Source organism: Arctopsyche grandis, chromosome 10 (assembly GCF_051622035.1).
Source record: "Arctopsyche grandis isolate Sample6627 chromosome 10, ASM5162203v2, whole genome shotgun sequence".
Classification (NCBI taxonomy): Eukaryota; Metazoa; Arthropoda; class Insecta; order Trichoptera; family Hydropsychidae; genus Arctopsyche; species Arctopsyche grandis.
In genome coordinates, this window is record NC_135364.1 from 2,210,696 (window position 1) to 2,282,784 (window position 72,089).

Sequence of the window (72,089 nt, forward strand, 5' to 3'; positions counted from 1 at the left end):
CTAATAATTATGTGCGTGGTAGACATCATCATTTGATGGTTGTACCTCCTGCTCGCACAGTTCTTTTTCGAATGGCTCCTATACCAAGAGCTATTCGACTTCTCAATGAAATCGTTGCTGCCGTCCCTGAATGCGATATTTTCCACCTCGGTGAGCGTAGATTATCGGATATTATTTTAACATATTTATCTGGTAACCTGCGCTCATCATTACTTTCTTAATTTGAATGTGATTTATGAGTGGAATCTTAATCTACTCTCTTCCATTTGGGCCTAGCAGGGATATTTTGTATTTGTAGCTTGTTCTTATTTATCGGAACAGGCTGCAGGTGCAAGACATTCCCTTGTTTGTATTTTTTCTAATTTTAAATTTTAATTACTATAAAGTTTTTTATGATTTTGTTAAATGCTGTATTATCTTTTTTTTTTACTTTTCTTTTTAATTTTTTGTATCTTAATTTTTTGCTTTTGCTTTTTGTTGTATCTATTAATTTTTTATTTTATATTTTGTTTTCTCCCTCTCTTATTTTATTTTATTATGTAGGCCATTGTGGCGCAATAGGTTCTTCCTGTAATGCCATAATGGTCAAAAAAACATTAAATAAATAAATAAAATTTCTCTGTACGCAGTCATTTAGATCCAGTATATTTAATTATCACAAATTGATCTCATTTTCTGGGTTGTTTCTTAAAATAAGAAGATTTATATACACGAATCGTTAACTAATTTAAAGTAAATGTTAATCAATGTGTCTATAAATATTTTCAGGAGGTGAATATTCAAAATCGGTGCTGAAATACGACCCAGCCACAGACAAATGGACAGATCATGGAACAATTTCAGGACCGCTTTCCTGTTTTAATTTACTACTTGCACCTATGCACATAATGAAGAATGAATAAACAGTGGAATAAATATTCGAAAAATACGAATTTTATTTCAATTTTACACAAAATACAGACATCTACAGCACTCAACAATGTGCTAATCATGTATGTACATAAGTCGTTATTATTTTTATCGATGGATGTAGTAGAAAACTTTCGTCGTATTATGTAAAAGAACGCTAAACTTAAAAAATCATTGAAACCTACGATTTATCTCAAAAAAATTTCGAAAGATGGGTTTTTCATATATCTCGTTTTTGAGAATAGTTTATATTTTAATTTAAAGTATTATTAAATTAAGCAAACTCTCAATATTCATCTATTACAGTTTAATTGGGTTGATTATGATAAATTTTGACTGATTTTTACCAACCTCTTCTTACTTCTTATACACTGAAGGGTTTCCTAAAAAAACATAAAAAACCTCGATCTTTTAGACCAGGGGCTCCCAACCTTTTTGTACCCTAGAGCGCATTCTAAAATATCGGTAGGGCGGCGGGCACCATCTATTTGAACAACAAGGGTAATAAATAATAAACAAAAACAATTTCAAAATAAAATTATTGTTCAAATTATGTACACACAAAGAAACGTACATATAATATGTATTACAAAGTAAACAAAAAACACACATACAAAGAAACCATTTTATAAAAAATATAATATCAATCTGTCAGTGTGATCTTTGGCATTGCATTTCATTGGCCAGTGCCAATGAAATGCAATGCCAAATATAAGAGATCATAATTAGGAGAGTATGACGATAATCCTGTTAGCAAACAATCATAAAGATGCTCATCGGTGAATCGATATCTATATCTTGATTTTATTAAATTTTCTTTTTTCAAAAATGGGAACTTTTCTCTGTCCACTGTATTCCTGAAGTCCTCTGATATTAAGGATTTTAGCAAAATATCATTCTTAAGGTCCAAAATTTCAATCTCTAGTTCTTCTGCCAGCAATACATGTGGCTATTTCCATTACATTTACTTCGCAAGTAAAAGGATTGATACAGTAGACAATTGGCTCGATATTTGTAAACTGCAGAAATCACTCTTCAAACTGTTTTTGAAGCACTTGAAGGTGCTTAATAAATAATGACACGTTTAATTCATTATAACCTAGTATTTTCTTCATATGTGGGAAATGCACTAGAGACTTGGTCTGCAGATGCGATATCAACAAAACCAATTTAAAGTGGCGGTTTTGATTATTTTGTAAACAATCTACCAGAAAGAGCCGATCTTCAAATTAAGCTCACCGCGAATTAAAAATCTGATATTATTAGTTCTTTTCTTACAGAAAATATACATATGAGTAGAGGTAAGACCGGAAGCGCGCCGTCTATTGTTCCATTATTGTAAATGCTTTGTAAAAAAGGTTCGGCAAACCTTTAACAATGCATTTACAACATGTGAACAATGAACAGCGTGCTCTGGGTCCGCTCTTTACATATGAGACTATTCAATGTATAGGGAGAATAGGGGGATGCCAAAATTATATTTATAGAAAATCCCTTTACTGTAATAATCACGACTCCGCTAATGAAGAGAGACCAAACCATAATAACATTATATTTATTGACTCAACGTCATCCTGTGATTTGCAACAACACACTATAACTTTTGTTCTGACAGAAAGTGTAGTCAGCGCTGTTCCATTAGCAGTTATCACTACTAAAGGTCAAACAACTTTTGAGAATTTTTCAGCATTCGCTCTTGAAATATTTCTGGGGAACGTAAATCCAAAATATATACTGACTGCCGATTCTCATGCCGAACGCTTAGCTCTCGCTAATGTTTTTAAGCATTTGGAGATGGCTCTGTGATGTTTAAGCATTTGGAGATGGATTGGATTTTAATGGTGATGGAGTTTTAATAGTGGATTGAGAGATATTATATAGATTATTTAAAATATAATTATTTCCAAATCATCTCAGGAAGCTGAAATAAACTTTATTATATTTAATAGTTCAGTTTTGTTTTCCATAAAAATATTGTTTATTATCATTATTTATAGTTTCAAAATGAATAAAATATCACGATTAGATTATATCCTTGTTGTCACATTGTTTTACCAAGAAGCTAATTTAAGTTTCCGTATGTTATTTTTTTTTAGTTAATTGGGCATTAATATTATAATGCATCAAGAAAAAACGTTATTTTGTATATAAAGTAATATTCGGAGTTAGTAAATATTTTTTTTTACGTAACATTTAAATATATTTTTATATTATATAATAAACATTTAAATCATTGCTTTCAAATTTTTTATATTCGATAATTTATTTATATACGTTTTCTTTTTTAAATATCTTCTACATATAAATTGAAAAAAAAATAGTAATATAAAAATAATAAAATAAATAAGAATTGTAAATTTTTGGGAATAAAAAAAAACGACATGACGACATGGCTGGAAAGGGTCGGTCAGGCAGATAACGGTTGGTCAGGCGCTGCGCTGCGCTCGTCTCCAGCTTCAGTCGAGTGCGCGCCGCCCGGGAGGAAGGACCTACCACACCCCTGTGCTCCTCGCCAGTTCGTGTCTGCAACTTGTCAGTGTGAAGTTGACGAGTTGTGTTTGTGTTTTTATTCAAAGTACTTTTGTGGTTCATTTTGCTTCAAGCTGCTGTCTTCCTTAAACTATTATTGTATCGCAAGGAAGTAAAAAGCTGTGAAACTTGATGTGTGTCGCCTTCTTATAACTGAGAATCGCTGACCACGTGTTTTTTGAGGTTTTTATTATTGATAGTTTCACGTTTTAATTCAAAACCCAATTGTGTACTTGTGGTTCTTCCTGCTTTCCTTAAACTTCTTCGTATCTGAAGGAAGTAGGAAGCTGAGAATCCCGACGTGTGACGTGTCCTTTCATAGCACAATCGCTGACCGCGTGTTTTTAAGGTTTTTCTCTGATAGTTTTACGTTTCAATTCGTGTAAGTTAAGTTGTGCTAATTGCAAATAATTTATTTCGCTATATATATATATATATATATATATATATATATATATATATATATATATATATATATATATATATATATATATATATATATATATATATAAATTGACTATAAAAATGGGGTATGGAAATGTATCGAATGTGGCGCCACCATGCGGTCACAATAGCGAACCTCGCACACTCATCGCCGAGAGATGTAAAATTTTGGCGCGGAATCCTTTGGACAAACAGATGGTGACATATCCCAATGAATACCGCATGCTCCTAATTGAGGGGTTAAAACCATCGAGCGAGTTGATGCAATACAGATTGAGGATGACGAGACTTGATGGGGAAGATGGTAGATTGAGAAAACGGTCTGGACAACAGAGACCTTTCGAACGTCCGCTTAATGGACAGCGACATGAAGTTAAACCTTTAGAATACCAAATTGGGCATCAGCGGAGACCTCTAGATCCAAAGAGACCCATCGAGCAACATAGGCCTGTTGAACAACGGGGGCATTTAGACCGACTTGGGCAGACCACGAGACAACAAAAGCCTTTCGAGAGTCAGATTGAGTCTCACCAGAAGCCAGTTAAACGTCACATAAATCCAAGTGAAATCCAAGAAAATCCAGCAAAGAGAAGATGTAATGGGATATCTTCTTTGGAAATACCTCGCCCTAGAAATGGTGCACCAATTTGCAGATTGCAGCAGACACAGCCGAAAAAGTCATTACAAATCGCCCCCCAAAAACTTGAAGATCCGAATATTCTGTATGACCGTCCTGGTCGTCCTGCTGATATACGTAATTTCAGCGTCAGCACTTCCGAATATTTACTCAAAGGATGTAGGCCTGGAGATTATTGGTGCGAGTGGCTCAGAAAAGATTCGCGCAAGTCCAAAAAACCACGAATTCCCGCGGAAAATATATATGCTAGATTGTAAGCTATTGTCTTTTTTCTTTCTTTCTTTTTTTTATTTAAATATAGTTAGTATTAGGAAATTGAATTTAAAAGGATCATTTATCATTTAGGTATAGGAGAATAGATTTTGCGACCTCTTTACTACTGGACACTATGAGGCTGGATATTGGACTTGTAATTTAGGTACTAATGATTTATTTTTATTAGTCAACCTTGGATATTACTATTGAGAATTTTGATATGCGCACACTATTACACTTCCATCTTCATCATTATTCCGTTCCAACATCTCTTTCTGATAAGATAAGATAGTATCGAATGCTTATTGCTTATAAAAACACTGCTTATCAATATTGCTTTTTGATCTTGATACATACATATGTACAAGATCAAAATGCTTGAATAGCAGAAAGTCATCTTAATTTCCATTCAGTCCCATTACACAACCTCACATGTACATATATGTAGTATTATTTTTATCATCTTGTTTCATCATATTTGTATGTTGATATTTTCACGGTTTACTAAATCCTATTTTTTCTTTTCTTTTACAGTGTTCAGCGAGATATTCTGTCGGAATGCGTGCCCATGTTTAGGCCGCCAGTTAAAGTGAGTATATTTTTTTACCTTTTGATATTGTTAAATATACATATATAAATATGCGAATAAATGTAATGTAACTTTTTTTTGTCTTAGGTAAACCCGGACCGCGAAGCCCAGCAAATACAGAGCAAATTAGGTGTATTCAATACTGTTGAACACCTACTCGACGATCCCAAATCTTCTATCGGCGTATATGGCGAGCCTGCTAGCCCAGCTCCAGAATTCAAGAAGCCTCATTACACTTCCTCGCAGAATGGACGGTCACACCAAAGACCCCAACATTATGGCAAGGTGAGCGTCATTTAATTTTTGGTTGTTTTCTGCCTCTCAAAATTATCTATTCATACATGCATTCATTTAGAATATTATTCATTTACATTTTTGTATTTTTCTCTGAAAGTTTCACGAAGGGATGCCTGTGGGGGTACATAACAGGGCTCCACCTACCAAATTGTATAATGATAAGACGCCTCCTGTAAGTATATTTGTATGTATACATTTTCGTATATTCATATTACATACATATATAAACGGGTCGATCATTTCTTGGTATCGAAAAAATAGTACGCTATTCAGAATACCATGTTGACAAATGTTTAGATATCCAGGAATTCATATACAATTATTTACCCCCCGTGAACCCCCTTGTATGTGAACTATTAAGTTTATTGAGGAATTAATAGAGTTTTATTAGGAAATTAATCTTTTTCTAACTAATCCTTCACATTTCCTATTGTAATATTACTGTTTATTAATTATATTTTTTATTTTGTCTACAGAGTGCATTAGATCCTTGCGGTGTTTTTTACAACGTCGAGAATATCATTAAGGTGAGTTTCTAGTTGCTTAATGTACATCCATTTCATTATGAATATATGTATACTAATTATGATCTTTATTGTTTTTTATAGGAGATGAAATCCCTTCCTATTGCTATTACACCATTGACTGCGATTGCTGCCACACCCAGAAAAGAATCTGTCCCCAGATTCAATTTCAACGTCCCTCCACTATTAAAGGTATGTTTTAAATTTTTTTCATGTATTCTTTTGATTTTGTTATACATAATGATTGTGACATATATTTTTATAAAATTCTTTCTCTGTTCCTAATTTTTGATTTTTTTTTAAATTTACAGCCAATTGAAAATTCTTCGCAGTCAAATTCCTTCCCCGAACCAAAAAAAGGTGCACACATCAAGAGTCGTAAGTTACTTTAATTCATTTGCTTTATAATAAATATATTGATACGTTGTTAGTTACGATATATCGCTGTAACTGATTCAATGACAATAGTAAGTAATAGTAGTAATATATGTATATTATTAATTGAAATAACAAATTGGAATAGTGCTTTTTTTCATTTTAGTATTTTGGTTTATTCTTATTTTCAAAAGTAAATTAGTTTAAATTTACTCGATTATTAATTATAATTTTTGTTTTGTAAATAATATAATATAAAAGTGGTTGATGTATTTTTACGGTTTGTCAAATTGGTGATGGGTGCAATTTTTTACTTAAATTTATGTTAAGTTTACTTTTATAAAACATCCATTTTTACTCAATTGTAAATGGAAATTTTTATTGCATATAATATACATATGCATGTATGTGGCTAATGAAGTTTTTACGTTTATTCAAATTATATTAGTTGTTGGGTATAAATTTTGACGTTTTGTCAGTTTACGTGTATGTAAAAAGAAAAGTTAAAAGTTTTTGTGTAATTTTGATATTTTGCCATACATAATTGTATGTTCGAAGAAAAGTTAGTTTAAGTTTATTATTTATCGTCTGATATCCATTTTTATATATTGTATTTTATTTATATTTTAATATTTTAGGTTTTGTGTACAATATTGACATTTTGTCATACTACTCGTATGTACAAAGAAAAGTTACCTTAAGTTTATTATTTATCAGACATCCATTTTTATATATTGCCAAATTTTAATATTTTAGGTTTCGTGTACAATATTGACATTTTGTCATACTACTCGTATGTACAAAGAAAAGTTAACTTTAATTTACTATTTATCAGACATCCATTTTTATATATTGCCAAATTTTAATATTTTAGGTTTTGTGTACAATATTGACATTTTGTCATACTACTCGTATGTACAAAGAAAAGTTATATTGCTGTCGGTTGGTTCCCTCATCACTGAGGATCGTGACTATGATGTCCGGTCAACCAGCTGCCTCCATTCAGTTCTAAATTCGGCCAGGCGAAGACTTACTACCGTGGAAGCTCCCGTCGCTGCAGAGACTAATTAGAGGGTAATGCGGGGGATCTGCCTCTGGCTCTTCTGCCTTCGACGCTACCAACCACAACCAACCGCTCCAGGCTCACCTCTTCGTGCAATGTGGCCGAAGAACTGCAATATACGTATCTTGACTTTTAATTCTTCAAGAATAGACACATTTGTGCGTTTGTCGGTCCAAGGCACGCGCAATAGCCGTCTCCAGGACCACATCTCGAAGGCATCGATTCTCCGTCTATCCGTCAACTTCAAGGTCCACGTCTCGACTCCATAAAGGCAGACAGAAAAAACGAGACTCTTCACGAGACGGATTTTGACAGCAGTTGTAATGGCTCTATTCTTCCAAATCTTCGTTAGTTGTGTCCCTTTAAGGCCTTTTACAAACCCTGCTTGTTCTTTCGGTATTTGCCATCCAAGGTAACTGCTCAAACGATCTTTAATTATATACAGCAATACTGTACTAGAGTGCGATAGTAAGGCTAAGGTCCTGTAATTCTCGCATTTTTTTGTAGATCCTTTTTTGTGTAAGGGAATGAATGTTGACCCAATCTTTAGGCCATACTCCGTTTACCCAGATCTTGTTGCACATATTACATAGCGCCTTTATGGCAGTTTCACCAAGCTCTTTCAGAAGTTCAGCGTGTGTACCATCGCTGCCAGGAGACTTTTAAAAAATCATTCTGTAGTGCACACTTTGAGCAATACAAATGAAAACGATCAGATAAGAGATAAAAATGACCACTGACAAGAAAGCCATGTGAAACGTAAAGGAGGTATGTAAAAATAATTATTGTTTCTGTTATGCTCGGAAAGTGGGTGCGTATGAAAGGGACCAACTGATTGTCCTAGATAACAGATACAAAAAATCTTATTCATATCTTCACAGACACAATATACGTGTTTGTATTGGTACGTGCCAGCTTACGCTGCACGAGCTATATATACAGCGCACACAACACAAATATGTGCTCTACTAATACGAAATTTTTGCTCGCAAATTAACCGGTTTAAAATTCACCACACATCCAATTAACCCTTTTAAACGAAATCAAAAAATAGTGTGGCCAGAACACTATCCTAATAAACATGTTTCAATAGAAAATACTCAATATAATATAGTATTAACAGTGGGAAAAAATCCCAAGTGAAAATACGTAATTTTGAAAGCTGAAAAGTACTACAAATGAAAGATAAAATACCCGACTGTAGATTCCAATATTCATTTTGAACAGGAAATTAACAGATTTTGAGAAATCGACCGAACAACACCAAGATATAGAAAAATCGCGCGATTTATAAAACACACATATCTCCGAATCTCGATCCAATCAACACTTTTTATTACCAGATTCGTGTTCACTGGGCATAGATCTATAAGAAAAGTCATATCTCGTCTCTGAAACATTTTTCGTGTCGAACAGTGATATTTAGACAGTTTATTCACAATCATAATATTTATGAAATTAGTACCAAACATTAACGTTAACGTTGAGTACAGGTATCCAATATCAAATATTAAATTATCAACATTAAATATTAAATAATTCAACACTCAATATGAAATAATCAATTATGAAATAATTCAACATTAAATATTAAACCAGTCAACACTCAATATTAAATTATTAAATATGAAATAATTCTACATTAAATATTATCAATACTATCAAAAGAAATGTGATCGAAATTATGTTTTTTTTTTTTTTTTGATTTTTAAATGCTTTTTATTATTACGAAATTATGTTCACAATACATCTTATATCTATTTTAATAGCTACTGATCTACTGATCATTTTCTATTTTACAATTTTAATTTAATTTGGTTAGTAATTACAGTATTATATTATTCTAATGTTAATCTAAAGCATAATAGGAAAAAGAGCCCAAAAACCTATTTACAATCCTTATAAATGTTCATAATACATCTAATACATAATATTAATTAAAGACTATCTAAAGTCGATGACCTAAAGCAGATTGTGTTTAGGTAATCTGTGTTTATACCTGAAGGGTATAGACATTTTGTTGTAATCACCGAGACTCTTCACAAGTGTGTTAGTATGGTTATTAGTGATTCTTTCATAGAATCTACTGGTTAGTTTGTTAGTAATGTCTGTAACAAACGGAATATTATATATAGCATGCAGTTTTTTCAGGTTAGTATATATGGGTGTATTATAAATTATTTTAAGGGATTTATTTTGTATTACTTGGAGCTTGGAAAGGTTAGTATTCGAGGCGTTATTCCATACAGGTGAAGCATAGGTTAATAATGGTAATATGAGCGCGCGATATAATTTTATTTTATTTAGCGTTGATAAAGAACTATGGCGATTAAATATTGGATATATTGAAGATATACCCCGCATCGCCTTGCATTTCGCTGCCTCAATGTGAGGTGCCCATCTCATTCTTTTATCAAACGTTACTCCTAAATATTTTATTACTGACTGCCATTTCAGACTTTCTCCAGAGGGGATTTTCAGATCTGAACTTGGCTTATGTTTTCTAACACTAAAGAATATGGCGTCTGTTTTGGTTTGATTAATTTGAATTTTCCACTTAGTGAAGTGTTCAGTCATTGTTTTAATTGCAAATTCAAGATTTTTAAGAATAGTGTCTGTTTTTTTGCTACTTGTGAAGCAAGCTGTATCATCTGCATATAGGGCTATGTGACAGTTTTTTGGAATAGGTATGTCATTTATATATATGGAGAACAAGAGTGGGCCAAGCAAGCTCCCCTGCGGAACGCCAGCTGCGATTATTTTTGGAGACGATAATTCATTATTTACGCTAACCACTAGCTTTCTACGAGTTAAGTACGATTTGATGATGAGAATTAGGTAGTTTGGTATTTTGTTAATAAGGAGCTAATGAATGAGTCCATCGTGCCAAACCGTGTCGAAGGCCTTTTCTATGTCGAGACATACCATTCCGGTACTTCTCTTCATATTAAAGTTCTTCGTCACGTGTTCAGTTAGTCTTGTTAGTTGTTGGGTCGTGGAATGTCCAGTGCGAAATCCAAATTGTTCATTTATTAATTTCTTATTTACGACTTTAAGTAAACGTGTGTAGATTATTTTTTCCAGAATTTTTGAAAGCGTGCAAAGTAAGCTAATGGGTCGATAATTGGCCGGGTTTTTTGAGCTTTTATCGGGCTTAAGTATGGGAATTACGTTGGCTGTTTTCCAGTATTCTGGGAAATACCCGGTGAGTAAACATGCGTTGAATATTTTAGATAGTGAGACTAAAGCTTTAAATGGAAGTTGTTTGATTGTGATGTTATCTATTGAATCTCGCCCAGGTGCCTTTTTATTTTTTAAATTACGTATTATATTTTGGATTTCACACGGATGCACCAATTTTATATTTTTAGTACTGTTAGTGGGAGTTTTTGTGATGATTTTAATGGACCGGTTGACTTTATTATGCGTTGGTATGTGATTGTAATGTTGTGTGAGTGTGTGATGTTTTTGGAAGGATTTTGATAATAGTTCTGCTTTGTCGCAATCACGCGTCACTGAGATTCCTGCATCATCTAATGGAGGAATCGAGTTTTTTGTCCTGCGAATCGCTTTAGCTAATTTCCATAGAGAGCCATCAACTGAGCTCAATTTTTCTAATTTTTTAGACCAAGCTTCATTTTTGATTTCTTTGATTCTAATTTTAATTTGATATGTGAGCTTATTAATTAATGTTTTCAATGCTGGATTTTTTGATGTTTGCCAAATTTTACGGAGTTTATTTTTACTTTTAATTAGATTTGCAACAAAGTCAGTTATCTCTAATTTGTGTTCAATGTATTGTGTCTTAGGTATGTGAAGGTGTTTGGATCGAGTTATTGATTCCGTTAGGTGTATTATGGAGCTGTCGATTTCGGTTTTGTTTGTGAGTGTGGTAGAAGTTAGAATGGTTTGGTCATTTATGTATGACTTGAACTCTCGCCAGTTAGCTCTCCCGTAATCCCAACTATGCTTGATGATTTCCTCGGGTTTCCCGTCGATTGAGAAGATTATCGGGAGATGATCAGACGACAGGGTTTGAAGGGCATTTGGTGTCGATATTTTTGGGCAGTTCTTGACGAGGACAAGATCTAGTGTGGATGGTTGTGAGCTATTTGTGGGATAGTGTGTGTATGTATCCGGATGAAGTAAGATTGTATCTGTTAGTTGAATGTATTTATAAAGAGTTGTGCCTTGTAGGTCAGTGTTTACGCAACTCCATAACGGATGTTTGGCATTAAAGTCACCAGATACCACTACCGAACTACCAATGTTAAATATTTAATTAAGATCGGATGCCAATAATCGTTTTTGGGGAGGATTGTAAGCGGATGCTACTATGTGATGGGTGTTGTTAATTGTTAGTTCGATGGCGGTTAGTTCTAAATTTTTTAGTGGCGGAGTTATTACGCGACAATGTTTAATTGACGATTTTATAAAAATGGCAACTCCCCCTCCATGCTGTTCTCGGTCTTCGCGATAGCAGTTAAAGTTAGGTAGGTTAATACGGATATGAGGTTTTAAGAAGGTCTCGGAGATTAAAACTATGTCAACACAGTACTCACCGATCGCCGACTCTAGTTCGTCAATCTTATTCTTAAGTCCACGAGCATTCCAAGCTAGAATGTTCAGGCGCCTCCCGTTAATCAAAGACATCGAGATATTCGACAAGCATGAGTGCCAGCTCTAGTTTGTCGGTGCAACCGCTGGCCTTGGCACGAATCTCCTGGAGGATCTTCAACATCTTCGTCATAGACGCCATGGAAGTTAGGTCTGTTGTTGGTTGAATGTTGGGATTGGTTGGTTGGTGGGGTTTTTTAGGGATATTTGGTGAAGGAGTTTTAATGGTCGGTAGCTTTGGGAAGTTGTGATCGTTAACGACCGGGATATTTTGTGGCTGCGCCACTGGGAGTTTCCAAGGGTTGGCTTTGACAATTGATGCTCGATTCTTCCTCGATTCCAGCATTTTCAGATAGTTCTGTCTTTTTGGACAGTCTTTGAAGTTAGCGGGGTGAGATCCTGAACAGCCTGAGCAGACAGCAGGGGTAACTATTCCTTGATTGCATTGTGCGGTGAGGTGAGTGCCGGCACATTTGACGCACTTGGCCTGCCGATTGCAGTTTTTCGCAGCGTGTCCATATTCTTGGCATCTGAAACATTGAGTAATATTTTGTGATTTACTAGTATATTTAACGACACTGACCTTTGTGTAACAGATGTACCGGATTTCTTTAATCTTCTTTGCCGATACCGATGGCTCGAAGAACACCAAGTATAGCTCGGTGGCGTTGCTCCTAGGCTCCTTCGTCTTCATCTGTATGACTTTGGTTACAGGGAATCCCTGTCTGATGATGTCATCTTTAATATCAGCTTCCGGCAATTTCGGCAAGCCACGTACGACACTTTTTATTTCCTTTTCCTCCTTCCTGGAAAAGGTATGGAATTGTCGGTCTGGTGTCAATCCATCCCGAAGTTTTTTAAAGTCTTCAAGACTTTTACATTGTATCTTGACATTATTTTGACCAATGTAAGTCATTGTGAAGTCTTTTATAAACTTCTTGATCGACTCGATCATGCTGCCGTGAGTGCCAGTAGCTGTCATGATGATGGGCGGGATTCTTCCACCGCTTCTGGGGACATCGGAAACTTCCAAGAGCCCTTCAAATTTGTTTTTCTCCTGAATTTTAAATTCAGGAGCAACATCTTTCACGTTCTTTGCCGTATGTTTTGGAAACTGCCACTCGGTCTCCATCTGAGCGGTCTGAGAGCAGCCTGGTTGAGGAGCTTCGGTTGTAGTTATCAGTGTCTTCTTAATTCGCTTTTTCAGGTTGGATCCTCGCATGGTGCCAACATGTGTTCGTTTGGTGTTCGTTTTGTGGGGGGTGTTTGTTTTGTATGTTAATAATAATAATAATAATAATAGTTTTTATTCCAGACGATGAGGAGAATAGTGCAATCCCCAACGCCCATATAAATAATATATAGATAATAAAAAAATAAAAAAAGTATTGAAAAATAGTTAACAAAAAATAAATAAATAAATACATAAGTAAATATATAAATATTACTGATAATAAATAATAATAATAATAATTATAATAAATAAATAATCTAATAATAATAAATAATAATAATTTTATGTCTATTCAAGGCGGTCGGTGTAGCAGTTCCATCCATCGAACATACAATGAAGAATGCAAATGAGAAGATGCAGCAGCAAGAAGACAATTAGGTGATAAAAATATACGAAGACGTAGAGAGGCCGCTCTCATCCTGAGAATGGCTTCAAAATGAGGCACATGCCCTTCTACAAACATTTGCGACGCGCTACAGCTCCTAGGTAACCCGAAAAGAGCACGGTAACAGTTGTTGTATTGTACCTTTATCTTCCTCATCGTCTCCCGCTTGTATCTGGTCCATAATTCACCAGTATAGAGGCTAGTACAAAAGGACATAAATAATTGTCTCTTAACCTCTACACTGGAGTGGAAAAATCGTCTAGCCAGCATATTTGCCCTTACACAAATGGCTCTTCTTTGTCTTTCGATGTCACGGTCATCAGATAGATCCTCCGTCAGCAAGTGTCCCAGATACTTGACTTCCCTAACAGTTTCAAGATTACGCCCATCTAAAATAATGTTGGGGACGAAATGAGGACCTCGACCGTATCGGAAAATCAATACCATGGATTTACTCGTATTATACCGCATATTATGTTCTGCAGCATAACTCGAGCAAACTTCCAGGAGGCGATTCAGAGCTGACGGAGAAGGCGCCAAGATCACCATGTCATCCGCATAGCTGATGTGGTTACTGCATATTCCTCCTATGTGGCAACCAACTCCAGTCTGTCGAAGGCGATGTGAAAGTTCATCCATGTAAAGGTTGAATAAGCCAGGAGACATTGACCCACCCTGTCTAACCCCGCACTTCAAAGAAGCGGGATCAGAGTATGAATTCCCCCAGCGTACATGGCTGAACTGATTCCGGTGCCAGGATGCTAAAAACCTCACGATTTGACTTGGAGCTCCCCTTTTTAACAGTTTGGACCAAAGTAGATCATGATCCACTCGATCGAAGGCCTTGGATAAGTCTAGAAAACAGGCGTATACGGAAGTTTTTCGCGATGTATAAAAATCCACTACCTGTTTTAAAGTGTAGATGGCCATGTCCGTCGACGAGTGCTTCTTGAATCCAAACTGCTCATCAGCTGACAAAAGGTAGCCGCTTAATCTGCAACTCAATATCTTCTCTAGAATTTTAGATAAAATGGTGGCTAGAGCAATAGGACGATAGCTGTCAATGACTGAAGCATCAAGCTTTGATGACTTGAGGACAGGAACAATAGTCGTCCTTGAAAACTCTTCAGGTACATGTTCATGCAAAATCATCACATTGAAAAGCCTTGCTAATATGATGAAGAAATTCTTACCACTATGCAGAACATGATCCGTACTAATGCTGTCCCAACCAGTTGCTTTCCCTCCAGACATTGACCTTAACGCAGTTTCAACTTCTTCGCCAGTTATGACGAAAAACGAATCTTCTGAGATAGACATAACCATATCAGCCCTGCCCATCAAATCCGAAACAGACTCTTTGAAATGCTTGCTAAACATATTGGCAATACTCCGATGGTTGTAGATTCCATTAATATGTACCGGGATAGTACTGTTTACTGCTAAAATAGCATTTGTAGCATTCCAAAATTGCTTGAATTCTTTATTTCTATGATATAGGGCTATCTTGTCCATAATACTTTGATTAGCGTTGCGTTGACATACCTTCAGTGCAATTTTAAAAACATGCCTAGCATGACGACGTCGGTCGGCAATTTCTCCTGTAGAAGGGCGGCCCGCTGCGACCCATTCTATAAATGAGTTCCTCGAATCTAGGTAGCGTGCCGCTACCTGATCGTTCCAACCAGGAACCACCTTAAACCTCTTATCATTATACTGATGCGTTGGTGAAGAAAATGATGTCGAAGTGGCATTTCTCAACACATCTACAATCGAATGATAGAGGTAATTAATGGAAGTCCTATGCTCAGTATCAGTGCATTTTCTCAAATTGCAATTTTGAAGATTATTATCACATACAATACGATCGAAAGAGTTAATTATTTCTAGTGAATATGCAATTATGTCGGAAGGGTTGCGTGGCATCCAAGTTGCAATGTCGCGATGACGATAATTGTGATATGGTCTCGAACGATTCAGACCATTCGAAGCAATTATAACAAAAAGCGGACGATGATCTGACCATACTACGTCAGTGTGGACTTTAAAATCTTGAATGGATCCTAAAATTCCTTCAGATGTGATACAGTGATCCAACCACCGTAAGGAGCCGTGTGCGTCACTAACATATGTAAATGTATCAGATGGAAGACACGCATAATCTTGAATCCTCAAATGATTTTCTTCACAGAAGGATAGTAGTTCGTTCCAAAATAAAGAGCCAGGATGAGCATTAAAATCACCCATGACAATAAAATTCGAGCGACTATGATCTTCGATAGCGGCATTAACAATGCCCAAGCAAGTAGTAAAATCTTCAAAGTTTTCTGGTTTTGCCGTCGGCATATATACATTAATAATTAACAATTGAATATCACCTTGCTGAAGTTTAATGCAAAGTAATCTCGGATTATGAAGGTCAATTTGGGTGACTGTAAAAGTTTTTTTGTATAATATACCAACACCACCATAGGGACGTCCAACTAAAGGTCCATTACCGCTGTCCACTGCAGATGTACCAGTGCCTTCAAATGATGGATGGAATCTTCTCAAGTATACAGTTTCAAATTCTAAAAACCATGTTTCTTGTAACAAAATAACGTCGGCCTCATTACATAGTTTGGAAATGTAGGATTCAGTACGTCGAAAAGAGCGACAATTATAGCTGACGATTGTTATTGTTTTGTCCCCCATTAATATAGTTTTTTCGGAAACGTCGGAAAACAATTCCGGTCGGCCATAAATCTTGCACGAGCAGTTTTGTTGCATTCGTGGCTTCAGTTGCAACAATGAAAGACTTGAAACCACATTTTGTTCGAGATGGTAGTTCTTTTAAGGTGAATTTGAAATTTACTTTTTTCTTTAAATATGTACTAATTATTTCGACATTCGTCTCTAACGAGAATCTAGAGATGTAAATTTCAGATTCTGGAATTACAGCTTGCAATTCAGAATCCTTGCAAGTGCCTCTTAAGTTGGCACTTCGTCTAATGTTTTTTTTCGTTTTAACTAATTTGAAATTATCGTTGTTATCATTTTCAGCTAGTGGAGCGCCAGCACTGGTTGACACTCCCTGATTGTTTGCATCGTTCGATGTAACATTTTTCGAAGCGCCGCCACTGGTTGACGCTCTCTGCTTGTTTACATTATTCGATGTAACATTATTCGATGCGTTCGGCACAGGAGGTAGTTTCGATTGGCTATTATTTTTGTTGGTTTTATTAGTCTGCTTACGTACGGCATCCGCAAAGGTTCCGGTTTTTTTTAATATCTCTTCCACCAAGTTAGACGCATTCAAATCGCGATTTGAAACATCGGAAGTGATCTTGTTCATATCTTCGCGCAACTCAGCTATTGCATCCTTAATGAGAGAAATATCATTCGCCCCACCCTGAGACTTCAGAACTCTCACCTCTTCCTTCAAATCTTGAATGGCACTCAGTAGTGATGTAACATCAATCGAATCGAAAGAAACAGGAGGCAAACGTCGCAGGTTGACAGCGCCAAAATTTGGTAGAACAGACACATCTGTTTCTTTAAACATTTTAATAATGTCTTGAATACATCTTAACTTTTTTAGATCACCTTGTCGTCGTGTATCTCGCACATCAGGCAGAAGTGAAATGAGCACGTTTCTCGCCACCATCATTTCATCCTCAGTAAAGAAGTCGCATATTTGGACAAGTGATACTTCATCTAGGGTGTCTATCTTATTACGTATGAACGCCAGAACTTCATTTATCACCACTAAAAGGTGTGGGTTTTTTGACGGTATGGCGTATCGCTGTATTATGAGCGCTCGCACAGAGAGTACGTCTTCGGCACGTCCGTTCTCACGGAGCGTCGAGTGACGAGATCGAAATTATGTGGCTAATTATGTAAGTATGAAAATATTATAAATTTAAATTCCATTTAAAAAATTATGAAATCAAGCATAGGTAATGATTCTGAATATGTACTAACTTGCGAGGTGCCAGAAGAGCTAAAGACATCCATTTTTATATATTGCCAAATTTTAATACGCCAATACGCTAGGTACAAAAAAGTAGCGTTTAAATTTTACCAGGCCTTTGTGGATATAATTTTCATGTTTTAATACTGTATTTATATTTTTATGATAAAATTTAAATTAACGTTCCGCAGCATTTCGCATTTGGGAGTATGTATGTACATATCTTGACCGATTGATTCATTTTTTCTTCTATTCTATTTTTCCAATATTTCCATTATTTTTATACTTTAGTTTAGTTATGTAATGTGCTATTTAATCATATTATAGCTTTCATTCCTTTCCATTTCATTTGTTTATTTTGTATTTACCTTTTTCATTTGTTTTTTATATTTGTAAATTTCAATTTCTTCTTATATTCTATCTTATAACCTTTTCCAATTATTTTAATACTATAGTTTAATTATGCAATGTACTACATATTTTGTCATGCCTTTATTCTTTACTTTTTAATTTGTTTTCCTTATATTTATCTTTTTCATTTTTGTAAAAATCTATTATTGGACTCGGGTGTTACATATATTATTTATTTACTTTTTGTGTTTTTTATACCTATCTCTGTACATCCTGTCTGTTGATTTTTCAATTAATAAAATAAAATAAAAATAAAATAAAATATTATCATGTACATATGTATGATATACGTTTTATATTAATATTAAGAAAATCCACTACTATCTGATCATCCAAGGGAATTTCATTTCGTCAAATTATTTATCATCGGATTAAATCCAAGTAACGAATAAGTAATGTATTCTTGTCAAATATGTGCTTTTATATGTCGTAGAGCAATGGAAACCAACCTTACTCAGTAAATCGGGACCGTCAAGGAGAATTAATGTAAGATTTATTTAAAATGAAATCAATCCCACAGGTTTCTTATTTTCTTATCTGCATAAAATTATATTATAGAAAACCAGTTGTGCATTGTTGTTACCTACTTGGGTTGATTTCGAAAGAGCAGGTAAGTGGGTGCCGTGCACTCGAGCACTTAAATTCTTAAGATCTTATCTTGACTAGAGATAATAATTCGTCACTGTTTACTTCCTAAAGCACATCTGCTCGTTGCACCGGTATCTTAGTCAAATATTATCGCACATTTTTGTGCCGAATGCCGAATTTCTAATTCTTAGTTCGAAGTTTTACTAAAATGATCCGTATATCTGAAGGATGATAAAAAATTAACTTTGCGGTAAAAACTCCCGGTTTTAATAAATGCTCGTTTTTTACTATAATTCGCCAGTGAAATTCTTTGTCCTGTCGGTATTTTAAGGTGTTTTTTTTTTGCATATATTTTAAGTTTAGATGTGTATTTATGGTTATGGTTCTCGTTTTTGGTACATAGATCGCATCTAATTTACATTCGTCAACGACTTGACATTGAGATTAAATTAATCATTGCCGAGAGCGTGCGTTAACACGTGCTGTTAACAGAGCGTTTTGGGGGCGTTTTGGCGCGATAAGGAATATATTGACAATTATAGAGGAAATATTTTTATGCACGCGTACATTAATTGTGTCGAAAGCGTATTTTTTAATGTTGACCAATTTTTACTTTTATTTTACTATTTTTTTTAGGTGTGATAAGATTGTTACATTTCACTAATATGAAAGTAGACTCGAATTTTGACACGCGTGACGTCATCGTCGAATGCAGTGACGTCACTCAGTATTGCTTTTTTATGTGTGAATTTGACTGATCTGTCAAAATTTTACCAATGAAAGATACGAAGTATGATGTGGCGAATAAAGCGAAATTAATTAATTTAAAATTAATAAAAATACTTGTAAAAGTGATGAGTACAAGTTTACTTTCTTTGTAGGCATGAGATATGTAAGTTAATGTAAATATTAATGTTTATATCATGTTTGCAATGATGATTTTGTTGACTGCCCCATGGAACATTGTAGTTCTACATACATTGCCTCAGCGTTTTCAAGCAGGACGTACCTTTTCTGGACGTAGGCTTTTTTCATTGAATAAAATATTAATTTGTGATTGTTTCCGAACAGTTTGTCAAAAATTTATTTGGTATCTATTGACGTTTGAAAAGTAGATCGCGGCGCTCTCTGGTGGCGCGCGATGTGAAACTCGGCGGCCATACTGTTTTTATTTTATACGAACTCGCGTTTGACGTAAGATGTTTGTTGTTGTTTATATAATATTTGACACCAACAATATTCATCGTTTGCATTTTTAATTTTAGGATCATTTACTCGAGTGTTAAATGTCAAAATTGTGCACGAAAAAGCGTCGTTCTAGGTCCATGGTCAATATATAAAGCGGTTGTGTTCAGTGTTTTATATTATATAATAAACGCTTTCAAATTTTTTTATATTCCATAATTTATTTATACACGTTTTTTTTTAAATATCTTCTATATATTGAAAAAAAATAGTAATATAAAAATAATAAAATAAATAAGAATTGTAAATTTTTGGGAATAAAAAAAAATATTGTAAAAAAAGACATAACGACATGGCTGGTAAGGGTCGGTCAGGCAGATAACGGTTGGTCAGGCGCTGCGCTGCGCTCGTCTCCAGCTTCAGTCGAGTGCGCGCCGCCCGGGAGGAAGGACCTACCACACCCCTGTGCTCCTCGCCAGTTCGTCTCTGCAACTTGGCAGTGTGAAGTTGACAAGTTGTGTTTGTGTTTTTATTCAAAGTACTTTTGTGGTTCATTTTGCTTCAAGCTGCTGTCTTCCTTAAACTATTATTGTATTGCAAGGAAGTAAAAAGCTGTGAAACTTGATGTGTGTCGCCTTCTTATATCTGAAAATCGCTGACCACGTGTTTTTTGAGGTTTTTATTATTGATAGTTTCACGTTTTAATTCAAAACCCAATTGTGTACTTGTGACTCTTCCTGCTTTCCTGTGTTCCTTAAACTGCTTCGTATCTGAAGGAAGTAGGAAGCTGTGAATCCCGACGTGTGACGTGTCCTTTCATAGCACAATCGCTGACCGCGTGTTTTTAAGGTTTTTCTCTGATAGTTTTACGTTTCAATTCGTGTAAGTTAAATTGTGCTACTTGCAAATAATTTATTTCGCTACTCTCGCTATATATATATATATATATATAAATTTACTATAAAAATGGGGTATGGAAATGTACCGAATGTGGCGCCACCATGCGGTCACAATAGCGAACCTCGCACACTCATCGCCGAGAGATGTCAAATTTTGCCGCGCAATCCTTTGGACAAACAGATGGTGACATTTCCCAATGAATACCGCATGCTCCTAATTGAGGGGTTAAAATCATTGAGCGAGTTGATGCAATACAGATTTAAGATGACGAGACTTGATGGGGAAGATGGTAGATTGAGAAAACGGTCTGAACAACAGAGACCTTTCGAACGTCCGCTTAATGGACAGCGACATGAAGTTAAACCTTTAGAATACCAAATTGAGCATCAGCGGAGACCTCTAGATCCAAAGAGACCCATCGAGCAACATAGGCATTTAGACCGACTTAGGCAGACCACGAGACAACAAAAGCCTTTCGAGAGTCAGATTGAGTCTCACCAGAAGGCAGTTAAACGTCACATAAATCCAAGTGAAATCCAAGAAAATCCAGCAAAGAGAAGTTGTAATGGGATATCTTCTTTGGAAATACCTCGCCCTAGAAATGGTGCACCAATTTGCAGATTGCAGCAGACACAGCCGAAAAAGTCATTACAAATCGCCCCCCAAAAACTTGAAGATCCGAATATTCTGTATGACCGTCCTGGTCGTCCTGCTGATATACGTAATTTCAGCGTCAGCACTTCCGAATATTTACTCAAAGGATGTAGGCCTGGAGATTATTGGTGCGAGTGGCTCAGAAAAGATTCGCGCAAGTCCGAAAAACCACGAATTCCGGCGGAAAATATATATGCTAGATTGTAAGCTATTGTCTTTTTTCTTTCTTTCTTTTTTTTTATTTAAATATAGTTAGTATTAGGAAATTGAATTTAAAAGGATCATTTATCATTTAGGTATAGTAGAATATATTTTGCGACCTCTTTACTACTGGACACTATGAGACTGCTGACAGCTAAGCTGGATATTGGACTTGTAATTTAGGTACTAATGATTTATTTTTATTAGTCAACCTTGGATATACTATTGAGATTTTTGATATGCGCACACTATTACACTTCCATCTTCATCATTATTCCGTACCAACATCTCTTTCTGATAAGATAAGATAGTATCGAATGCTTATTGCTTATAAAAACACTGCTTATCAATATTGCTTTTTGATTTTGATACATATGTACATATTATTTTTATTATTTTTCTTGAATAGTAGAAAGTCATCTTAATTTCCATTCATTCCCATTACACAACCTCACATGTACATATATGTAGTATTATTTTTATAATCTTGTTTCATCATATTTGTATGTTGATATTTTCACGGTGTACTAAATCCTATTTTTTCTTTTCTTTCACAGTGTTCAGCGAGATATTCTGTCGGAATGCGTGCCCATGTTTAGGCCGCCAGTTAAAGTGAGTATATTTTTTTACCTTTTGATATTGTTAAATATACATATATAAATATGCGAATAAATGTAATGTAACTTTTTTTTTGTCTTAGGTAAACCCGGACCGCGAAGCCCAGCAAATACAGAGCAAATTAGGTGTATTCAATACTGTTGAACACCTACTCGACGATCCCAAATCTTCTATCGGCGTATATGGCGAGCCTGCTAGCCCAGCTCCAGAATTCAAGAAGCCTCATTACAATTCCTCGCAGAATGGACGGTCACACCAAAGACCCCAACATTATGGCAAGGTGAGCGTCATTTAATTTTTGGTTGTTTTCTGCCTCTCAAAATTATCTATTCATACATGCATTCATTTAGAATATTATTCATTTACATTTTTGTATTTGTCTCTGAAAGTTTCACGAAGGGATGCCTGTGGGGGTACATAACAGGGCTCCACCTACCAAATTGTATAATGATAAGACGCCTCCTGTAAGTATATTTGTATGTATACATTTTCGTATATTCATATTACATACATATATAAACGGGTCGATCATTTCTTGGTATCGAAAAAATAGTACGCTATTCAGAATACCATGTTGACAAATGTTTAGATATCCAGGAATTCATATACAATTATTTACCCCCCGTGAACCCCCTTGTATGTGAACTATTAAGTTTATTGAGGAATTAATAGAGTTTTATTACGAACTTAATCTTTTTCTAACTAATCCTTCACATTTCCTATTGTAATATTACTGTTTATTAATTATATTTTTTATTTTGTCTACAGAGTGCATTAGATCCTTGCGGTGTTTTTTACAACGTCGAGAATATCATTAAGGTGAGTTTCTAGTTGCTTAATGTACATCCATTTCATTATGAATATATGTATACTAATTATGATCTTTATTGTTTTTTATAGGAGATGAAATCCCTTCCTATTGCTATTACACCATTGACTGCGATTGCTGCCACACCCAGAAAAGAATCTGTCCCCAGATTCAATTTCAACGTCCCTCCACTATTAAAGGTATGTTTTAAATTTTTTTCATGTATTCTTTTGATTTTGTTATACATAATGATTGTGACATATATTTTTATAAAATTCTTTCTCTGTTCCTAATTTTTGATTTTTTTTTAAATTTACAGCCAATTGAAAATTCTTCGCAGTCAAATTCCTTCCCCGAACCAAAAAAAGGTGCACACATCAAGAGTCGTAAGTTACTTTAATTCATTTGCTTTATAATAAATATATTGATACGTTGTTAGTTACGATATATCGCTGTAACTGATTCAATGACAATAGTAAGTAATAGTAGTAATATATGTATATTATTAATTGAAATAACAAATTGGAATAGTGCTTTTTTTCATTTTAGTATTTTGGTTTATTCTTATTTTCAAAAGTAAATTAGTTTAAATTTATTCGATAATTAATAATAATTTTTGTTTTGTAAATAGTAAAATATAAAAGTGGTTGATGTATTTTTACGGTTTGTCAAATTGGTGATGGGTGCAATTTTTTACTTAAATTTATGTTAAGTTTACTTTTATAAAACATCCATTTTTACTCAATTGTAAATGGAAATTTTTATTGCATATAATATACATATGCATGTATGTGGCTAATGAAGTTTTTACGTTTATTCAAATTATATTAGTTGTTGGGTATAAATTTTGACGTTTTGTCAGTTTACGTGTATGTAAAAAGAAAAGTTAAAAGTTTTTTGTGTAATTTTGATATTTTGCCATACATAATTGTATGTTCGAAGAAAAGTTAGTTTAAGTTTATTATTTATCGTCTGATATCCATTTTTATATATTGTATTTTATTTATATTTTAATATTTTAGGTTTTGTGTACAATATTGACATTTTGTCATACTACTCGTATGTACAAAGAAAAGTTACCTTAAGTTTATTATCTATCAGACATCCATTTTTATATATTGCCAAATTTTAATATTTTAGGTTTCGTGTACAATATTGACATTTTGTCATACTACTCGTATGTACAAAGAAAAGTTAACTTTAATTTACTATTTATCAGACATCCATTTTTATATATTGCCAAATTTTAATATTTTAGGTTTTGTGTACAATATTGACATTTTGTCATACTACTCGTATGTACAAAGAAAAGTTAACTTTAATTTACTATTTATCAGACATCCATTTTTATATATTGCCAAATTTTAATATTTTAGGTTTTGTGTACAATATTGACATTTTGTCATACTACTCGTATGTACAAAGAAAAGTTATATTGCTGTCGGTTGGTTCCCTCATCACTGAGGATCGTGACTATGATGTCCGGTCAACCAGCTGCCTCCATTCAGTTCTAAATTCGGCCAGGCGAAGACTTACTACCGTGGAAGCTCCCGTCGCTGCAGAGACTAATTAGAGGGTAATGCGGGGGATCTGCCTCTGGCTCTTCTGCCTTCGACGCTACCAACCACAACCAACCGCTCCAGGCTCACTTCTTCGTGCAATGTGGCCGAAGAACTGCAATATACGTATCTTGACTTTTAATTCTTCAAGAATAGACACATTTGTGCGTTTGTCGGTCCAAGGCACGCGCAATAGCCGTCTCCAGGACCACATCTCGAAGGCATCGATTCTCCGTCTATCCGTCAACTTCAAGGTCCACGTCTCGACTCCATAAAGGCAGACAGAAAAAACGAGACTCTTCACGAGACGGATTTTGACAGCAGTTGTAATGGCTCTATTCTTCCAAATCTTCGTTAGTTGTGTCCCTTTAAGGCCTTTTACAAACCCTGCTTGTTCTTTCGGTATTTGCCATCCAAGGTAACTGCTCAAACGATCTTTAATTATATACAGCAATACTGTACTAGAGTGCGATAGTAAGGCTAAGGTCCTGTAATTCTCGCATTTTTTTGTAGATCCTTTTTTGTGTAAGGGAATGAATGTTGACCCAATCTTTAGGCCATACTCCGTATACCCAGATCTTGTTGCACATATTACATAGCGCCTTTATCGCAGTTTCACCAAGCTCTTTCAGAAGTTCAGCGTGTGTACCATCGCTGCCAGGAGACTTTTAAAAAATCATTCTGTAGTGCGCACTTTGAGCAATACAAATGAAAACGATCGGATAAGAGATAAAAATGACCACTGACAAGAAAGCCATGTGAAACGTAAAGGAGGTAGGTAAAAATAATTATTGTTTCTGTTATGCTCGGAAAGTGGGTGCGTATGAAAGGGACCAACTGATTGTCCTAGAAAACAGATACAAAAAATCTTATTCATATCTTCATTGGTACGTGCCAGCTTACGCTGCACGAGCTATATATACAGCGCACACAACACAAATATGTGCTCTACTAATACGAAATTTTTGCTCGCAAATTAACCGGTTTAAAATTCACCACACATCCAATTAACCCTTTTAAACGAAATCAAAAAATAGTGTGGCCAGAACACTATCCTAATAAACATGTTTCAATAGAAAATACTCAATATAATATAGTATTAACAGTGGGAAAGAATCCCAAGTGAAAATACGTAATATTGAAAGCTGAAAAGTACTACAAATGAAAGATAAAATACCCGACTGTAGATTCCAATATTCATTTTGAACAGGAAATTAACAGATTTTGAGAAATCGACCGAACAACACCAAGATATAGAAAAATCGCGCGATTTATAAAACACACATATCTCCGAATCTCGATCCAATCAACACTTTTTATTACCAGATTCGTGTTCACTGGGCATAGATCTATAAGAAAAGTCATATCTCGTCTCTGAAACATTTTTCGTGTCGAACAGTGATATTTAGACAGTTTATTCACAATCATAATATTTATGAAATTAGTACCAAACATTAACGTTAACGTTGAGTACAGGTATCCAATATCAAATATTAAATTATCAACATTAAATATTAAATAATTCAACACTCAATATGAAATAATCAATTATGAAATAATTCAACATTAAATATTAAACCAGTCAACACTCAATATTAAATTATTAAATATGAAATAATTCTACATTAAATATTATCAATACTATCAAAAGAAATGTGATCGAAATTATGTTTTTTTTTTTTTTTTGATTTTTAAATGCTTTTTATTATTACGAAATTATGTTCACAATACATCTTATATCTATTTTAATAGCTACTGATCTACTGATCATTTTCTATTTTACAATTTTAATTTAATTTGGTTAGTAATTACAGTATTATATTATTCTAATGTTAATCTAAAGCATAATAGGAAAAAGAGCCCAAAAACCTATTTACAATCCTTATAAATGTTCATAATACATCTAATACATAATATTAATTAAAGACTATCTAAAGTCGATGACCTAAAGCAGATTGTGTTTAGGTAATCTGTGTTTATACCTGAAGGGTATAGACATTTTGTTGTAATCACCGAGACTCTTCACAAGTGTGTTAGTATGGTTATTAGTGATTCTTTCATAGAATCTACTGGTTAGTTTGTTAGTAATGTCTGTAACAAACGGAATATTATATATAGCATGCAGTTTTTTCAGGTTAGTATATATGGGTGTATTATAAATTATTTTAAGGGATTTATTTTGTATTACTTGGAGCTTGGAAAGGTTAGTATTCGAGGCGTTATTCCATACAGGTGAAGCATAGGTTAATAATGGTAATATGAGCGCGCGATATAATTTTATTTTATTTAGCGTTGATAAAGAACTATGGCGATTAAATATTGGATATATTGAAGATATACCCCGCATCGCCTTGCATTTCGCTGCCTCAATGTGAGGTGCCCATCTCATTCTTTTATCAAACGTTACTCCTAAATATTTTATTACTGACTGCCATTTCAGACTTTCTCCAGAGGGGATTTTCAGATCTGAACTTGGCTTATGTTTTCTAACACTAAAGAATATGGCGTCTGTTTTGGTTTGATTAATTTGAATTTTCCACTTAGTGAAGTGTTCAGTCATTGTTTTAATTGCAAATTCAAGATTTTTAAGAATAGTGTCTGTTTTTTTGCTACTTGTGAAGCAAGCTGTATCATCTGCATATAGGGCTATGTGACAGTTTTTTGGAATAGGTATGTCATTTATATATATGGAGAACAAGAGTGGGCCAAGCAAGCTCCCCTGCGGAGCGCCAGCTGCGATTATTTTTGGAGACGATAATTCATTATTTACGCTAACCACTAGCTTTCTACGAGTTAAGTACGATTTGATGATGAGAATTAGGTAGTTTGGTATTTTGTTAATAAGGAGCTAATGAATGAGTCCATCGTGCCAAACCGTGTCGAAGGCCTTTTCTATGTCGAGACATACCATTCCGGTACTTCTCTTCATATTAAAGTTCTTCGTCACGTGTTCAGTTAGTCTTGTTAGTTGTTGGGTCGTGGAATGTCCAGTGCGAAATCCAAATTGTTCATTTATTAATTTCTTATTTACGACTTTAAGTAAACGTGTGTAGATTATTTTTTCCAGAATTTTTGAAAGCGTGCAAAGTAAGCTAATGGGTCGATAATTGGCCGGGTTTTTTGAGCTTTTATCGGGCTTAAGTATGGGAATTACGTTGGCTGTTTTCCAGTATTCTGGGAAATACCCGGTGAGTAAACATGCGTTGAATATTTTAGATAGTGAGACTAAAGCTTTAAATGGAAGTTGTTTGATTGTGATGTTATCTATTGAATCTCGCCCAGGTGCCTTTTTATTTTTTAAATTACGTATTATATTTTGGATTTCACACGGATGCACCAATTTTATATTTTTAGTACTGTTAGTGGGAGTTTTTGTGATGATTTTAATGGACCGGTTGACTTTATTATGCGTTGGTATGTGATTGTAATGTTGTGTGAGTGTGTGATGTTTTTGGAAGGATTTTGATAATAGTTCTGCTTTGTCGCAATCACGCGTCACTGAGATTCCTGCATCATCTAATGGAGGAATCGAGTTTTTTGTCCTGCGAATCGCTTTAGCTAATTTCCATAGAGAGCCATCAACTGAGCTCAATTTTTCTAATTTTTTAGACCAAGCTTCATTTTTGATTTCTTTGATTCTAATTTTAATTTGATATGTGAGCTTATTAATTAATGTTTTCAATGCTGGATTTTTTGATGTTTGCCAAATTTTACGGAGTTTATTTTTACTTTTAATTAGATTTGCAACAAAGTCAGTTATCTCTAATTTGTGTTCAATGTATTGTGTCTTAGGTATGTGAAGGTGTTTGGATCGAGTTATTGATTCCGTTAGGTGTATTATGGAGCTGTCGATTTCGGTTTTGTTTGTGAGTGTGGTAGAAGTTAGAATGGTTTGGTCATTTATGTATGACTTGAACTCTCGCCAGTTAGCTCTCCCGTAATCCCAACTATGCTTGATGATTTCCTCGGGTTTCCCGTCGATTGAGAAGATTATCGGGAGATGATCAGACGACAGGGTTTGAAGGGCATTTGGTGTCGATATTTTTGGGCAGTTCTTGACGAGGACAAGATCTAGTGTGGATGGTTGTGAGCTATTTGTGGGATAGTGTGTGTATGTATCCGGATGAAGTAAGATTGTATCTGTTAGTTGAATGTATTTATAAAGAGTTGTGCCTTGTAGGTCAGTGTTTACGCAACTCCATAACGGATGTTTGGCATTAAAGTCACCAGCTACCACTACCGAACTACCAATGTTAAATATTTTATTAAGATCGGATGCCAATAATCGTTTTTGGGGAGGATTGTAAGCGGATGCTACTATGTGATGGGTGTTGTTAATTGTTAGTTCGATGGCGGTTAGTTCTAAATTTTTTAGTGGCGGAGTTATTACGCGACAATGTTTAATTGACGATTTTATAAAAATGGCAACTCCCCCTCCATGCTGTTCTCGGTCTTCGCGATAGCAGTTAAAGTTAGGTAGGTTAATACGGATATGAGGTTTTAAGAAGGTCTCGGAGATTAAAACTATGTCAACACAGTACTCACCGATCGCCGACTCTAGTTCGTCAATCTTATTCTTAAGTCCACGAGCATTCCAAGCTAGAATGTTCAGGCGCCTCCCGTTAATCAAAGACATCGAGATATTCGACAAGCATGAGTGCCAGCTCTAGTTTGTCGGTGCAACCGCTGGCCTTGGCACGAATCTCCTGGAGGATCTTCAACATCTTCGTCATAGACGCCATGGAAGTTAGGTCTGTTGTTGGTTGAATGTTGGGATTGGTTGGTTGGTGGGGTTTTTTAGGGATATTTGGTGAAGGAGTTTTAATGGTCGGTAGCTTTGGGAAGTTGTGATCGTTAACGACCGGGATATTTTGTGGCTGCGCCACTGGGAGTTTCCAAGGGTTGGCTTTGACAATTGATGCTCGATTCTTCCTCGATTCCAGCATTTTCAGATAGTTCTGTCTTTTTGGACAGTCTTTGAAGTTAGCGGGGTGAGATCCTGAACAGCCTGAGCAGACAGCAGGGGTAACTATTCCTTGATTGCATTGTGCGGTGAGGTGAGTGCCGGCACATTTGACGCACTTGGCCTGCCGATTGCAGTTTTTCGCAGCGTGTCCATATTCTTGGCATCTGAAACATTGAGTAATATTTTGTGATTTACTAGTATATTTAACGACACTGACCTTTGTGTAACAGATGTACCGGATTTCTTTAATCTTCTTTGCCGATACCGATGGCTCGAAGAACACCAAGTATAGCTCGGTGGCGTTGCTCCTAGGCTCCTTCGTCTTCATCTGTATGACTTTGGTTACAGGGAATCCCTGTCTGATGATGTCATCTTTAATATCAGCTTCCGGCAATTTCGGCAAGCCACGTACGACACTTTTTATTTCCTTTTCCTCCTTCCTGGAAAAGGTATGGAATTGTCGGTCTGGTGTCAATCCATCCCGAAGTTTTTTAAAGTCTTCAAGACTTTTACATTGTATCTTGACATTATTTTGACCAATGTAAGTCATTGTGAAGTCTTTTATAAACTTCTTGATCGACTCGATCATGCTGCCGTGAGTGCCAGTAGCTGTCATGATGATGGGCGGGATTCTTCCACCGCTTCTGGGGACATCGGAAACTTCCAAGAGCCCTTCAAATTTGTTTTTCTCCTGAATTTTAAATTCAGGAGCAACATCTTTCACGTTCTTTGCCGTATGTTTTGGAAACTGCCACTCGGTCTCCATCTGAGCGGTCTGAGAGCAGCCTGGTTGAGGAGCTTCGGTTGTAGTTATCAGTGTCTTCTTAATTCGCTTTTTCAGGTTGGATCCTCGCATGGTGCCAACATGTGTTCGTTTGGTGTTCGTTTTGTGGGGGGTGTTTGTTTTGTATGTTAAAAGGTGTGGGTTTTTTGACGGTATGGCGTATCGCTGTATTATGAGCGCTCGCACAGAGAGTACGTCTTCGGCACGTCCGTTCTCACGGAGCGTCGAGTGACGAGATCGAAATTATGTGGCTAATTATGTAAGTATGAAAATATTATAAATTTAAATTCCATTTAAAAAATTATGAAATCAAGCATAGGTAATGATTCTGAATATGTACTAACTTGCGAGGTGCCAGAAGAGCTAAAGACATCCATTTTTATATATTGCCAAATTTTAATACGCCAATACGCTAGGTACAAAAAAGTAGCGTTTAAATTTTACCAGGCCTTTGTGGATATAATTTTCATGTTTTAATACTGTATTTATATTTTTATGATAAAATTTAAATTAACGTTCCGCAGCATTTCGCATTTGGGAGTATGTATGTACATATATTATCATGTACATATGTATGATATACGTTTTATATTAATATTAAGAAAATCCACTACTATCTGATCATCCAAGGGAATTTCATTTCGTCAAATTATTTATCATCGGATTAAATCCAAGTAACGAATAAGTAATGTATTCTTGTCAAATATGTGCTTTTATATGTCGTAGAGCAATGGAAACCAACCTTACTCAGTAAATCGGGACCGTCAAGGAGAAATTTAATGTAAGCTTAATTTAAAATGAAATCAATCCCACAGGTTTCTTATTTTCTTATCTGCATAAAACTATATTATAGAAAACCAGTTGTGCATTGTTGTTACCTACTTGGGTTGATTTCGAAAGAGCAGGTAAGTGGGTGCCGTGCACTCGAGCACTTAAATTCTTAAGATCTTATCTTGACTAGAGATAATAATTCGTCACTGTTTACTTCCTAAAGCACATCTGCTCGTTGCACCGGTATCTTAGTCAAATATTATCGCACATTTTTGTGCCGAATGCCGAATTTCTAATTCTTAGTTCGAAGTTTTACTAAAATGATCCGTATATCTGAAGGATGATAAAAAATTAACTTTGCGGTAAAAACTCCCGGTTTTAATAAATGCTCGTTTTTTACTATAATTCGCCAGTGAAATTCTTTGTCCTGTCGGTATTTTAAGGTGTTTTTTTTTTGCATATATTTTAAGTTTAGATGTGTATTTATGGTTATGGTTCTCGTTTTTGGTACATAGATCGCATCTAATTTACATTCGTCAACGACTTGACATTGAGATTAAATTAATCATTGCCGAGAGCGTGCGTTAACACGTGCTGTTAACAGAGCGTTTTGGGGGCGTTTTGGCGCGATAAGGAATATATTGACAATTATAGAGGAAATATTTTTATGCACGCGTACATTAATTGTGTCGAAAGCGTATTTTTTAATGTTGACCAATTTTTACTTTTATTTTACTATTTTTTTTAGGTGTGATAAGATTGTTACATTTCACTAATATGAAAGTAGACTCGAATTTTGACACGCGTGACGTCATCGTCGAATGCAGTGACGTCACTCAGTATTGCTTTTTTATGTGTGAATTTGACTGATCTGTCAAAATTTTACCAATGAAAGATACGAAGTATGATGTGGCGAATAAAGCGAAATTAATTAATTTAAAATTAATAAAAATACTTGTAAAAGTGATGAGTACAAGTTTACTTTCTTTGTAGGCATGAGATATGTAAGTTAATGTAAATATTAATGTTTATATCATGTTTGCAATGATGATTTTGTTGACTGCCCCATGGAACATTGTAGTTCTACATACATTGCCTCAGCGTTTTCAAGCAGGACGTACCTTTTCTGGACGTAGGCTTTTTTCATTGAATAAAATATTAATTTGTGATTGTTTCCGAACAGTTTGTCAAAAATTTATTTGGTATCTATTGACGTTTGAAAAGTAGATCGCGGCGCTCTCTGGTGGCGCGCGATGTGAAACTCGGCGGCCATACTGTTTTTATTTTATACGAACTCGCGTTTGACGTAAGATGTTTGTTGTTGTTTATATAATATTTGACACCAACAATATTCATCGTTTGCATTTTTAATTTTAGGATCATTTACTCGAGTGTTAAATGTCAAAATTGTGCACGAAAAAGCGTCGTTCTAGGTCCATGGTCAATATATAAAGCGGTTGTGTTCAGTGTTTTATATTATATAATAAACGCTTTCAAATTTTTTTATATTCCATAATTTATTTATACACGTTTTTTTTTAAATATCTTCTATATATTGAAAAAAAATAGTAATATAAAAATAATAAAATAAATAAGAATTGTAAATTTTTGGGAATAAAAAAAAATATTGTAAAAAAAGACATAACGACATGGCTGGTAAGGGTCGGTCAGGCAGATAACGGTTGGTCAGGCGCTGCGCTGCGCTCGTCTCCAGCTTCAGTCGAGTGCGCGCCGCCCGGGAGGAAGGACCTACCACACCCCTGTGCTCCTCGCCAGTTCGTCTCTGCAACTTGGCAGTGTGAAGTTGACAAGTTGTGTTTGTGTTTTTATTCAAAGTACTTTTGTGGTTCATTTTGCTTCAAGCTGCTGTCTTCCTTAAACTATTATTGTATTGCAAGGAAGTAAAAAGCTGTGAAACTTGATGTGTGTCGCCTTCTTATATCTGAAAATCGCTGACCACGTGTTTTTTGAGGTTTTTATTATTGATAGTTTCACGTTTTAATTCAAAACCCAATTGTGTACTTGTGACTCTTCCTGCTTTCCTGTGTTCCTTAAACTGCTTCGTATCTGAAGGAAGTAGGAAGCTGTGAATCCCGACGTGTGACGTGTCCTTTCATAGCACAATCGCTGACCGCGTGTTTTTAAGGTTTTTCTCTGATAGTTTTACGTTTCAATTCGTGTAAGTTAAATTGTGCTACTTGCAAATAATTTATTTCGCTACTCTCGCTATATATATATATATATATATATAAATTTACTATAAAAATGGGGTATGGAAATGTACCGAATGTGGCGCCACCATGCGGTCACAATAGCGAACCTCGCACACTCATCGCCGAGAGATGTCAAATTTTGCCGCGCAATCCTTTGGACAAACAGATGGTGACATTTCCCAATGAATACCGCATGCTCCTAATTGAGGGGTTAAAATCATTGAGCGAGTTGATGCAATACAGATTTAAGATGACGAGACTTGATGGGGAAGATGGTAGATTGAGAAAACGGTCTGAACAACAGAGACCTTTCGAACGTCCGCTTAATGGACAGCGACATGAAGTTAAACCTTTAGAATACCAAATTGAGCATCAGCGGAGACCTCTAGATCCAAAGAGACCCATCGAGCAACATAGGCATTTAGACCGACTTAGGCAGACCACGAGACAACAAAAGCCTTTCGAGAGTCAGATTGAGTCTCACCAGAAGGCAGTTAAACGTCACATAAATCCAAGTGAAATCCAAGAAAATCCAGCAAAGAGAAGTTGTAATGGGATATCTTCTTTGGAAATACCTCGCCCTAGAAATGGTGCACCAATTTGCAGATTGCAGCAGACACAGCCGAAAAAGTCATTACAAATCGCCCCCCAAAAACTTGAAGATCCGAATATTCTGTATGACCGTCCTGGTCGTCCTGCTGATATACGTAATTTCAGCGTCAGCACTTCCGAATATTTACTCAAAGGATGTAGGCCTGGAGATTATTGGTGCGAGTGGCTCAGAAAAGATTCGCGCAAGTCCGAAAAACCACGAATTCCGGCGGAAAATATATATGCTAGATTGTAAGCTATTGTCTTTTTTCTTTCTTTCTTTTTTTTTATTTAAATATAGTTAGTATTAGGAAATTGAATTTAAAAGGATCATTTATCATTTAGGTATAGTAGAATATATTTTGCGACCTCTTTACTACTGGACACTATGAGACTGCTGACAGCTAAGCTGGATATTGGACTTGTAATTTAGGTACTAATGATTTATTTTTATTAGTCAACCTTGGATATACTATTGAGATTTTTGATATGCGCACACTATTACACTTCCATCTTCATCATTATTCCGTACCAACATCTCTTTCTGATAAGATAAGATAGTATCGAATGCTTATTGCTTATAAAAACACTGCTTATCAATATTGCTTTTTGATTTTGATACATATGTACATATTATTTTTATTATTTTTCTTGAATAGTAGAAAGTCATCTTAATTTCCATTCATTCCCATTACACAACCTCACATGTACATATATGTAGTATTATTTTTATAATCTTGTTTCATCATATTTGTATGTTGATATTTTCACGGTGTACTAAATCCTATTTTTTCTTTTCTTTCACAGTGTTCAGCGAGATATTCTGTCGGAATGCGTGCCCATGTTTAGGCCGCCAGTTAAAGTGAGTATATTTTTTTACCTTTTGATATTGTTAAATATACATATATAAATATGCGAATAAATGTAATGTAACTTTTTTTTTGTCTTAGGTAAACCCGGACCGCGAAGCCCAGCAAATACAGAGCAAATTAGGTGTATTCAATACTGTTGAACACCTACTCGACGATCCCAAATCTTCTATCGGCGTATATGGCGAGCCTGCTAGCCCAGCTCCAGAATTCAAGAAGCCTCATTACAATTCCTCGCAGAATGGACGGTCACACCAAAGACCCCAACATTATGGCAAGGTGAGCGTCATTTAATTTTTGGTTGTTTTCTGCCTCTCAAAATTATCTATTCATACATGCATTCATTTAGAATATTATTCATTTACATTTTTGTATTTGTCTCTGAAAGTTTCACGAAGGGATGCCTGTGGGGGTACATAACAGGGCTCCACCTACCAAATTGTATAATGATAAGACGCCTCCTGTAAGTATATTTGTATGTATACATTTTCGTATATTCATATTACATACATATATAAACGGGTCGATCATTTCTTGGTATCGAAAAAATAGTACGCTATTCAGAATACCATGTTGACAAATGTTTAGATATCCAGGAATTCATATACAATTATTTACCCCCCGTGAACCCCCTTGTATGTGAACTATTAAGTTTATTGAGGAATTAATAGAGTTTTATTACGAACTTAATCTTTTTCTAACTAATCCTTCACATTTCCTATTGTAATATTACTGTTTATTAATTATATTTTTTATTTTGTCTACAGAGTGCATTAGATCCTTGCGGTGTTTTTTACAACGTCGAGAATATCATTAAGGTGAGTTTCTAGTTGCTTAATGTACATCCATTTCATTATGAATATATGTATACTAATTATGATCTTTATTGTTTTTTATAGGAGATGAAATCCCTTCCTATTGCTATTACACCATTGACTGCGATTGCTGCCACACCCAGAAAAGAATCTGTCCCCAGATTCAATTTCAACGTCCCTCCACTATTAAAGGTATGTTTTAAATTTTTTTCATGTATTCTTTTGATTTTGTTATACATAATGATTGTGACATATATTTTTATAAAATTCTTTCTCTGTTCCTAATTTTTGATTTTTTTTTAAATTTACAGCCAATTGAAAATTCTTCGCAGTCAAATTCCTTCCCCGAACCAAAAAAAGGTGCACACATCAAGAGTCGTAAGTTACTTTAATTCATTTGCTTTATAATAAATATATTGATACGTTGTTAGTTACGATATATCGCTGTAACTGATTCAATGACAATAGTAAGTAATAGTAGTAATATATGTATATTATTAATTGAAATAACAAATTGGAATAGTGCTTTTTTTCATTTTAGTATTTTGGTTTATTCTTATTTTCAAAAGTAAATTAGTTTAAATTTATTCGATAATTAATAATAATTTTTGTTTTGTAAATAGTAAAATATAAAAGTGGTTGATGTATTTTTACGGTTTGTCAAATTGGTGATGGGTGCAATTTTTTACTTAAATTTATGTTAAGTTTACTTTTATAAAACATCCATTTTTACTCAATTGTAAATGGAAATTTTTATTGCATATAATATACATATGCATGTATGTGGCTAATGAAGTTTTTACGTTTATTCAAATTATATTAGTTGTTGGGTATAAATTTTGACGTTTTGTCAGTTTACGTGTATGTAAAAAGAAAAGTTAAAAGTTTTTTGTGTAATTTTGATATTTTGCCATACATAATTGTATGTTCGAAGAAAAGTTAGTTTAAGTTTATTATTTATCGTCTGATATCCATTTTTATATATTGTATTTTATTTATATTTTAATATTTTAGGTTTTGTGTACAATATTGACATTTTGTCATACTACTCGTATGTACAAAGAAAAGTTACCTTAAGTTTATTATCTATCAGACATCCATTTTTATATATTGCCAAATTTTAATATTTTAGGTTTCGTGTACAATATTGACATTTTGTCATACTACTCGTATGTACAAAGAAAAGTTAACTTTAATTTACTATTTATCAGACATCCATTTTTATATATTGCCAAATTTTAATATTTTAGGTTTTGTGTACAATATTGACATTTTGTCATACTACTCGTATGTACAAAGAAAAGTTAACTTTAATTTACTATTTATCAGACATCCATTTTTATATATTGCCAAATTTTAATATTTTAGGTTTTGTGTACAATATTGACATTTTGTCATACTACTCGTATGTACAAAGAAAAGTTATATTGCTGTCGGTTGGTTCCCTCATCACTGAGGATCGTGACTATGATGTCCGGTCAACCAGCTGCCTCCATTCAGTTCTAAATTCGGCCAGGCGAAGACTTACTACCGTGGAAGCTCCCGTCGCTGCAGAGACTAATTAGAGGGTAATGCGGGGGATCTGCCTCTGGCTCTTCTGCCTTCGACGCTACCAACCACAACCAACCGCTCCAGGCTCACTTCTTCGTGCAATGTGGCCGAAGAACTGCAATATACGTATCTTGACTTTTAATTCTTCAAGAATAGACACATTTGTGCGTTTGTCGGTCCAAGGCACGCGCAATAGCCGTCTCCAGGACCACATCTCGAAGGCATCGATTCTCCGTCTATCCGTCAACTTCAAGGTCCACGTCTCGACTCCATAAAGGCAGACAGAAAAAACGAGACTCTTCACGAGACGGATTTTGACAGCAGTTGTAATGGCTCTATTCTTCCAAATCTTCGTTAGTTGTGTCCCTTTAAGGCCTTTTACAAACCCTGCTTGTTCTTTCGGTATTTGCCATCCAAGGTAACTGCTCAAACGATCTTTAATTATATACAGCAATACTGTACTAGAGTGCGATAGTAAGGCTAAGGTCCTGTAATTCTCGCATTTTTTTGTAGATCCTTTTTTGTGTAAGGGAATGAATGTTGACCCAATCTTTAGGCCATACTCCGTATACCCAGATCTTGTTGCACATATTACATAGCGCCTTTATCGCAGTTTCACCAAGCTCTTTCAGAAGTTCAGCGTGTGTACCATCGCTGCCAGGAGACTTTTAAAAAATCATTCTGTAGTGCGCACTTTGAGCAATACAAATGAAAACGATCGGATAAGAGATAAAAATGACCACTGACAAGAAAGCCATGTGAAACGTAAAGGAGGTAGGTAAAAATAATTATTGTTTCTGTTATGCTCGGAAAGTGGGTGCGTATGAAAGGGACCAACTGATTGTCCTAGAAAACAGATACAAAAAATCTTATTCATATCTTCATTGGTACGTGCCAGCTTACGCTGCACGAGCTATATATACAGCGCACAAAACACAAATATGTGCTCTACTAATACGAAATTTTTGCTCGCAAATTAACCGGTTTAAAATTCACCACACATCCAATTAACCCTTTTAAACGAAATCAAAAAATAGTGTGGCCAGAACACTATCCTAATAAACATGTTTCAATAGAAAATACTCAATATAATATAGTATTAACAGTGGGAAAGAATCCCAAGTGAAAATACGTAATATTGAAAGCTGAAAAGTACTACAAATGAAAGATAAAATACCCGACTGTAGATTCCAATATTCATTTTGAACAGGAAATTAACAGATTTTGAGAAATCGACCGAACAACACCAAGATATAGAAAAATCGCGCGATTTATAAAACACACATATCTCCGAATCTCGATCCAATCAACACTTTTTATTACCAGATTCGTGTTCACTGGGCATAGATCTATAAGAAAAGTCATATCTCGTCTCTGAAACATTTTTCGTGTCGAACAGTGATATTTAGACAGTTTATTCACAATCATAATATTTATGAAATTAGTACCAAACATTAACGTTAACGTTGAGTACAGGTATCCAATATCAAATATTAAATTATCAACATTAAATATTAAATAATTCAACACTCAATATGAAATAATCAATTATGAAATAATTCAACATTAAATATTAAACCAGTCAACACTCAATATTAAATTATTAAATATGAAATAATTCTACATTAAATATTATCAATACTATCAAAAGAAATGTGATCGAAATTATGTTTTTTTTTTTTTTTTGATTTTTAAATGCTTTTTATTATTACGAAATTATGTTCACAATACATCTTATATCTATTTTAATAGCTACTGATCTACTGATCATTTTCTATTTTACAATTTTAATTTAATTTGGTTAGTAATTACAGTATTATATTATTCTAATGTTAATCTAAAGCATAATAGGAAAAAGAGCCCAAAAACCTATTTACAATCCTTATAAATGTTCATAATACATCTAATACATAATATTAATTAAAGACTATCTAAAGTCGATGACCTAAAGCAGATTGTGTTTAGGTAATCTGTGTTTATACCTGAAGGGTATAGACATTTTGTTGTAATCACCGAGACTCTTCACAAGTGTGTTAGTATGGTTATTAGTGATTCTTTCATAGAATCTACTGGTTAGTTTGTTAGTAATGTCTGTAACAAACGGAATATTATATATAGCATGCAGTTTTTTCAGGTTAGTATATATGGGTGTATTATAAATTATTTTAAGGGATTTATTTTGTATTACTTGGAGCTTGGAAAGGTTAGTATTCGAGGCGTTATTCCATACAGGTGAAGCATAGGTTAATAATGGTAATATGAGCGCGCGATATAATTTTATTTTATTTAGCGTTGATAAAGAACTATGGCGATTAAATATTGGATATATTGAAGATATACCCCGCATCGCCTTGCATTTCGCTGCCTCAATGTGAGGTGCCCATCTCATTCTTTTATCAAACGTTACTCCTAAATATTTTATTACTGACTGCCATTTCAGACTTTCTCCAGAGGGGATTTTCAGATCTGAACTTGGCTTATGTTTTCTAACACTAAAGAATATGGCGTCTGTTTTGGTTTGATTAATTTGAATTTTCCACTTAGTGAAGTGTTCAGTCATTGTTTTAATTGCAAATTCAAGATTTTTAAGAATAGTGTCTGTTTTTTTGCTACTTGTGAAGCAAGCTGTATCATCTGCATATAGGGCTATGTGACAGTTTTTTGGAATAGGTATGTCATTTATATATATGGAGAACAAGAGTGGGCCAAGCAAGCTCCCCTGCGGAGCGCCAGCTGCGATTATTTTTGGAGACGATAATTCATTATTTACGCTAACCACTAGCTTTCTACGAGTTAAGTACGATTTGATGATGAGAATTAGGTAGTTTGGTATTTTGTTAATAAGGAGCTAATGAATGAGTCCATCGTGCCAAACCGTGTCGAAGGCCTTTTCTATGTCGAGACATACCATTCCGGTACTTCTCTTCATATTAAAGTTCTTCGTCACGTGTTCAGTTAGTCTTGTTAGTTGTTGGGTCGTGGAATGTCCAGTGCGAAATCCAAATTGTTCATTTATTAATTTCTTATTTACGACTTTAAGTAAACGTGTGTAGATTATTTTTTCCAGAATTTTTGAAAGCGTGCAAAGTAAGCTAATGGGTCGATAATTGGCCGGGTTTTTTGAGCTTTTATCGGGCTTAAGTATGGGAATTACGTTGGCTGTTTTCCAGTATTCTGGGAAATACCCGGTGAGTAAACATGCGTTGAATATTTTAGATAGTGAGACTAAAGCTTTAAATGGAAGTTGTTTGATTGTGATGTTATCTATTGAATCTCGCCCAGGTGCCTTTTTATTTTTTAAATTACGTATTATATTTTGGATTTCACACGGATGCACCAATTTTATATTTTTAGTACTGTTAGTGGGAGTTTTTGTGATGATTTTAATGGACCGGTTGACTTTATTATGCGTTGGTATGTGATTGTAATGTTGTGTGAGTGTGTGATGTTTTTGGAAGGATTTTGATAATAGTTCTGCTTTGTCGCAATCACGCGTCACTGAGATTCCTGCATCATCTAATGGAGGAATCGAGTTTTTTGTCCTGCGAATCGCTTTAGCTAATTTCCATAGAGAGCCATCAACTGAGCTCAATTTTTCTAATTTTTTAGACCAAGCTTCATTTTTGATTTCTTTGATTCTAATTTTAATTTGATATGTGAGCTTATTAATTAATGTTTTCAATGCTGGATTTTTTGATGTTTGCCAAATTTTACGGAGTTTATTTTTACTTTTAATTAGATTTGCAACAAAGTCAGTTATCTCTAATTTGTGTTCAATGTATTGTGTCTTAGGTATGTGAAGGTGTTTGGATCGAGTTATTGATTCCGTTAGGTGTATTATGGAGCTGTCGATTTCGGTTTTGTTTGTGAGTGTGGTAGAAGTTAGAATGGTTTGGTCATTTATGTATGACTTGAACTCTCGCCAGTTAGCTCTCCCGTAATCCCAACTATGCTTGATGATTTCCTCGGGTTTCCCGTCGATTGAGAAGATTATCGGGAGATGATCAGACGACAGGGTTTGAAGGGCATTTGGTGTCGATATTTTTGGGCAGTTCTTGACGAGGACAAGATCTAGTGTGGATGGTTGTGAGCTATTTGTGGGATAGTGTGTGTATGTATCCGGATGAAGTAAGATTGTATCTGTTAGTTGAATGTATTTATAAAGAGTTGTGCCTTGTAGGTCAGTGTTTACGCAACTCCATAACGGATGTTTGGCATTAAAGTCACCAGCTACCACTACCGAACTACCAATGTTAAATATTTTATTAAGATCGGATGCCAATAATCGTTTTTGGGGAGGATTGTAAGCGGATGCTACTATGTGATGGGTGTTGTTAATTGTTAGTTCGATGGCGGTTAGTTCTAAATTTTTTAGTGGCGGAGTTATTACGCGACAATGTTTAATTGACGATTTTATAAAAATGGCAACTCCCCCTCCATGCTGTTCTCGGTCTTCGCGATAGCAGTTAAAGTTAGGTAGGTTAATACGGATATGAGGTTTTAAGAAGGTCTCGGAGATTAAAACTATGTCAACACAGTACTCACCGATCGCCGACTCTAGTTCGTCAATCTTATTCTTAAGTCCACGAGCATTCCAAGCTAGAATGTTCAGGCGCCTCCCGTTAATCAAAGACATCGAGATATTCGACAAGCATGAGTGCCAGCTCTAGTTTGTCGGTGCAACCGCTGGCCTTGGCACGAATCTCCTGGAGGATCTTCAACATCTTCGTCATAGACGCCATGGAAGTTAGGTCTGTTGTTGGTTGAATGTTGGGATTGGTTGGTTGGTGGGGTTTTTTAGGGATATTTGGTGAAGGAGTTTTAATGGTCGGTAGCTTTGGGAAGTTGTGATCGTTAACGACCGGGATATTTTGTGGCTGCGCCACTGGGAGTTTCCAAGGGTTGGCTTTGACAATTGATGCTCGATTCTTCCTCGATTCCAGCATTTTCAGATAGTTCTGTCTTTTTGGACAGTCTTTGAAGTTAGCGGGGTGAGATCCTGAACAGCCTGAGCAGACAGCAGGGGTAACTATTCCTTGATTGCATTGTGCGGTGAGGTGAGTGCCGGCACATTTGACGCACTTGGCCTGCCGATTGCAGTTTTTCGCAGCGTGTCCATATTCTTGGCATCTGAAACATTGAGTAATATTTTGTGATTTACTAGTATATTTAACGACACTGACCTTTGTGTAACAGATGTACCGGATTTCTTTAATCTTCTTTGCCGATACCGATGGCTCGAAGAACACCAAGTATAGCTCGGTGGCGTTGCTCCTAGGCTCCTTCGTCTTCATCTGTATGACTTTGGTTACAGGGAATCCCTGTCTGATGATGTCATCTTTAATATCAGCTTCCGGCAATTTCGGCAAGCCACGTACGACACTTTTTATTTCCTTTTCCTCCTTCCTGGAAAAGGTATGGAATTGTCGGTCTGGTGTCAATCCATCCCGAAGTTTTTTAAAGTCTTCAAGACTTTTACATTGTATCTTGACATTATTTTGACCAATGTAAGTCATTGTGAAGTCTTTTATAAACTTCTTGATCGACTCGATCATGCTGCCGTGAGTGCCAGTAGCTGTCATGATGATGGGCGGGATTCTTCCACCGCTTCTGGGGACATCGGAAACTTCCAAGAGCCCTTCAAATTTGTTTTTCTCCTGAATTTTAAATTCAGGAGCAACATCTTTCACGTTCTTTGCCGTATGTTTTGGAAACTGCCACTCGGTCTCCATCTGAGCGGTCTGAGAGCAGCCTGGTTGAGGAGCTTCGGTTGTAGTTATCAGTGTCTTCTTAATTCGCTTTTTCAGGTTGGATCCTCGCATGGTGCCAACATGTGTTCGTTTGGTGTTCGTTTTGTGGGGGGTGTTTGTTTTGTATGTTAAAAGGTGTGGGTTTTTTGACGGTATGGCGTATCGCTGTATTATGAGCGCTCGCACAGAGAGTACGTCTTCGGCACGTCCGTTCTCACGGAGCGTCGAGTGACGAGATCGAAATTATGTGGCTAATTATGTAAGTATGAAAATATTATAAATTTAAATTCCATTTAAAAAATTATGAAATCAAGCATAGGTAATGATTCTGAATATGTACTAACTTGCGAGGTGCCAGAAGAGCTAAAGACATCCATTTTTATATATTGCCAAATTTTAATACGCCAATACGCTAGGTACAAAAAAGTAGCGTTTAAATTTTACCAGGCCTTTGTGGATATAATTTTCATGTTTTAATACTGTATTTATATTTTTATGATAAAATTTAAATTAACGTTCCGCAGCATTTCGCATTTGGGAGTATGTATGTACATATATTATCATGTACATATGTATGATATACGTTTTATATTAATATTAAGAAAATCCACTACTATCTGATCATCCAAGGGAATTTCATTTCGTCAAATTATTTATCATCGGATTAAATCCAAGTAACGAATAAGTAATGTATTCTTGTCAAATATGTGCTTTTATATGTCGTAGAGCAATGGAAACCAACCTTACTCAGTAAATCGGGACCGTCAAGGAGAAATTTAATGTAAGCTTAATTTAAAATGAAATCAATCCCACAGGTTTCTTATTTTCTTATCTGCATAAAACTATATTATAGAAAACCAGTTGTGCATTGTTGTTACCTACTTGGGTTGATTTCGAAAGAGCAGGTAAGTGGGTACGGTGCACTCGAGCACTTAAATTCTTTAGATCTTATCTTGACTAGAGATAATAATTCGTCACTGTTTACTTCCTAAAGCACATCTGCTCGTTGCACCGGTATCTTAGTCAAATATTATCGCACATTTTTGTGCCGAATGCCGAATTTCTAATTCTTAGTTCGAAGTTTTACTAAAATGATCCGTATATCTGAAGGATGATAAAAAATTAACTTTGCGGTAAAAACTCCCGGTTTTAATAAATGCTCGTTTTTTACTATAATTCGCCAGTGAAATTCTTTGTCCTGTCGGTATTTTAAGGTGTTTTTTTTTTTGCATATATTTTAAGTTTAGATGTGTATTTATGGTTATGGTTCTCGTTTTTGGTACATAGATCGCATCTAATTTACATTCGTCAACGACTTGACATTGAGATTAAATTAATCATTGCCGAGAGCGTGCGTTAACACGTGCTGTTAACAGAGCGTTTTGGGGGCGTTTTGGCGCGATAAGGAATATATTGACAATTATAGAGGAAATATTTTTATGCACGCGTACATTAATTGTGTCGAAAGCGTATTTTTTAATGTTGACCAATTTTTACTTTTATTTTACTATTTTTTTTAGGTGTGATAAGATTGTTACATTTCACTAATATGAAAGTAGACTCGAATTTTGACACGCGTGACGTCATCGTCGAATGCAGTGACGTCACTCAGTATTGTTACTTTATTTTATGTGTGAATTTGACTGATCTGTCAAAATTTTACCAATGAAAGATACGAAGTATGATGTGGCGAATTAAGCGAAATTAATTAATTTAAAATTAATAAAAATACTGATAAATCGGTGATGAGTACAAGTTCTTTGTAGACAGGTGTATGTTGTTTTGAGATATGTAAGTTCATATAAATGTTAATGTTTATATCATGTTTGCAATGATGATTTTGTTGACTGCCGCTTGGAACATTGTATTTGTACATACATTGCCTCAGCGTTTTCAATCAGGACGTCCCTTTTCTTCCGGGCCTCTCCTTCCGTAGATCTTCCCTTGAATAATGAGATGCAGGAGTTTATATGTCTCAGTTTATATGTCAGCATAACGTGACGAAAGTGTTACAGTTTTCGTCTATTGACGATTTCTTTCGTTCGAGACTAAACACATTTTCCAATATGGAATCAAATATCGGTACTTGTTTGATATCGATTCAAATAGATTATATTATATTACTTTCAAACCACCAACGAGTTTGTAAAGAATAAATAACAATCCTAGTATTACTCCATTTCTATTTGACATTCGTAACCTCAAAACGTGTGGTAAATTTGACAGTTACTAAATTGAATAAATGGTTATATGTATATAATAGGTTTGGTAAATTGTACAAAGCTTGAAATTTAATATCTGTGTCTGCACAATCTTCGAAAATAAAGCATTTCTGGTTCGCTGGACTGGCTGGGCCGTCGATATGTCTTTGTAGGCTTTTTTCATTGAATAAAATATTAATTTGTGATTGTTTCCGAACAGTTTGTCAAAAATTTATTTGGTATCTATTGACGTTTGAAAAGTAGATCGCGGCGCTCTCTGGTGGCGCGCGATGTGAAACTCGGCGGCCATACTGTTTTTATTTTATACGAACTCGCGTTTGACGTAAGATGTTTGTTGTTGTTTATATAATATTTGACACCAACAATATTCATCGTTTGCATTTTTAATTTTAGGATCATTTACTCGAGTGTTAAATGTCAAAATTGTGCACGAAAAAGCGTCGTTCTAGGTCCATGGTCAATATAAAGCGGTTGTGTTCAGTGTTTTATATTATATAATAAACGCTTTCAAATTTTTTTATATTCCATAATTTATTTATACACGTTTTTTTTTAAATATCTTCTATATATTGAAAAAAAATAGTAATATAAAAATAATAAAATAAATAAGATTTGTAAATTTTTGGGAATAAAAAAAAATATTGTAAAAAAAGACATAACGACATGGCTGGAAAGGGTCGGTCAGGCAGATAACGGTTGGTCAGGCGCTGCGCTGCGCTCGTCTCCAGCTTCAGTCGAGTGCGCGCCGCCCGGGAGGAAGGACCTACCACACCCCTGTGCTCCTCGCCAGTTCGTCTCTGCAACTTGGCAGTGTGAAGTTGACAAGTTGTGTTTGTGTTTTTATTCAAAGTACTTTTGTGGTTCATTTTGCTTCAAGCTGCTGTCTTCCTTAAACTATTATTGTATTGCAAGGAAGTAAAAAGCTGTGAAACTTGATGTGTGTCGCCTTCTTATATCTGAAAATCGCTGACCACGTGTTTTTTGAGGTTTTTATTATTGATAGTTTCACGTTTTAATTCAAAACCCAATTGTGTACTTGTGACTCTTCCTGCTTTCCTGTGTTCCTTAAACTGCTTCGTATCTGAAGGAAGTAGGAAGCTGTGAATCCCGACGTGTGACGTGTCCTTTAATAGCACAATCGCTGACCGCGTGTTTTTAAGGTTTTTCTCTGATAGTTTTACGTTTCAATTCGTGTAAGTTAAGTTGTGCTAATTGCAAATAATTTATTTCGCTACATATATTCGCTATATATATATATATATATAAATTGACTATAAAAATGGGGTATGGAAATGTATCGAATGTGGCGCCACCATGCGGTCACAATAGCGAACCTCGCACACTCATCGCCGAGAGATGTAAAATTTTGGCGCGGAATCCTTTGGACAAACAGATGGTGACATATCCCAATGAATACCGCATGCTCCTAATTGAGGGGTTAAAACCATCGAGCGAGTTGATGCAATACAGATTGAGGATGACGAGACTTGATGGGGAAGATGGTAGATTGAGAAAACGGTCTGGACAACAGAGACCTTTCGAACGTCCGCTTAATGGACAGCGACATGAAGTTAAACCTTTAGAATACCAAATTGGGCATCAGCGGAGACCTCTAGATCCAAAGAGACCCATCGAGCAACATAGGCCTGTTGAACAACGGGGGCATTTAGACCGACTTGGGCAGACCACGAGACAACAAAAGCCTTTCGAGAGTCAGATTGAGTCTCACCAGAAGCCAGTTAAACGTCACATAAATCCAAGTGAAATCCAAGAAAATCCAGCAAAGAGAAGATGTAATGGGATATCTTCTTTGGAAATACCTCGCCCTAGAAATGGTGCACCAATTTGCAGATTGCAGCAGACACAGCCGAAAAAGTCATTACAAATCGCCCCCCAAAAACTTGAAGATCCGAATATTCTGTATGACCGTCCTGGTCGTCCTGCTGATATACGTAATTTCAGCGTCAGCACTTCCGAATATTTACTCAAAGGATGTAGGCCTGGAGATTATTGGTGCGAGTGGCTCAGAAAAGATTCGCGCAAGTCCAAAAAACCACGAATTCCCGCGGAAAATATATATGCTAGATTGTAAGCTATTGTCTTTTTTCTTTCTTTCTTTTTTTTTATTTAAATATAGTTAGTATTAGGAAATTGAATTTAAAAGGATCATTTATCATTTAGGTATAGGAGAATAGATTTTGCGACCTCTTTACTACTGGACACTATGAGGCTGGATATTGGACTTGTAATTTAGGTACTAATGATTTATTTTTATTAGTCAACCTTGGATATTACTATTGAGAATTTTGATATGCGCACACTATTACACTTCCATCTTCATCATTATTCCGTTCCAACATCTCTTTCTGATAAGATAAGATAGTATCGAATGCTTATTGCTTATAAAAACACTGCTTATCAATATTGCTTTTTGATCTTGATACATACATATGTACAAGATCAAAATGCTTGAATAGCAGAAAGTCATCTTAATTTCCATTCAGTCCCATTACACAACCTCACATGTACATATATGTAGTATTATTTTTATCATCTTGTTTCATCATATTTGTATGTTGATATTTTCACGGTTTACTAAATCCTATTTTTTCTTTTCTTTTACAGTGTTCAGCGAGATATTCTGTCGGAATGCGTGCCCATGTTTAGGCCGCCAGTTAAAGTGAGTATATTTTTTTACCTTTTGATATTGTTAAATATACATATATAAATATGCGAATAAATGTAATGTAACTTTTTTTTGTCTTAGGTAAACCCGGACCGCGAAGCCCAGCAAATACAGAGCAAATTAGGTGTATTCAATACTGTTGAACACCTACTCGACGATCCCAAATCTTCTATCGGCGTATATGGCGAGCCTGCTAGCCCAGCTCCAGAATTCAAGAAGCCTCATTACACTTCCTCGCAGAATGGACGGTCACACCAAAGACCCCAACATTATGGCAAGGTGAGCGTCATTTAATTTTTGGTTGTTTTCTGCCTCTCAAAATTATCTATTCATACATGCATTCATTTAGAATATTATTCATTTACATTTTTGTATTTTTCTCTGAAAGTTTCACGAAGGGATGCCTGTGGGGGTACATAACAGGGCTCCACCTACCAAATTGTATAATGATAAGACGCCTCCTGTAAGTATATTTGTATGTATACATTTTCGTATATTCATATTACATACATATATAAACGGGTCGATCATTTCTTGGTATCGAAAAAATAGTACGCTATTCAGAATACCATGTTGACAAATGTTTAGATATCCAGGAATTCATATACAATTATTTACCCCCCGTGAACCCCCTTGTATGTGAACTATTAAGTTTATTGAGGAATTAATAGAGTTTTATTAGGAAATTAATCTTTTTCTAACTAATCCTTCACATTTCCTATTGTAATATTACTGTTTATTAATTATATTTTTTATTTTGTCTACAGAGTGCATTAGATCCTTGCGGTGTTTTTTACAACGTCGAGAATATCATTAAGGTGAGTTTCTAGTTGCTTAATGTACATCCATTTCATTATGAATATATGTATACTAATTATGATCTTTATTGTTTTTTATAGGAGATGAAATCCCTTCCTATTGCTATTACACCATTGACTGCGATTGCTGCCACACCCAGAAAAGAATCTGTCCCCAGATTCAATTTCAACGTCCCTCCACTATTAAAGGTATGTTTTAAATTTTTTTCATGTATTCTTTTGATTTTGTTATACATAATGATTGTGACATATATTTTTATAAAATTCTTTCTCTGTTCCTAATTTTTGATTTTTTTTAAAATTTACAGCCAATTGAAAATTCTTCGCAGTCAAATTCCTTCCCCGAACCAAAAATAGGTGCACACATCAAGAGTCGTAAGTTACTTTAATTCATTTGCTTTATAATAAATATATTGATACGTTGTTAGTTACGATATATCGCTGTAACTGATTCAATGACAATAGTAAGTAATAGTAGTAATATATGTATATTATTAATTGAAATAACAAATTGGAATAGTGCTTTTTTTCATTTTAGTATTTTGGTTTATTCTTATTTTCAAAAGTAAATTAGTTTAAATTTACTCGATTATTAATTATAATTTTTGTTTTGTAAATAATATAATATAAAAGTGGTTGATGTATTTTTACGGTTTGTCAAATTGGTGATGGGTGCAATTTTTTACTTAAATTTATGTTAAGTTTACTTTTATAAAACATCCATTTTTACTCAATTGTAAATGGAACTTTTTATTGCATATAATATACATATGCATGTATGTGGCTAATGAAGTTTTTACGTTTATTCAAATTATATTAGTTGTTGGGTATAAATTTTGACGTTTTGTCAGTTTACGTGTATGTAAAAAGAAAAGTTAAAAGTTTTTGTGTAATTTTGATATTTTGCCATACATAATTGTATGTTCGAAGAAAAGTTAGTTTAAGTTTATTATTTATCGTCTGATATCCATTTTTATATATTGTATTTTATTTATATTTTAATATTTTAGGTTTTGTGTACAATATTGACATTTTGTCATACTACTCGTATGTACAAAGAAAAGTTACCTTAAGTTTATTATTTATCAGACATCCATTTTTATATATTGCCAAATTTTAATATTTTAGGTTTCGTGTACAATATTGACATTTTGTCATACTACTCGTATGTACAAAGAAAAGTTAACTTTAATTTATTATTTATCAGACATCCATTTTTTATATATTGCCAAATTTTAATATTTTAGGTTTTGTGTACAATTTTGACATTTTGTCATACTACTCGTATGTACAAAGAAAAGTTAACTTTAATTTACTATTTATCAGACATCCATTTTTATATATTGCCAAATTTTAATATTTTAGGTTTTGTGTACAATATTGACATTTTGTCATACTACTCGTATGTACAAAGAAAAGTTATATTGCTGTCGGTTGGTTCCCTCATCACTGAGGATCGTGACTATGATGTCCGGTCAACCAGCTGCCTCCATTCAGTTCTAAATTCGGCCAGGCGAAGACTTACTACCGTGGAAGCTCCCGTCGCTGCAGAGACTAATTAGAGGGTAATGCGGGGGATCTGCCTCTGGCTCTTCTGCCTTCGACGCTACCAACCACAACCAACCGCTCCAGGCTCACCTCTTCGTGCAATGTGGCCGAAGAACTGCAATATACGTATCTTGACTTTTAATTCTTCAAGAATAGACACATTTGTGCGTTTGTCGGTCCAAGGCACGCGCAATAGCCGTCTCCAGGACCACATCTCGAAGGCATCGATTCTCCGTCTATCCGTCAACTTCAAGGTCCACGTCTCGACTCCATAAAGGCAGACAGAAAAAACGAGACTCTTCACGAGACGGATTTTGACAGCAGTTGTAATGGCTCTATTCTTCCAAATCTTCGTTAGTTGTGTCCCTTTAAGGCCTTTTACAAACCCTGCTTGTTCTTTCGGTATTTGCCATCCAAGGTAACTGCTCAAACGATCTTTAATTATATACAGCAATACTGTACTAGAGTGCGATAGTAAGGCTAAGGTCCTGTAATTCTCGCATTTTTTTGTAGATCCTTTTTTGTGTAAGGGAATGAATGTTGACCCAATCTTTAGGCCATACTCCGTTTACCCAGATCTTGTTGCACATATTACATAGCGCCTTTATGGCAGTTTCACCAAGCTCTTTCAGAAGTTCAGCGTGTGTACCATCGCTGCCAGGAGACTTTTAAAAAATCATTCTGTAGTGCACACTTTGTTTTGAGATATGTAAGTTCATATAAATGTTAATGTTTATATCATGTTTGCAATGATGATTTTGTTGACTGCCGCTTGGAACATTGTATTTGTACATACATTGCCTCAGCGTTTTCAATCAGGACGTCCCTTTTCTTCCGGGCCTCTCCTTCCGTAGATCTTCCCTTGAATAATGAGATGCAGGAGTTTATATGTCTCAGTTTATATGTCAGCATAACGTGACGAAAGTGTTACAGTTTTCGTCTATTGACGATTTCTTTCGTTCGAGACTAAACACATTTTCCAATATGGAATCAAATATCGGTACTTGTTTGATATCGATTCAAATAGATTATATTATATTACTTTCAAACCACCAACGAGTTTGTAAAGAATAAATAACAATCCTAGTATTACTCCATTTCTATTTGACATTCGTAACCTCAAAACGTGTGGTAAATTTGACAGTTACTAAATTGAATAAATGGTTATATGTATATAATAGGTTTGGTAAATTGTACAAAGCTTGAAATTTAATATCTGTGTCTGCACAATCTTCGAAAATAAAGCATTTCTGGTTCGCTGGACTGGCTGGGCCGTCGATATGTCTTTGTAGGCTTTTTTCATTGAATAAAATATTAATTTGTGATTGTTTCCGAACAGTTTGTCAAAAATTTATTTGGTATCTATTGACGTTTGAAAAGTAGATCGCGGCGCTCTCTGGTGGCGCGCGATGTGAAACTCGGCGGCCATACTGTTTTTATTTTATACGAACTCGCGTTTGACGTAAGATGTTTGTTGTTGTTTATATAATATTTGACACCAACAATATTCATCGTTTGCATTTTTAATTTTAGGATCATTTACTCGAGTGTTAAATGTCAAAATTGTGCACGAAAAAGCGTCGTTCTAGGTCCATGGTCAATATAAAGCGGTTGTGTTCAGTGTTTTATATTATATAATAAACGCTTTCAAATTTTTTTATATTCCATAATTTATTTATACACGTTTTTTTTTAAATATCTTCTATATATTGAAAAAAAATAGTAATATAAAAATAATAAAATAAATAAGATTTGTAAATTTTTGGGAATAAAAAAAAATATTGTAAAAAAAGACATAACGACATGGCTGGAAAGGGTCGGTCAGGCAGATAACGGTTGGTCAGGCGCTGCGCTGCGCTCGTCTCCAGCTTCAGTCGAGTGCGCGCCGCCCGGGAGGAAGGACCTACCACACCCCTGTGCTCCTCGCCAGTTCGTCTCTGCAACTTGGCAGTGTGAAGTTGACAAGTTGTGTTTGTGTTTTTATTCAAAGTACTTTTGTGGTTCATTTTGCTTCAAGCTGCTGTCTTCCTTAAACTATTATTGTATTGCAAGGAAGTAAAAAGCTGTGAAACTTGATGTGTGTCGCCTTCTTATATCTGAAAATCGCTGACCACGTGTTTTTTGAGGTTTTTATTATTGATAGTTTCACGTTTTAATTCAAAACCCAATTGTGTACTTGTGACTCTTCCTGCTTTCCTGTGTTCCTTAAACTGCTTCGTATCTGAAGGAAGTAGGAAGCTGTGAATCCCGACGTGTGACGTGTCCTTTAATAGCACAATCGCTGACCGCGTGTTTTTAAGGTTTTTCTCTGATAGTTTTACGTTTCAATTCGTGTAAGTTAAGTTGTGCTAATTGCAAATAATTTATTTCGCTACATATATTCGCTATATATATATATATATATAAATTGACTATAAAAATGGGGTATGGAAATGTATCGAATGTGGCGCCACCATGCGGTCACAATAGCGAACCTCGCACACTCATCGCCGAGAGATGTAAAATTTTGGCGCGGAATCCTTTGGACAAACAGATGGTGACATATCCCAATGAATACCGCATGCTCCTAATTGAGGGGTTAAAACCATCGAGCGAGTTGATGCAATACAGATTGAGGATGACGAGACTTGATGGGGAAGATGGTAGATTGAGAAAACGGTCTGGACAACAGAGACCTTTCGAACGTCCGCTTAATGGACAGCGACATGAAGTTAAACCTTTAGAATACCAAATTGGGCATCAGCGGAGACCTCTAGATCCAAAGAGACCCATCGAGCAACATAGGCCTGTTGAACAACGGGGGCATTTAGACCGACTTGGGCAGACCACGAGACAACAAAAGCCTTTCGAGAGTCAGATTGAGTCTCACCAGAAGCCAGTTAAACGTCACATAAATCCAAGTGAAATCCAAGAAAATCCAGCAAAGAGAAGATGTAATGGGATATCTTCTTTGGAAATACCTCGCCCTAGAAATGGTGCACCAATTTGCAGATTGCAGCAGACACAGCCGAAAAAGTCATTACAAATCGCCCCCCAAAAACTTGAAGATCCGAATATTCTGTATGACCGTCCTGGTCGTCCTGCTGATATACGTAATTTCAGCGTCAGCACTTCCGAATATTTACTCAAAGGATGTAGGCCTGGAGATTATTGGTGCGAGTGGCTCAGAAAAGATTCGCGCAAGTCCAAAAAACCACGAATTCCCGCGGAAAATATATATGCTAGATTGTAAGCTATTGTCTTTTTTCTTTCTTTCTTTTTTTTTATTTAAATATAGTTAGTATTAGGAAATTGAATTTAAAAGGATCATTTATCATTTAGGTATAGGAGAATAGATTTTGCGACCTCTTTACTACTGGACACTATGAGGCTGGATATTGGACTTGTAATTTAGGTACTAATGATTTATTTTTATTAGTCAACCTTGGATATTACTATTGAGAATTTTGATATGCGCACACTATTACACTTCCATCTTCATCATTATTCCGTTCCAACATCTCTTTCTGATAAGATAAGATAGTATCGAATGCTTATTGCTTATAAAAACACTGCTTATCAATATTGCTTTTTGATCTTGATACATACATATGTACAAGATCAAAATGCTTGAATAGCAGAAAGTCATCTTAATTTCCATTCAGTCCCATTACACAACCTCACATGTACATATATGTAGTATTATTTTTATCATCTTGTTTCATCATATTTGTATGTTGATATTTTCACGGTTTACTAAATCCTATTTTTTCTTTTCTTTTACAGTGTTCAGCGAGATATTCTGTCGGAATGCGTGCCCATGTTTAGGCCGCCAGTTAAAGTGAGTATATTTTTTTACCTTTTGATATTGTTAAATATACATATATAAATATGCGAATAAATGTAATGTAACTTTTTTTTGTCTTAGGTAAACCCGGACCGCGAAGCCCAGCAAATACAGAGCAAATTAGGTGTATTCAATACTGTTGAACACCTACTCGACGATCCCAAATCTTCTATCGGCGTATATGGCGAGCCTGCTAGCCCAGCTCCAGAATTCAAGAAGCCTCATTACACTTCCTCGCAGAATGGACGGTCACACCAAAGACCCCAACATTATGGCAAGGTGAGCGTCATTTAATTTTTGGTTGTTTTCTGCCTCTCAAAATTATCTATTCATACATGCATTCATTTAGAATATTATTCATTTACATTTTTGTATTTTTCTCTGAAAGTTTCACGAAGGGATGCCTGTGGGGGTACATAACAGGGCTCCACCTACCAAATTGTATAATGATAAGACGCCTCCTGTAAGTATATTTGTATGTATACATTTTCGTATATTCATATTACATACATATATAAACGGGTCGATCATTTCTTGGTATCGAAAAAATAGTACGCTATTCAGAATACCATGTTGACAAATGTTTAGATATCCAGGAATTCATATACAATTATTTACCCCCCGTGAACCCCCTTGTATGTGAACTATTAAGTTTATTGAGGAATTAATAGAGTTTTATTAGGAAATTAATCTTTTTCTAACTAATCCTTCACATTTCCTATTGTAATATTACTGTTTATTAATTATATTTTTTATTTTGTCTACAGAGTGCATTAGATCCTTGCGGTGTTTTTTACAACGTCGAGAATATCATTAAGGTGAGTTTCTAGTTGCTTAATGTACATCCATTTCATTATGAATATATGTATACTAATTATGATCTTTATTGTTTTTTATAGGAGATGAAATCCCTTCCTATTGCTATTACACCATTGACTGCGATTGCTGCCACACCCAGAAAAGAATCTGTCCCCAGATTCAATTTCAACGTCCCTCCACTATTAAAGGTATGTTTTAAATTTTTTTCATGTATTCTTTTGATTTTGTTATACATAATGATTGTGACATATATTTTTATAAAATTCTTTCTCTGTTCCTAATTTTTGATTTTTTTTAAAATTTACAGCCAATTGAAAATTCTTCGCAGTCAAATTCCTTCCCCGAACCAAAAAAAGGTGCACACATCAAGAGTCGTAAGTTACTTTAATTCATTTGCTTTATAATAAATATATTGATACGTTGTTAGTTACGATATATCGCTGTAACTGATTCAATGACAATAGTAAGTAATAGTAGTAATATATGTATATTATTAATTGAAATAACAAATTGGAATAGTGCTTTTTTTCATTTTAGTATTTTGGTTTATTCTTATTTTCAAAAGTAAATTAGTTTAAATTTACTCGATTATTAATTATAATTTTTGTTTTGTAAATAATATAATATAAAAGTGGTTGATGTATTTTTACGGTTTGTCAAATTGGTGATGGGTGCAATTTTTTACTTAAATTTATGTTAAGTTTACTTTTATAAAACATCCATTTTTACTCAATTGTAAATGGAACTTTTTATTGCATATAATATACATATGCATGTATGTGGCTAATGAAGTTTTTACGTTTATTCAAATTATATTAGTTGTTGGGTATAAATTTTGACGTTTTGTCAGTTTACGTGTATGTAAAAAGAAAAGTTAAAAGTTTTTGTGTAATTTTGATATTTTGCCATACATAATTGTATGTTCGAAGAAAAGTTAGTTTAAGTTTATTATTTATCGTCTGATATCCATTTTTATATATTGTATTTTATTTATATTTTAATATTTTAGGTTTTGTGTACAATATTGACATTTTGTCATACTACTCGTATGTACAAAGAAAAGTTACCTTAAGTTTATTATTTATCAGACATCCATTTTTATATATTGCCAAATTTTAATATTTTAGGTTTCGTGTACAATATTGACATTTTGTCATACTACTCGTATGTACAAAGAAAAGTTAACTTTAATTTATTATTTATCAGACATCCATTTTTTATATATTGCCAAATTTTAATATTTTAGGTTTTGTGTACAATTTTGACATTTTGTCATACTACTCGTATGTACAAAGAAAAGTTAACTTTAATTTACTATTTATCAGACATCCATTTTTATATATTGCCAAATTTTAATATTTTAGGTTTTGTGTACAATATTGACATTTTGTCATACTACTCGTATGTACAAAGAAAAGTTATATTGCTGTCGGTTGGTTCCCTCATCACTGAGGATCGTGACTATGATGTCCGGTCAACCAGCTGCCTCCATTCAGTTCTAAATTCGGCCAGGCGAAGACTTACTACCGTGGAAGCTCCCGTCGCTGCAGAGACTAATTAGAGGGTAATGCGGGGGATCTGCCTCTGGCTCTTCTGCCTTCGACGCTACCAACCACAACCAACCGCTCCAGGCTCACCTCTTCGTGCAATGTGGCCGAAGAACTGCAATATACGTATCTTGACTTTTAATTCTTCAAGAATAGACACATTTGTGCGTTTGTCGGTCCAAGGCACGCGCAATAGCCGTCTCCAGGACCACATCTCGAAGGCATCGATTCTCCGTCTATCCGTCAACTTCAAGGTCCACGTCTCGACTCCATAAAGGCAGACAGAAAAAACGAGACTCTTCACGAGACGGATTTTGACAGCAGTTGTAATGGCTCTATTCTTCCAAATCTTCGTTAGTTGTGTCCCTTTAAGGCCTTTTACAAACCCTGCTTGTTCTTTCGGTATTTGCCATCCAAGGTAACTGCTCAAACGATCTTTAATTAAATACAGCAATACTGTACTAGAGTGCGATAGTAAGGCTAAGGTCCTGTAATTCTCGCATTTTTTTGTAGATCCTTTTTTGTGTAAGGGAATGAATGTTGACCCAATCTTTAGGCCATACTCCGTTTACCCAGATCTTGTTGCACATATTACATAGCGCCTTTATGGCAGTTTCACCAAGCTCTTTCAGAAGTTCAGCGTGTGTACCATCGCTGCCAGGAGACTTTTAAAAAATCATTCTGTAGTGCACACTTTGTTTTGAGATATGTAAGTTCATATAAATGTTAATGTTTATATCATGTTTGCAATGATGATTTTGTTGACTGCCGCTTGGAACATTGTATTTGTACATACATTGCCTCAGCGTTTTCAATCAGGACGTCCCTTTTCTTCCGGGCCTCTCCTTCCGTAGATCTTCCCTTGAATAATGAGATGCAGGAGTTTATATGTCTCAGTTTATATGTCAGCATAACGTGACGAAAGTGTTACAGTTTTCGTCTATTGACGATTTCTTTCGTTCGAGACTAAACACATTTTCCAATATGGAATCAAATATCGGTACTTGTTTGATATCGATTCAAATAGATTATATTATATTACTTTCAAACCACCAACGAGTTTGTAAAGAATAAATAACAATCCTAGTATTACTCCATTTCTATTTGACATTCGTAACCTCAAAACGTGTGGTAAATTTGACAGTTACTAAATTGAATAAATGGTTATATGTATATAATAGGTTTGGTAAATTGTACAAAGCTTGAAATTTAATATCTGTGTCTGCACAATCTTCGAAAATAAAGCATTTCTGGTTCGCTGGACTGGCTGGGCCGTCGATATGTCTTTGTAGGCTTTTTTCATTGAATAAAATATTAATTTGTGATTGTTTCCGAACAGTTTGTCAAAAATTTATTTGGTATCTATTGACGTTTGAAAAGTAGATCGCGGCGCTCTCTGGTGGCGCGCGATGTGAAACTCGGCGGCCATACTGTTTTTATTTTATACGAACTCGCGTTTGACGTAAGATGTTTGTTGTTGTTTATATAATATTTGACACCAACAATATTCATCGTTTGCATTTTTAATTTTAGGATCATTTACTCGAGTGTTAAATGTCAAAATTGTGCACGAAAAAGCGTCGTTCTAGGTCCATGGTCAATATAAAGCGGTTGTGTTCAGTGTTTTATATTATATAATAAACGCTTTCAAATTTTTTTATATTCCATAATTTATTTATACACGTTTTTTTTTAAATATCTTCTATATATTGAAAAAAAATAGTAATATAAAAATAATAAAATAAATAAGATTTGTAAATTTTTGGGAATAAAAAAAAATATTGTAAAAAAAGACATAACGACATGGCTGGAAAGGGTCGGTCAGGCAGATAACGGTTGGTCAGGCGCTGCGCTGCGCTCGTCTCCAGCTTCAGTCGAGTGCGCGCCGCCCGGGAGGAAGGACCTACCACACCCCTGTGCTCCTCGCCAGTTCGTCTCTGCAACTTGGCAGTGTGAAGTTGACAAGTTGTGTTTGTGTTTTTATTCAAAGTACTTTTGTGGTTCATTTTGCTTCAAGCTGCTGTCTTCCTTAAACTATTATTGTATTGCAAGGAAGTAAAAAGCTGTGAAACTTGATGTGTGTCGCCTTCTTATATCTGAAAATCGCTGACCACGTGTTTTTTGAGGTTTTTATTATTGATAGTTTCACGTTTTAATTCAAAACCCAATTGTGTACTTGTGACTCTTCCTGCTTTCCTGTGTTCCTTAAACTGCTTCGTATCTGAAGGAAGTAGGAAGCTGTGAATCCCGACGTGTGACGTGTCCTTTAATAGCACAATCGCTGACCGCGTGTTTTTAAGGTTTTTCTCTGATAGTTTTACGTTTCAATTCGTGTAAGTTAAGTTGTGCTAATTGCAAATAATTTATTTCGCTACATATATTCGCTATATATATATATATAAATTGACTATAAAAATGGGGTATGGAAATGTATCGAATGTGGCGCCACCATGCGGTCACAATAGCGAACCTCGCACACTCATCGCCGAGAGATGTAAAATTTTGGCGCGGAATCCTTTGGACAAACAGATGGTGACATATCCCAATGAATACCGCATGCTCCTAATTGAGGGGTTAAAACCATCGAGCGAGTTGATGCAATACAGATTGAGGATGACGAGACTTGATGGGGAAGATGGTAGATTGAGAAAACGGTCTGGACAACAGAGACCTTTCGAACGTCCGCTTAATGGACAGCGACATGAAGTTAAACCTTTAGAATACCAAATTGGGCATCAGCGGAGACCTCTAGATCCAAAGAGACCCATCGAGCAACATAGGCCTGTTGAACAACGGGGGCATTTAGACCGACTTGGGCAGACCACGAGACAACAAAAGCCTTTCGAGAGTCAGATTGAGTCTCACCAGAAGCCAGTTAAACGTCACATAAATCCAAGTGAAATCCAAGAAAATCCAGCAAAGAGAAGATGTAATGGGATATCTTCTTTGGAAATACCTCGCCCTAGAAATGGTGCACCAATTTGCAGATTGCAGCAGACACAGCCGAAAAAGTCATTACAAATCGCCCCCCAAAAACTTGAAGATCCGAATATTCTGTATGACCGTCCTGGTCGTCCTGCTGATATACGTAATTTCAGCGTCAGCACTTCCGAATATTTACTCAAAGGATGTAGGCCTGGAGATTATTGGTGCGAGTGGCTCAGAAAAGATTCGCGCAAGTCCAAAAAACCACGAATTCCCGCGGAAAATATATATGCTAGATTGTAAGCTATTGTCTTTTTTCTTTCTTTCTTTTTTTTTATTTAAATATAGTTAGTATTAGGAAATTGAATTTAAAAGGATCATTTATCATTTAGGTATAGGAGAATATATTTTGCGACCTCTTTACTACTGGACACTATGAGGCTGGATATTGGACTTGTAATTTAGGTACTAATGATTTATTTTTATTAGTCAACCTTGGATATTACTATTGAGAATTTTGATATGCGCACACTATTACACTTCCATCTTCATCATTATTCCGTTCCAACATCTCTTTCTGATAAGATAAGATAGTATCGAATGCTTATTGCTTATAAAAACACTGCTTATCAATATTGCTTTTTGATCTTGATACATACATATGTACAAGATCAAAATGCTTGAATAGCAGAAAGTCATCTTAATTTCCATTCAGTCCCATTACACAACCTCACATGTACATATATGTAGTATTATTTTTATCATCTTGTTTCATCATATTTGTATGTTGATATTTTCACGGTTTACTAAATCCTATTTTTTCTTTTCTTTTACAGTGTTCAGCGAGATATTCTGTCGGAATGCGTGCCCATGTTTAGGCCGCCAGTTAAAGTGAGTATATTTTTTTACCTTTTGATATTGTTAAATATACATATATAAATATGCGAATAAATGTAATGTAACTTTTTTTTGTCTTAGGTAAACCCGGACCGCGAAGCCCAGCAAATACAGAGCAAATTAGGTGTATTCAATACTGTTGAACACCTACTCGACGATCCCAAATCTTCTATCGGCGTATATGGCGAGCCTGCTAGCCCAGCTCCAGAATTCAAGAAGCCTCATTACACTTCCTCGCAGAATGGACGGTCACACCAAAGACCCCAACATTATGGCAAGGTGAGCGTCATTTAATTTTTGGTTGTTTTCTGCCTCTCAAAATTATCTATTCATACATGCATTCATTTAGAATATTATTCATTTACATTTTTGTATTTTTCTCTGAAAGTTTCACGAAGGGATGCCTGTGGGGGTACATAACAGGGCTCCACCTACCAAATTGTATAATGATAAGACGCCTCCTGTAAGTATATTTGTATGTATACATTTTCGTATATTCATATTACATACATATATAAACGGGTCGATCATTTCTTGGTATCGAAAAAATAGTACGCTATTCAGAATACCATGTTGACAAATGTTTAGATATCCAGGAATTCATATACAATTATTTACCCCCCGTGAACCCCCTTGTATGTGAACTATTAAGTTTATTGAGGAATTAATAGAGTTTTATTAGGAAATTAATCTTTTTCTAACTAATCCTTCACATTTCCTATTGTAATATTACTGTTTATTAATTATATTTTTTATTTTGTCTACAGAGTGCATTAGATCCTTGCGGTGTTTTTTACAACGTCGAGAATATCATTAAGGTGAGTTTCTAGTTGCTTAATGTACATCCATTTCATTATGAATATATGTATACTAATTATGATCTTTATTGTTTTTTATAGGAGATGAAATCCCTTCCTATTGCTATTACACCATTGACTGCGATTGCTGCCACACCCAGAAAAGAATCTGTCCCCAGATTCAATTTCAACGTCCCTCCACTATTAAAGGTATGTTTTAAATTTTTTTCATGTATTCTTTTGATTTTGTTATACATAATGATTGTGACATATATTTTTATAAAATTCTTTCTCTGTTCCTAATTTTTGATTTTTTTTAAAATTTACAGCCAATTGAAAATTCTTCGCAGTCAAATTCCTTCCCCGAACCAAAAAAAGGTGCACACATCAAGAGTCGTAAGTTACTTTAATTCATTTGCTTTATAATAAATATATTGATACGTTGTTAGTTACGATATATCGCTGTAACTGATTCAATGACAATAGTAAGTAATAGTAGTAATATATGTATATTATTAATTGAAATAACAAATTGGAATAGTGCTTTTTTTCATTTTAGTATTTTGGTTTATTCTTATTTTCAAAAGTAAATTAGTTTAAATTTACTCGATTATTAATTATAATTTTTGTTTTGTAAATAATATAATATAAAAGTGGTTGATGTATTTTTACGGTTTGTCAAATTGGTGATGGGTGCAATTTTTTACTTAAATTTATGTTAAGTTTACTTTTATAAAACATCCATTTTTACTCAATTGTAAATGGAACTTTTTATTGCATATAATATACATATGCATGTATGTGGCTAATGAAGTTTTTACGTTTATTCAAATTATATTAGTTGTTGGGTATAAATTTTGACGTTTTGTCAGTTTACGTGTATGTAAAAAGAAAAGTTAAAAGTTTTTGTGTAATTTTGATATTTTGCCATACATAATTGTATGTTCGAAGAAAAGTTAGTTTAAGTTTATTATTTATCGTCTGATATCCATTTTTATATATTGTATTTTATTTATATTTTAATATTTTAGGTTTTGTGTACAATATTGACATTTTGTCATACTACTCGTATGTACAAAGAAAAGTTACCTTAAGTTTATTATTTATCAGACATCCATTTTTATATATTGCCAAATTTTAATATTTTAGGTTTCGTGTACAATATTGACATTTTGTCATACTACTCGTATGTACAAAGAAAAGTTAACTTTAATTTATTATTTATCAGACATCCATTTTTTATATATTGCCAAATTTTAATATTTTAGGTTTTGTGTACAATTTTGACATTTTGTCATACTACTCGTATGTACAAAGAAAAGTTATATTGCTGTCGGTTGGTTCCCTCATCACTGAGGATCGTGACTATGATGTCCGGTCAACCAGCTGCCTCCATTCAGTTCTAAATTCGGCCAGGCGAAGACTTACTACCGTGGAAGCTCCCGTCGCTGCAGAGACTAATTAGAGGGTAATGCGGGGGATCTGCCTCTGGCTCTTCTGCCTTCGACGCTACCAACCACAACCAACCGCTCCAGGCTCACCTCTTCGTGCAATGTGGCCGAAGAACTGCAATATACGCATCTTGACTTTTAATTCTTCAAGAATAGACACATTTGTGCGTTTGTCGGTCCAAGGCACGCGCAATAGCCGTCTCCAGGACCACATCTCGAAGGCATCGATTCTCCGTCTATCCGTCAACTTCAAGGTCCACGTCTCGACTCCATAAAGGCAGACAGAAAAAACGAGACTCTTCACGAGACGGATTTTGACAGCAGTTGTAATGGCTCTATTCTTCCAAATCTTCGTTAGTTGTGTCCCTTTAAGGCCTTTTACAAACCCTGCTTGTTCTTTCGGTATTTGCCATCCAAGGTAACTGCTCAAACGATCTTTAATTATATACAGCAATACTGTACTAGAGTGCGATAGTAAGGCTAAGGTCCTGTAATTCTCGCATTTTTTTGTAGATCCTTTTTTGTGTAAGGGAATGAATGTTGACCCAATCTTTAGGCCATACTCCGTTTACCCAGATCTTGTTGCACATATTACATAGCGCCTTTATGGCAGTTTCACCAAGCTCTTTCAGAAGTTCAGCGTGTGTACCATCGCTGCCAGGAGACTTTTAAAAAATCATTCTGTAGTGCACACTTTGAGCAATACAAATGAAAACGATCAGATAAGAGATAAAAATGACCACTGACAAGAAAGCCATGTGAAACGTAAAGGAGGTATGTAAAAATAATTATTGTTTCTGTTATGCTCGGAAAGTGGGTGCGTATGAAAGGGACCAACTGATTGTCCTAGATAACAGATACAAAAAATCTTATTCATATCTTCACAGACACAATATACGTGTTTGTATTGGTACGTGCCAGCTTACGCTGCACGAGCTATATATACAGCGCACACAACACAAATATGTGCTCTACTAATACGAAATTTTTGCTCGCAAATTAACCGGTTTAAAATTCACCACACATCCAATTAACCCTTTTAAACGAAATCAAAAAATAGTGTGGCCAGAACACTATCCTAATAAACATGTTTCAATAGAAAATACTCAATATAATATAGTATTAACAGTGGGAAAAAATCCCAAGTGAAAATACGTAATTTTGAAAGCTGAAAAGTACTACAAATGAAAGATAAAATACCCGACTGTAGATTCCAATATTCATTTTGAACAGGAAATTAACAGATTTTGAGAAATCGACCGAACAACACCAAGATATAGAAAAATCGCGCGATTTATAAAACACACATATCTCCGAATCTCGATCCAATCAACACTTTTTATTACCAGATTCGTGTTCACTGGGCATAGATCTATAAGAAAAGTCATATCTCGTCTCTGAAACATTTTTCGTGTCGAACAGTGATATTTAGACAGTTTATTCACAATCATAATATTTATGAAATTAGTACCAAACATTAACGTTAACGTTGAGTACAGGTATCCAATATCAAATATTAAATTATCAACATTAAATATTAAATAATTCAACACTCAATATGAAATAATCAATTATGAAATAATTCAACATTAAATATTAAACCAGTCAACACTCAATATTAAATTATTAAATATGAAATAATTCTACATTAAATATTATCAATACTATCAAAAGAAATGTGATCGAAATTATGTTTTTTTTTTTTTTTTGATTTTTAAATGCTTTTTATTATTACGAAATTATGTTCACAATACATCTTATATCTATTTTAATAGCTACTGATCTACTGATCATTTTCTATTTTACAATTTTAATTTAATTTGGTTAGTAATTACAGTATTATATTATTCTAATGTTAATCTAAAGCATAATAGGAAAAAGAGCCCAAAAACCTATTTACAATCCTTATAAATGTTCATAATACATCTAATACATAATATTAATTAAAGACTATCTAAAGTCGATGACCTAAAGCAGATTGTGTTTAGGTAATCTGTGTTTATACCTGAAGGGTATAGACATTTTGTTGTAATCACCGAGACTCTTCACAAGTGTGTTAGTATGGTTATTAGTGATTCTTTCATAGAATCTACTGGTTAGTTTGTTAGTAATGTCTGTAACAAACGGAATATTATATATAGCATGCAGTTTTTTCAGGTTAGTATATATGGGTGTATTATAAATTATTTTAAGGGATTTATTTTGTATTACTTGGAGCTTGGAAAGGTTAGTATTCGAGGCGTTATTCCATACAGGTGAAGCATAGGTTAATAATGGTAATATGAGCGCGCGATATAATTTTATTTTATTTAGCGTTGATAAAGAACTATGGCGATTAAATATTGGATATATTGAAGATATACCCCGCATCGCCTTGCATTTCGCTGCCTCAATGTGAGGTGCCCATCTCATTCTTTTATCAAACGTTACTCCTAAATATTTTATTACTGACTGCCATTTCAGACTTTCTCCAGAGGGGATTTTCAGATCTGAACTTGGCTTATGTTTTCTAACACTAAAGAATATGGCGTCTGTTTTGGTTTGATTAATTTGAATTTTCCACTTAGTGAAGTGTTCAGTCATTGTTTTAATTGCAAATTCAAGATTTTTAAGAATAGTGTCTGTTTTTTTGCTACTTGTGAAGCAAGCTGTATCATCTGCATATAGGGCTATGTGACAGTTTTTTGGAATAGGTATGTCATTTATATATATGGAGAACAAGAGTGGGCCAAGCAAGCTCCCCTGCGGAGCGCCAGCTGCGATTATTTTTGGAGACGATAATTCATTATTTACGCTAACCACTAGCTTTCTACGAGTTAAGTACGATTTGATGATGAGAATTAGGTAGTTTGGTATTTTGTTAATAAGGAGCTAATGAATGAGTCCATCGTGCCAAACCGTGTCGAAGGCCTTTTCTATGTCGAGACATACCATTCCGGTACTTCTCTTCATATTAAAGTTCTTCGTCACGTGTTCAGTTAGTCTTGTTAGTTGTTGGGTCGTGGAATGTCCAGTGCGAAATCCAAATTGTTCATTTATTAATTTCTTATTTACGACTTTAAGTAAACGTGTGTAGATTATTTTTTCCAGAATTTTTGAAAGCGTGCAAAGTAAGCTAATGGGTCGATAATTGGCCGGGTTTTTTGAGCTTTTATCGGGCTTAAGTATGGGAATTACGTTGGCTGTTTTCCAGTATTCTGGGAAATACCCGGTGAGTAAACATGCGTTGAATATTTTAGATAGTGAGACTAAAGCTTTAAATGGAAGTTGTTTGATTGTGATGTTATCTATTGAATCTCGCCCAGGTGCCTTTTTATTTTTTAAATTACGTATTATATTTTGGATTTCACACGGATGCACCAATTTTATATTTTTAGTACTGTTAGTGGGAGTTTTTGTGATGATTTTAATGGACCGGTTGACTTTATTATGCGTTGGTATGTGATTGTAATGTTGTGTGAGTGTGTGATGTTTTTGGAAGGATTTTGATAATAGTTCTGCTTTGTCGCAATCACGCGTCACTGAGATTCCTGCATCATCTAATGGAGGAATCGAGTTTTTTGTCCTGCGAATCGCTTTAGCTAATTTCCATAGAGAGCCATCAACTGAGCTCAATTTTTCTAATTTTTTAGACCAAGCTTCATTTTTGATTTCTTTGATTCTAATTTTAATTTGATATGTGAGCTTATTAATTAATGTTTTCAATGCTGGATTTTTTGATGTTTGCCAAATTTTACGGAGTTTATTTTTACTTTTAATTAGATTTGCAACAAAGTCAGTTATCTCTAATTTGTGTTCAATGTATTGTGTCTTAGGTATGTGAAGGTGTTTGGATCGAGTTATTGATTCCGTTAGGTGTATTATGGAGCTGTCGATTTCGGTTTTGTTTGTGAGTGTGGTAGAAGTTAGAATGGTTTGGTCATTTATGTATGACTTGAACTCTCGCCAGTTAGCTCTCCCGTAATCCCAACTATGCTTGATGATTTCCTCGGGTTTCCCGTCGATTGAGAAGATTATCGGGAGATGATCAGACGACAGGGTTTGAAGGGCATTTGGTGTCGATATTTTTGGGCAGTTCTTGACGAGGACAAGATCTAGTGTGGATGGTTGTGAGCTATTTGTGGGATAGTGTGTGTATGTATCCGGATGAAGTAAGATTGTATCTGTTAGTTGAATGTATTTATAAAGAGTTGTGCCTTGTAGGTCAGTGTTTACGCAACTCCATAACGGATGTTTGGCATTAAAGTCACCAGCTACCACTACCGAACTACCAATGTTAAATATTTTATTAAGATCGGATGCCAATAATCGTTTTTGGGGAGGATTGTAAGCGGATGCTACTATGTGATGGGTGTTGTTAATTGTTAGTTCGATGGCGGTTAGTTCTAAATTTTTTAGTGGCGGAGTTATTACGCGACAATGTTTAATTGACGATTTTATAAAAATGGCAACTCCCCCTCCATGCTGTTCTCGGTCTTCGCGATAGCAGTTAAAGTTAGGTAGGTTAATACGGATATGAGGTTTTAAGAAGGTCTCGGAGATTAAAACTATGTCAACACAGTACTCACCGATCGCCGACTCTAGTTCGTCAATCTTATTCTTAAGTCCACGAGCATTCCAAGCTAGAATGTTCAGGCGCCTCCCGTTAATCAAAGACATCGAGATATTCGACAAGCATGAGTGCCAGCTCTAGTTTGTCGGTGCAACCGCTGGCCTTGGCACGAATCTCCTGGAGGATCTTCAACATCTTCGTCATAGACGCCATGGAAGTTAGGTCTGTTGTTGGTTGAATGTTGGGATTGGTTGGTTGGTGGGGTTTTTTAGGGATATTTGGTGAAGGAGTTTTAATGGTCGGTAGCTTTGGGAAGTTGTGATCGTTAACGACCGGGATATTTTGTGGCTGCGCCACTGGGAGTTTCCAAGGGTTGGCTTTGACAATTGATGCTCGATTCTTCCTCGATTCCAGCATTTTCAGATAGTTCTGTCTTTTTGGACAGTCTTTGAAGTTAGCGGGGTGAGATCCTGAACAGCCTGAGCAGACAGCAGGGGTAACTATTCCTTGATTGCATTGTGCGGTGAGGTGAGTGCCGGCACATTTGACGTACTTGGCCTGCCGATTGCAGTTTTTCGCAGCGTGTCCATATTCTTGGCATCTGAAACATTGAGTAATATTTTGTGATTTACTAGTATATTTAACGACACTGACCTTTGTGTAACAGATGTACCGGATTTCTTTAATCTTCTTTGCCGATACCGATGGCTCGAAGAACACCAAGTATAGCTCGGTGGCGTTGCTCCTAGGCTCCTTCGTCTTCATCTGTATGACTTTGGTTACAGGGAATCCCTGTCTGATGATGTCATCTTTAATATCAGCTTCCGGCAATTTCGGCAAGCCACGTACGACACTTTTTATTTCCTTTTCCTCCTTCCTGGAAAAGGTATGGAATTGTCGGTCTGGTGTCAATCCATCCCGAAGTTTTTTAAAGTCTTCAAGACTTTTACATTGTATCTTGACATTATTTTGACCAATGTAAGTCATTGTGAAGTCTTTTATAAACTTCTTGATCGACTCGATCATGCTGCCGTGAGTGCCAGTAGCTGTCATGATGATGGGCGGGATTCTTCCACCGCTTCTGGGGACATCGGAAACTTCCAAGAGCCCTTCAAATTTGTTTTTCTCCTGAATTTTAAATTCAGGAGCAACATCTTTCACGTTCTTTGCCGTATGTTTTGGAAACTGCCACTCGGTCTCCATCTGAGCGGTCTGAGAGCAGCCTGGTTGAGGAGCTTCGGTTGTAGTTATCAGTGTCTTCTTAATTCGCTTTTTCAGGTTGGATCCTCGCATGGTGCCAACATGTGTTCGTTTGGTGTTCGTTTTGTGGGGGGTGTTTGTTTTGTATGTTAAAAGGTGTGGGTTTTTTGACGGTATGGCGTATCGCTGTATTATGAGCGCTCGCACAGAGAGTACGTCTTCGGCACGTCCGTTCTCACGGAGCGTCGAGTGACGAGATCGAAATTATGTGGCTAATTATGTAAGTATGAAAATATTATAAATTTAAATTCCATTTAAAAAATTATGAAATCAAGCATAGGTAATGATTCTGAATATGTACTAACTTGCGAGGTGCCAGAAGAGCTAAAGACATCCATTTTTATATATTGCCAAATTTTAATACGCCAATACGCTAGGTACAAAAAAGTAGCGTTTAAATTTTACCAGGCCTTTGTGGATATAATTTTCATGTTTTAATACTGTATTTATATTTTTATGATAAAATTTAAATTAACGTTCCGCAGCATTTCGCATTTGGGAGTATGTATGTACATATATTATCATGTACATATGTATGATATACGTTTTATATTAATATTAAGAAAATCCACTACTATCTGATCATCCAAGGGAATTTCATTTCGTCAAATTATTTATCATCGGATTAAATCCAAGTAACGAATAAGTAATGTATTCTTGTCAAATATGTGCTTTTATATGTCGTAGAGCAATGGAAACCAACCTTACTCAGTAAATCGGGACCGTCAAGGAGAAATTTAATGTAAGCTTAATTTAAAATGAAATCAATCCCACAGGTTTCTTATTTTCTTATCTGCATAAAACTATATTATAGAAAACCAGTTGTGCATTGTTGTTACCTACTTGGGTTGATTTCGAAAGAGCAGGTAAGTGGGTGCGGTGCACTCGAGCACTTAAATTCTTTAGATCTTATCTTGACTAGAGATAATAATTCGTCACTGTTTACTTCCTAAAGCACATCTGCTCGTTGCACCGGTATCTTAGTCAAATATTATCGCACATTTTTGTGCCGAATGCCGAATTTCTAATTCTTAGTTCGAAGTTTTACTAAAATGATCCGTATATCTGAAGGATGATAAAAAATTAACTTTGCGGTAAAAACTCCCGGTTTTAATAAATGCTCGTTTTTTACTATAATTCGCCAGTGAAATTCTTTGTCCTGTCGGTATTTTAAGGTGTTTTTTTTTTGCATATATTTTAAGTTTAGATGTGTATTTATGGTTATGGTTCTCGTTTTTGGTACATAGATCGCATCTAATTTACATTCGTCAACGACTTGACATTGAGATTAAATTAATCATTGCCGAGAGCGTGCGTTAACACGTGCTGTTAACAGAGCGTTTTGGGGGCGTTTTGGCGCGATAAGGAATATATTGACAATTATAGAGGAAATATTTTTATGCACGCGTACATTAATTGTGTCGAAAGCGTATTTTTTAATGTTGACCAATTTTTACTTTTATTTTACTATTTTTTTTAGGTGTGATAAGATTGTTACATTTCACTAATATGAAAGTAGACTCGAATTTTGACACGCGTGACGTCATCGTCGAATGCAGTGACGTCACTCAGTATTGTTACTTTATTTTATGTGTGAATTTGACTGATCTGTCAAAATTTTACCAATGAAAGATACGAAGTATGATGTGGCGAATTAAGCGAAATTAATTAATTTAAAATTAATAAAAATACTGATAAATCGGTGATGAGTACAAGTTCTTTGTAGACAGGTGTATGTTGTTTTGAGATATGTAAGTTCATATAAATGTTAATGTTTATATCATGTTTGCAATGATGATTTTGTTGACTGCCGCTTGGAACATTGTATTTGTACATACATTGCCTCAGCGTTTTCAATCAGGACGTCCCTTTTCTTCCGGGCCTCTCCTTCCGTAGATCTTCCCTTGAATAATGAGATGCAGGAGTTTATATGTCTCAGTTTATATGTCAGCATAACGTGACGAAAGTGTTACAGTTTTCGTCTATTGACGATTTCTTTCGTTCGAGACTAAACACATTTTCCAATATGGAATCAAATATCGGTACTTGTTTGATATCGATTCAAATAGATTATATTATATTACTTTCAAACCACCAACGAGTTTGTAAAGAATAAATAACAATCCTAGTATTACTCCATTTCTATTTGACATTCGTAACCTCAAAACGTGTGGTAAATTTGACAGTTACTAAATTGAATAAATGGTTATATGTATATAATAGGTTTGGTAAATTGTACAAAGCTTGAAATTTAATATCTGTGTCTGCACAATCTTCGAAAATAAAGCATTTCTGGTTCGCTGGACTGGCTGGGCCGTCGATATGTCTTTGTAGGCTTTTTTCATTGAATAAAATATTAATTTGTGATTGTTTCCGAACAGTTTGTCAAAAATTTATTTGGTATCTATTGACGTTTGAAAAGTAGATCGCGGCGCTCTCTGGTGGCGCGCGATGTGAAACTCGGCGGCCATACTGTTTTTATTTTATACGAACTCGCGTTTGACGTAAGATGTTTGTTGTTGTTTATATAATATTTGACACCAACAATATTCATCGTTTGCATTTTTAATTTTAGGATCATTTACTCGAGTGTTAAATGTCAAAATTGTGCACGAAAAAGCGTCGTTCTAGGTCCATGGTCAATATAAAGCGGTTGTGTTCAGTGTTTTATATTATATAATAAACGCTTTCAAATTTTTTTATATTCCATAATTTATTTATACACGTTTTTTTTTAAATATCTTCTATATATTGAAAAAAAATAGTAATATAAAAATAATAAAATAAATAAGATTTGTAAATTTTTGGGAATAAAAAAAAATATTGTAAAAAAAGACATAACGACATGGCTGGAAAGGGTCGGTCAGGCAGATAACGGTTGGTCAGGCGCTGCGCTGCGCTCGTCTCCAGCTTCAGTCGAGTGCGCGCCGCCCGGGAGGAAGGACCTACCACACCCCTGTGCTCCTCGCCAGTTCGTCTCTGCAACTTGGCAGTGTGAAGTTGACAAGTTGTGTTTGTGTTTTTATTCAAAGTACTTTTGTGGTTCATTTTGCTTCAAGCTGCTGTCTTCCTTAAACTATTATTGTATTGCAAGGAAGTAAAAAGCTGTGAAACTTGATGTGTGTCGCCTTCTTATATCTGAAAATCGCTGACCACGTGTTTTTTGAGGTTTTTATTATTGATAGTTTCACGTTTTAATTCAAAACCCAATTGTGTACTTGTGACTCTTCCTGCTTTCCTGTGTTCCTTAAACTGCTTCGTATCTGAAGGAAGTAGGAAGCTGTGAATCCCGACGTGTGACGTGTCCTTTAATAGCACAATCGCTGACCGCGTGTTTTTAAGGTTTTTCTCTGATAGTTTTACGTTTCAATTCGTGTAAGTTAAGTTGTGCTAATTGCAAATAATTTATTTCGCTACATATATTCGCTATATATATATATATAAATTGACTATAAAAATGGGGTATGGAAATGTATCGAATGTGGCGCCACCATGCGGTCACAATAGCGAACCTCGCACACTCATCGCCGAGAGATGTAAAATTTTGGCGCGGAATCCTTTGGACAAACAGATGGTGACATATCCCAATGAATACCGCATGCTCCTAATTGAGGGGTTAAAACCATCGAGCGAGTTGATGCAATACAGATTGAGGATGACGAGACTTGATGGGGAAGATGGTAGATTGAGAAAACGG

At 35.1% G+C, this 72,089-nt stretch overlaps 5 protein-coding genes across 6 annotated transcripts in view; all 5 read left to right on the forward strand.

Annotated features, from left to right (window-relative positions):
- The window catches only part of LOC143917900 (kelch-like protein 1), a 7,155-nt gene extending 5,861 nt beyond the window's left edge, over nt 1-1,294 (forward strand). The window contains exon 10 of one of the 2 annotated variants that reach the window (XM_077439517.1): nt 769-1,294. In XM_077439517.1, the coding sequence (XP_077295643.1) occupies nt 769-902 (134 nt within the window). In that variant the 3' untranslated portion in view covers nt 903-1,294. The remainder of the gene's footprint in view (nt 1-768) is intronic. The other variant, XM_077439518.1, reaches the window with a different exon arrangement.
- A 2,649-nt stretch (nt 1,295-3,943) lies between these two features.
- Nucleotides 3,944-5,648, forward strand: LOC143918222 (uncharacterized). Its single transcript, XM_077439997.1, has 3 exons — nt 3,944-4,772; nt 4,865-4,937; nt 5,309-5,648. Exons 1-2 carry the CDS (start codon nt 3,964-3,966, stop codon nt 4,935-4,937), a joined length of 882 nt encoding a protein of 293 aa, XP_077296123.1. The 5' UTR covers nt 3,944-3,963; the 3' UTR covers nt 5,309-5,648.
- Nucleotides 5,343-6,638, forward strand: LOC143918266 (uncharacterized). Its single transcript, XM_077440052.1, has 7 exons — nt 5,343-5,363; nt 5,451-5,648; nt 5,758-5,832; nt 6,137-6,187; nt 6,269-6,376; nt 6,496-6,562; nt 6,616-6,638. Exons 1-7 carry the CDS (start codon nt 5,343-5,345, stop codon nt 6,636-6,638), a joined length of 543 nt encoding a protein of 180 aa, XP_077296178.1.
- Nucleotides 6,639-21,369: 14,731 nt separating this feature from the next.
- On the forward strand, nt 21,370-23,637 carry LOC143918267 (uncharacterized). Its single transcript, XM_077440053.1, has 8 exons — nt 21,370-21,751; nt 21,845-21,932; nt 22,307-22,361; nt 22,450-22,647; nt 23,136-23,186; nt 23,268-23,375; nt 23,495-23,561; nt 23,615-23,637. The coding sequence occupies exons 3-8, from the start codon at nt 22,341-22,343 to the stop codon at nt 23,635-23,637; spliced, it is 468 nt and encodes a 155-aa protein (XP_077296179.1). The 5' UTR covers nt 21,370-21,751; nt 21,845-21,932; nt 22,307-22,340.
- Nucleotides 23,638-33,929: 10,292 nt separating this feature from the next.
- LOC143918268 (uncharacterized) lies at nt 33,930-36,197 on the forward strand. The gene is made up of 8 exons (XM_077440054.1): nt 33,930-34,311; nt 34,405-34,492; nt 34,867-34,921; nt 35,010-35,207; nt 35,696-35,746; nt 35,828-35,935; nt 36,055-36,121; nt 36,175-36,197. The coding sequence occupies exons 3-8, from the start codon at nt 34,901-34,903 to the stop codon at nt 36,195-36,197; spliced, it is 468 nt and encodes a 155-aa protein (XP_077296180.1). The 5' UTR covers nt 33,930-34,311; nt 34,405-34,492; nt 34,867-34,900.
- The last annotated feature ends 35,892 nt before the right edge of the window (nt 36,198-72,089 follow it).

Coding starts and splice junctions, on each gene's coding strand:
- LOC143918222 (XM_077439997.1), top strand. CDS start 3,964: ATGGGGTATGGAAATGTATCGAATGTGGCGCCACCATGCGGTCACAAT. Junction 4,773..4,864: donor GAAAATATATATGCTAGATT/GTAAGCTATTGT, acceptor TTTATCATTTAG/GTATAGGAGAATAGATTTTG.
- LOC143918266 (XM_077440052.1), top strand. CDS start 5,343: ATGTTTAGGCCGCCAGTTAAA. Junction 6,188..6,268: donor ACGTCGAGAATATCATTAAG/GTGAGTTTCTAG, acceptor TGTTTTTTATAG/GAGATGAAATCCCTTCCTAT. Junction 6,377..6,495: donor ACGTCCCTCCACTATTAAAG/GTATGTTTTAAA, acceptor TTAAATTTACAG/CCAATTGAAAATTCTTCGCA.
- LOC143918267 (XM_077440053.1), top strand. CDS start 22,341: ATGTTTAGGCCGCCAGTTAAA. Junction 22,648..23,135: donor GACCCCAACATTATGGCAAG/GTGAGCGTCATT, acceptor TTTTGTCTACAG/AGTGCATTAGATCCTTGCGG. Junction 23,187..23,267: donor ACGTCGAGAATATCATTAAG/GTGAGTTTCTAG, acceptor TGTTTTTTATAG/GAGATGAAATCCCTTCCTAT.
- LOC143918268 (XM_077440054.1), top strand. CDS start 34,901: ATGTTTAGGCCGCCAGTTAAA. Junction 35,747..35,827: donor ACGTCGAGAATATCATTAAG/GTGAGTTTCTAG, acceptor TGTTTTTTATAG/GAGATGAAATCCCTTCCTAT. Junction 36,122..36,174: donor AGGTGCACACATCAAGAGTC/GTAAGTTACTTT, acceptor ATACGTTGTTAG/TTACGATATATCGCTGTAAC.